The sequence below is a fragment of the Eubalaena glacialis genome, chromosome 12 (genome assembly GCF_028564815.1).
Source record: "Eubalaena glacialis isolate mEubGla1 chromosome 12, mEubGla1.1.hap2.+ XY, whole genome shotgun sequence".
Classification (NCBI taxonomy): Eukaryota; Metazoa; Chordata; class Mammalia; order Artiodactyla; family Balaenidae; genus Eubalaena; species Eubalaena glacialis.
The window spans coordinates 49581797-49652718 of record NC_083727.1 but is presented as its reverse complement, the minus strand read 5'-3'; the positions used below and the strand labels follow the sequence as shown (position 1 = coordinate 49652718).

The 70922-nt window shown below is 39.4% G+C and overlaps 4 protein-coding genes across 8 annotated transcripts; 3 read left to right on the top strand and 1 right to left on the bottom strand.

Annotated features, from left to right (window-relative positions):
• The first annotated feature begins 8157 nt into the window (after window positions 1-8157).
• GTF3C6 (general transcription factor IIIC subunit 6) lies at window positions 8158-16754 on the top strand. Of its 2 annotated transcripts, none has more exons than XM_061207319.1 (6): window positions 8158-8253; window positions 8635-8715; window positions 10126-10189; window positions 10272-10338; window positions 11872-11985; window positions 15164-16754. In XM_061207319.1, the coding sequence occupies exons 1-6, from the start codon at window positions 8165-8167 to the stop codon at window positions 15460-15462; spliced, it is 714 nt and encodes a 237-aa protein (XP_061063302.1). In that variant the 5' UTR covers window positions 8158-8164; the 3' UTR covers window positions 15463-16754. The 2 variants fall into 2 exon arrangements, with proteins under 2 accessions (XP_061063302.1, XP_061063301.1); XM_061207318.1 differs by having other exon boundaries at window positions 8158-8284; window positions 10294-10338.
• Window positions 16755-20729: 3975 nt separating this feature from the next.
• On the top strand, window positions 20730-67789 carry RPF2 (ribosome production factor 2 homolog). 3 transcript variants are annotated; one of them, XR_009702837.1, is made up of 12 exons: window positions 20730-20821; window positions 22795-22927; window positions 23875-23912; window positions 29215-29254; window positions 34412-34493; window positions 35163-35239; window positions 41262-41361; window positions 51128-51230; window positions 57445-57589; window positions 58668-60650; window positions 61442-61555; window positions 67779-67789. XR_009702837.1 is itself a non-coding variant. In XM_061206992.1 (10 exons), the coding sequence occupies exons 1-10, from the start codon at window positions 20799-20801 to the stop codon at window positions 58845-58847; spliced, it is 921 nt and encodes a 306-aa protein (XP_061062975.1). In that variant the 5' UTR covers window positions 20730-20798; the 3' UTR covers window positions 58848-61315. The 3 variants fall into 3 exon arrangements, 2 of the variants coding, with proteins under 2 accessions (XP_061062975.1, XP_061062976.1); XM_061206992.1 differs by lacking the exons at window positions 61442-61555; window positions 67779-67789 and having other exon boundaries at window positions 58668-61315; XM_061206993.1 differs by lacking the exons at window positions 61442-61555; window positions 67779-67789 and having other exon boundaries at window positions 20765-20821; window positions 22799-22927; window positions 58668-61315.
• LOC133102172 (cytochrome c) lies at window positions 32057-33136 on the bottom strand. 2 transcript variants are annotated; one of them, XM_061207183.1, is made up of 2 exons: window positions 33083-33097; window positions 32057-32637 (listed from the first exon to the last, which is right to left on the bottom strand). In XM_061207183.1, exon 2 carries the CDS (start codon window positions 32614-32616, stop codon window positions 32299-32301), a length of 318 nt encoding a protein of 105 aa, XP_061063166.1. In that variant the 5' UTR covers window positions 32617-32637; window positions 33083-33097; the 3' UTR covers window positions 32057-32298. The 2 variants fall into 2 exon arrangements, with proteins under 2 accessions (XP_061063166.1, XP_061063167.1); XM_061207184.1 differs by having other exon boundaries at window positions 32058-32624; window positions 33083-33136.
• Window positions 37596-38093, top strand: LOC133102146 (ubiquitin-conjugating enzyme E2 D3-like). Its single transcript, XM_061207123.1, has one exon. It carries the CDS (start codon window positions 37596-37598, stop codon window positions 38037-38039), a length of 444 nt encoding a protein of 147 aa, XP_061063106.1. The 3' UTR covers window positions 38040-38093.
• Window positions 67790-70922: the final 3133 nt, after the last annotated feature.

Sequence of the window (70922 nt, the reverse complement as noted above, 5' to 3'; positions counted from 1 at the left end):
TCTTCATTTAGGCAGTCACCCAAGTCCTATTGCTTTTTCAACTGGAATGTCTCTGACCTGCCCTTTTATTTTCCTCTGTCACTGCCCTAATCCAGGGTCTCATCTCCCCACACCTGAACATCTACAGAAAAGCGTCCTGTTCCAAGCCATGCCAAACTACCTTTCCCACTGACAGTCCCCAGATGCTTTTTCCATTGGCTCCCTTTGCCCATCTCATGAAACTAATCACTGTAACACCTCTAAACTTCTCCCTTTTAAGTCAATAATATTTACATGCTTATTTTTCCACACTGATGTTTCCTTTCTATCATGACCTCCTACTCTTTCTCTTGAGAAACCCACCTATCTGAGAGCTCTTAGGACCAGATCTACTTAGGAAAAAACTTTAACTTCTTTTTTATAAAGATGACTCTAGAATTTAACCTCTAAACCTTCTCAAGTTCCATCACTACATTTCAAATACTAGCTGCTAGCTCCACCTAACTACTCTGAGAAGCTCAAACTCGGTGTCCAAAGCCAACCTCAACGTTTATCTACTCATACAAGTTCCTCCTCGGGTTTTTCTTATTCCTTTAAAAACAAAACAAAATAAACAACACACACACACACACACACACACACACACACACTCCCATTGTACCAGTCATCCAGGCTCTTAATCACAGTAATTTCGATTTTTCTATCTGCTCCTCTTCTTTCTACTCCCCTCACCCTACTCCATCTAATTAGAAGCCAAGTTCTATAGATTCTACCACGTATCACAGGTGCTGCTGAAACCTGGCACTTTCCAACTATGAATGTCATCATGATGTTCTAAGCCATCAACCACTTTTGATCTACACCAGTATTCCTCCAATGTTTCTACAAAAGTACCTCTAACAGCAGAGAAAATATAAACGGTGGGGAGGAGGGTACCCTTATGGAATGTAACCCTTAGCAGCTTTTAAATATCTCTATACCCACTTCGGAGAAATTTCTTTGTAGACTCCTGTTATCTTTAAAAAGTTTGGCAGATTTCGCATCCTCCCCCATCTATTTTTTTTTTTTAAGAATACAAAAGGCTTATTTACATATCCAAGGTACTCAGATCCTACAGATGTGGACATGTTAACCTTCTTTTAGAATAAACTGATGATGGGCAATAATCAATATCAGAAACTTCGTATTACTCTTTTTTGTTTTTAATTTACTTATTTATTTTTGTCTGCACTGGGTCTTCATTGCTGCACGCGGGCTTTCTCTAGTTGCAGCGAGCGGGGGCTACTCTTTGTTGCGGTGCGCGGGCTTCTCACTGCGGTGGCTTCTCTTGTTGCGGCTCCTCCATCTATTTTCGCTTTAACATTATAGGAAGCGTCTAGTTAGCTGTTGGTGAGACAAACTGATGCTTTGAGAACATTTTCTACGTCGTTTATCAGGAGCTTCACATGGGGTACCTACGTTCTGATTTGAGAAGAATCCCTGTAGACCCCACCTGGTCTCTCTGCCCTCAGTCTATGTGTATGTGCCATTTTACTTCATCACACACTCCAGTAGTGCCACACTGCTACCAAATTAAGTATAAGCTAGTTTCTTTTGATTCAAAGCCCTCCAAAAATGATCATTCCAATTTTATTTCTGATACTAAGTTACTTTTTTGCAAGCTGAAATGCTTTGATTAGTATGTTCTCAGTATTTTAATTGAGTCTGGTTGTTGGCATGTGAGATAACCTGAGAACTTGTTAGAAATGTGTATTTTAAGTCCTGTCCTATACCAGACCTGCTGAATCAGAAACTCTGGCTGAGCAATCTGCGCTCTAACAAGCCCTCCACGGTGATTCTGATGCAGCTGAAGTTTGAGGGCCGCTGGTCTAGCATTTAGTTTTTGAATTTCAAATGGAGTAAGAGATGGATTTAAAAAAAAAAAAAAAGAAGAAGAACCTAATGGAATATAAACTATTATTTAAGTGTACAATGTTTTTTTTTAAGACAAAATGTTAACACTCACTAAAGGCTCTTTTACTAGAATTCTGCTACTAAATATAATTTTCATATAGGTTCTTCTTAATTTAGAAAATGTGTTCTAAAGGAAGAAGACCAGATTAAACAATTTTTAGTTCATTTGTCTCCTCCTAGTGGCAGGCTTTTAAATATTGACCACGACAACCTCATTTATGTTTCTCAGAAATCATAGTTCTGAATTTTTTTCATGATTCCTCTTATTAGCTACAATTAAAGTCAATTGGCCCTCCTACCAAATTACATAGATTCTTCTATATTAGCTCCAACTATGGCTGCAGAAAGCCATGTAATTTATCTCTTCCATGGCTCTTTTTAATCTGACTTGTAAATCTTCCCTCATTTTGTTACCAACTTCTTAGCAGTAGAAATTCATTACTTAGAACATTTGAAATGAGTTTTCTTCCTTTACAGAATGTCAACAACATCCAGGTGTTTACCTTTATTCCTCTCACTACCGCTCCCTTTCTGGCAATGCCACGGGAACCACACAAAATCTCCAGGGTACTGGGAGAGCCACTGCCTCCGAATCTCTTTTCAATGAGCACTTTGAGCCCTCAAGCTCCTAGGCTGTATTGACTTAGGGTGTGAACAGATTCCTTTGACTCTTTTTTTTTTTTTTTAAACTTCTTTATTGGAGTATAATTGCTTTACAATGGTGTGTTAGTTTCTACTTTATAACAAAGTGAATCAGTTATACATATACATATGTTCCCATATCTCCTCCCTCTTGCATCTCCCTCCCACCCTCCCTATCCCACCCCTCTAGGTGGTCACAAAGCACCGAGCTGATCTCCCTGTGCTATGTGGCTGCTTCCCACTAGCTATCTATTTTACATTTGGTAGTGTATATATGTCCATGACACTCTCTCACCCTGTCACAGCTCACCCCTCCCCCTCCCCATATCCTCAAGTCCATGCTCTAGTAGGTCTGTGTCTTTATTCCCATCTTGCCACTAGGTTCTTCATGACCTTTTTTTTTTTTTCCCTTAGATTCCATATATATGTGTTAGCATACTGTATTTCTTTTTCTCTTTCTGACTTACTTCACTCTGTATGACAGACTCTAACTCCATCCACCTCATTACAAACACCTCCATTTCATTTCTTTTTATGGCTGAGTAATATTCCATTGTATATATGTGCCACATCTTCTTTATCCATTCATCCGATGATGGACACCTAGGTTGCTTCCATGTCCTGGCTATTGTAAACAGAGCTGCAATGAATATTTTGGTACATGACTCTTTCTGAATTATGGTTTTCTCAGGGTATATGCCCAGTAGTGGGATTGCTGGGTCGTATGGTAGTTCTATTTTTAGTTTTTTAAGGAACCTCCATACTGTTCTCCATAGTGGCTGTATCAATTTACATTCCCACCAACAGTGCAAGAGTGTTCCCTTTTCTCCACACCCTCTCCAGCATTTATTGTTTCTAGATTTTTTGATGATGGCCATTCTGACCGGTGTGAGATGATACCTCATTGTAGTTTTGATTTGCATTTCTCTAATGATTAATGATGTTGAGCATTCTTTCATGTGTCTGTTGGCAATCTGTATATCTTCTTTGGAGAAATGTCTATTTAGGTCTTCTGCCCATTTTTGGATTGGGTTGTTTGTTTTTTTGTTATTGAGCTGCATGAGCTGCTTGTAAATCTTGGAGATTAATCCTTTGTCAGTTGCTTCATTTGCAAATATTTTCTCCCATTCTGAGGGCCTTTGACTCTTAAAATCAACAAGACAGGTTTGATTTCTTCCAAAAGATTTTATTAATATGGCAGGATAATTTATGGAGATACTAGTACACTACATTTTCCCCTTGATCCCTTCCAAGCGGGCAGCCAGGCCATTTGTATTCCTTTGTCTTGGATGTCTAAAGGATGGAAAGCTGAAGCTACTTGAAGACCGTGGCTTTTCCCATCTATTGTTAGAGTCTGAGCTCACTGAAGAAATTATGCTACATGTCTGAGAGGTAAAAGAGAAGAGGTGCCTTTATTTACACTGGAGGAAATAAATGAGATTTCCTTAGGCTGGGAAGGAGTGTAAACTGGTGCGTCCTCATTCCCCTAGCAGCACCCTGGAGAAGTGTCAAGACCTATGGTCTGCTTAGAAAGGCTAGACCACTAAGCGTCAAGGTTCCCAAACATAACAGGGATTCCCATGCTCTGTGGAAACAGAGTCCCTGCATTTCAAGGATCTGTGTGACTTCAAACACGGGCATCTCAGCAGTAACCAATGTGGGCTGAAGACTGGAGCAGTCTCTCTCTCCAAATACTATGTATGATCTGGGAATGGCAGGGAGGCAGTGTAAAAGGGAGGAAACTGATGGAGATTAAATTTTCCTGCCATCCTAATGTGACAGGGGCTCAGTTAAGTTCAATTTGATTTAAAGAAAATAAACTTTTTTAAAAAATACATCCAAGTTTGTGACTGCAATTCACATACTAGGAAATACAACAAAAAACAAAGCAAAAAGAGATGGAGAACACAGTAATGGACAAGTTCACGGAACAAGGGGCACTGATGCTAATGTCACTCAAGTCTTGCTATACAGATGACGTGGCATACATTAGGTGTGACCTCCCTAGTTCTTTGTCTCCCCTTTCAACTCTGTTAAGGTTGGATGCTCCATGTCATTCCTCCAACCTTAGCTAGCCTGATGCAGGGGTTGACATCTCTAACAGGTCTGTTAAACTTCCCACTTTCCCAGAAAAGGTAACAGAGTATAGAGGAATATGTCAGACAAGTAAAGTTTCCTAATTTTCTAAGTCTCAGTTTCCTAATGTGTAACATGGAAGTTAGACTAATGAGGGCTGATATTTAGCTTGCATGCCTGCTAATAACTTAAACCATACCCGTTGTTAAATTATTGAAACTCTTCCATATCAGTCAGTAACAAGCAAGTGCCCCAAGCAATTTTCGCTTCCCTGTTCAGTTTTAAAACTAGCTGCTTCTATTATTGTTGTTGTCTTTTTTTAAAGCAACAGCTTTATTAAAATATACACATATCATCAAATTTGTTCTTTTAAAGCATACAATGCAGTAGTTTTTAGTATATGCAGAGTTGTGCAACCATTACCACTAATTCCTGAAAATTTTCATCACCCCCAAAAGAAACCCCACATCCAAGAGCAGGTATTCCCAATTCCTCTTCCCCTCAGGCTGTGGCAACCACCGATCTACTTTCTATCTCTATAGGTTTGCCTATTCTGAACATCTCATATAAATGGAATCATTCAATATGTGGCCTTTTGTGTCTGGATTCTTGGCGTAGTTTTCAAGTTTATCCATGTTGTAGCATGTATCTGTACTTCATTATTTTTGCTGAATAAGATTACATTATATACGTGGAACACATTTTGTTTGCTTTTTTTTATTGCTTCTATTTTTTTTTTTTTTAATAAATTTATTTATTTATTTATTTTTTGGGTGTGTTGGGTCTTCGTTTCTGTGCGAGGGCTTTCTCTAGTTGTGGCAAGCGGGGGCCACTCTTCATCGCGGTGCGCGGGGCTCTCACTGTCGCGGCCTCTCTTGTTGTGGAGCACAGGCTCCAGACGCGCAGGCTCAGTAATTGTGGCTCACGGGCCTAGTTGCTCCGCGGCATGTGGGATCCTCCCAGACCAGGGCTCGAACCCGTGTTCCCTGCATTGGCAGGCAGATTCTCAACCGCTGCGCCACCAGGGAAGCCCTGCTTCTACTTTTAAGCAAAGATAATTTAGTTTTTTAAAGCTGGCCTCTGGGTCTTATGATCTTTTTTAGGATTGAGAGTAGAAGGTATTAAGAGTGGACTCCAATTACAGGTCATGAAAATTCCTCCCAATCACCAAAAGGCTTCTTTCAAAGCTGATGCTGATGGGTTATTCTGCCCAATAAGTTTCCTGTTTTCTGTCTGAGAGATGTTTCAACCTTTAAGCTAATTTTCAAAGGGCATGAGCTCTAGGCCATGGAGCCAATACTATAAGGTCTTCTTTCCTCCCAAGGGAATGGTTTACTAGTTTATGTGCTATGTTATAATATTAAAATTTACAGATTTTGTATACACATATATTTTTGTAAATACATAGAGTATCTCTGAAAGGGTACATAAGAAACTGTTAAAAACAATTGCCTATAGAAAGGGGAGCTGTGGGACAGGGATGGAAGGCTTACTTTTCAGTCTCTATCCTTTCGTAAATCATTCAAAATAAATAAAAATAATAATTATGTCTTAAATAGTAAACAATAATAACCTCGACTAGAAGTATGAGGCTTGTTTATTTGAAAGGGACATTTTGAGTCATTACACTGACCTCGTAAAACATATTTTCATTCCTCAAGCCTTCACTGTCTGATGCTCCCTCAGCTTGGACTGTCCTTCTCCTCTTTATCCTCCCTGAACCCTCAATAAAATCTGACAATTTATATAATTTTTCAATTTACAAAGCACTTTTTTTTTTTTTTTTTAAATTTTTTGGCTGCATCACAAGGCATGCAGGATATTAGTTCCCCAACCAGGGATGGAACTCTGTGCCCCCTGCATTGGGAGCAGGCAGTCCTAACCACTGGACCACCAGGGAAGTCCCCTACAAAGCACTTTTAGATACATGATCTAATCTTCAAACAAAAAAATATATACAGTGAAGATGAATAATTTTATCCTCATTTAATAAATAAGAACACAGGGGATGAGAAAGTGCAGGAGCTTGTGCCAGGTCACAATTATTATATTTCAGAGCTATAATTCAAATCTACAACTGCTAACAAGTCCAGTGATTTTTCCACTTTTTTTAAGCTACGAAATCCTATTCATTTAATGGAGGAACTGGGTAAAAATGCACAAAAATGGTTACTAAAGTGTTGTGCAATATCAATATTGCACAATAAATACCATCACATAGATCTGTATTTATCATGGAAAATATGGACAAACATCCATAATACTACATATAGTGAGAAAAGCAAGTTTAAAACAGATGTACACATAAACGATGTGTTTATGTAGAAAGAAGCTGGAAAGATATATTGTGTAGGAAAATGGGTTTTTTTGATTTTTTTAATAAACTTTGTTTTTTTTTGTTTTTTGTTTTACTTTTTATTATTATTATTTTTTGGCCGCGCCATAGGGCACGCGGGATCTTAGTTCCCCGACCAGGGATCAAACCCGCACCCCCTGCATTGGGAGCTCGGAGACTTAACCACTGGGCCACCAGGGAAGTCCCCTGGTTGTTTTTTTGTTTTGTTTTGTTTGGCCGCACCGCGTGACTTGCAGGATCTTAGTTCCGGGACCAGGGATTGAACCCAGGGCCAAGGCAGAGAAAGCACCAAGTCTTGCCCACTGGACCGCCAGGGAATTCCCGGAAAATGTTTTTTAAAAGTTGTAATACTCTAAATTTTTATATATTATTACTAATACTAGATTAAATGCACATTAGTGCTTAATATGTTCTGAATAGTGGGATTATCTCATTTAATCCTCACAATAACCAACTTGCCTAAAGGCTTACTGTTAAATAACGCGGCAAAACCGGACGAGTACCAGACCCCAAACCTCATGCTCTTTGGAGGTAGATCATCCTGTCTCACGTACAAAGATCATTTATTTTATAATCAGAAAAATCCATGAGGTTACTTTAAGAAAATCCTGTTCAAAACTTCACTTCGCCGAGTCTCCTGTACTCCCCAAACAATCTGGGTCTCTTACAGCACCTAGGGCAATCTGATTAGCATTGGTTGATCCCTTATTCTACCTCTCCTGGTTGCCTGAAACCCCAACTCACTTCCTCGCGCAGTGGGCGCCCGATACGTGGAACACTGAGGAGTGCCCTTTACTTGGCTCGTGGAGAACTTGAATTGATGATCAGTGCTCACACGACATTAGGAATTTCTTTCCAAGCATTGTAGGCTGGGGCCACACGAGGCCTCTCCATTTCCCTCGCGCACCGTAGCCTCCTTGCCTGCACCTACTTCATCCCCTCGGCTTCCACAGTGCTCTCGTCCCACCTGGGCGGGGAGCCCGAGGGTTCCCTAGGTCGCGGGACCTGCCCGGCCGGCCCGCCAGGGCCCCGGCTCCGGCTCTCGGGACAGGGACAAGGGGCTCCAGGTGGGCCCGGGAGCCGCCATCTCGCGTGCTGGCAGGAGCAGCGGGCGCGGTCGGAGCCGCGGCGGGGCGGGAGCTGCTGCCCGTACTCAAGATGGCGGCCCCGGCGGGCGGGGCCCACGGCTCGGAGGCCGCGCGGAGGAGCGGCGGCATGGCGGCGGCGGCCGAGGAGCCGAGTCGGGGGTACTGGGACGAGGAGGAGGAGGAGGAGGCAGTGAGTGCGACGGCGGAAGCCCGCGCGGCGGTGGCGAGGGTGGCCGCTCGGCTGTGTGCGGGGAAGGGACTCGCGACGCGGCGGGCGTGCGGGGGCTCCTGGCGGGACTGTGCCCCAGGGCGCGCGGAGCAGCGGGCAGTTGGCCCCAGCCCTACGGGCCACACGGAAGTTCAAGGGGGAAGGAGGGAAGTTACCTTAAGTAACGGCGCGCGCTTCCTCTTGTTGAAAGCAGGACCTAGTTTTCACAAAGGTGGGATCGTTGCACTGGGGAGGTTTGGCTTCTCTCGTTAATGCCTGCTTCTTCTTGCACACTCGCAAGCTAGCGCCTTAACGCCTCTCTCTTCCACCAGGAGCAGTTGGTTCTGGTGGAATTATCAGGAATTATTGATTCAGACTTTCTCTCAAAATGTGAAAATAAATGCAAGATTTTGGTGAGTCTTGTAGAATTGGGGGGGGGGTTGTTGTAGATTTTCTTAAATTTAAAAGTGGTGAAATATACCCGTCCCTAAGATTGATATATTAATTTCACGTGAACAAAGCAGTGAACGCTGGAGACAATCACAGAAGTACAGGGGGACTGTGGGAGCAGCTGGGAGAAAGTTAATGCCTAACTCTGCCTGAGTGTCTGCCTGTGTGGCTGGAGAGAGTTAAAGATTTGGCGGGTTAAAGCATTTTGATATGGAACATTAGGTTTTGAAAAAATACACCGTTTTATATAGTGAGGAGGGTGAGAAAAACACAAATGGCAGAGAGGATAATTAGATATGCACACAGAGGTTAAACAGATGCAAACTGGTATATATAGAATGGGTAAACAACAAGGTACTGTATAGCACAGGGAACTATATTTCAATATCCTGTGATAAACGATAATGGAGAATATGAAAAAATGTATACATGTATAATTGAGTCACTGCTGTGCAGCAGTGATTACACATTGTACTTCAACTATACTTCAGTAAAAAATAAAATAAAATATGGAAAACAAACAAAAATAGTGTGGAGAAGGGAGAGAGAATACCTATTAAGAAAGGACTTCAGAGACCTCACACTGTGCTGACTTGAGCTATGGTATAGTGAGTTAACCATCTGTTTTATCTTTAAAATCTTTTGAGCATTTTTGACAAAACTTCCTTTGTTCTTACTTTATCTTGAAGAGGATGTTGATTGAAATAGACCTTGCTACTTGGGTATGAATTAAGTAGTCTTCAGTTTGTAGCTGCTGTGATGAGAGCAGTTTTAGCTTATCTTTTACTTGCTAGGACAAGAAGCTCCAGAGGTTCCCCAGCTTTGGAAATCAGTCTCCTTGGTAGCAAGGTTTCATGTAAAAGTCTTGTTCTTTTTTTGCCATGTCACATGGCATGCGGGATTCGGGATCTTAGTTCCCTGACCAGGGATTGAACCCGTGCCCCCTGCAGTGGAAGCGCAGAGTCTTAACTGCTGTACCACCAGGGAAGTCCCTTGTGCTTTCTTTTTTAAATTGAGAAATAATTGACATATAACATTATACTAGTTTCAGCTGTACAACATTTTCAATATTTGCATATATTGTGAAATGATCACCACAATGTCTAGTTAACACCCATCACTACACATCGTTACAATTTTTTTTTCTTCTGGTAAAAACTTTGAAGGTTTACTCTCTTAGCAATTTTCAAATATAAAGTACAGTATAATTAACTACAGTCACCATGATGTTCTTAAACATCCCAGGACTTATTTATTTTATAACTGGAAGTTGGTATCCTTTGAGCCCCCCCTTCACCCATTTCACCCATTCCCCCCACCCCCAAGGCTTTTTCTAATGATGATTTTTTTAATGATCCTATATTCTGTTGTAGGGAATTGATACTGAGAAGCCCATTCTGCAAGTGGACAGCTATGTCTTTGCTGGAGAGTATGAAGGTAGGAGGAAGTCAGAGAGATGAAACTCCCTTTTTTTTTTATATGCCTTTCAGAGAAAGTAGCTCTGTTACTTCTCAACAAGTTGCCTTCATGTTTTTCTGCAGACACTCTTGGGACCTGTGTTATATTTGAAGAAAATGTTGAACATGGTAAGTGATTGCTATGTTGACTCAACTCTTTTTACTATGAAATATTTCAAACATACTTATGTATGGTAGATATTAAAATTATAAGATCTCATGTACCCCTTGTCTAGCTGTATCAAATCCTCCCATTTGGTTAGGTAGTTAAAAAACATTCCACATACCTTTGAAGCCCCTTGTATACCCCTCTCCAAACCTACTCCCTTCCTCTGTCTTCAGAGGTAATCACTCTCCTGAATTTGGTGTTTTTCTTTCCTATACCTGATTTTATATTACATATGTATGTATCCGCACACAATAAATAGCACTTTCTGTGTATTTTCACACTTGATATAAGTTATAGCATATTATACATATTATTCTATATCTTTTTTCAATTAGAGATGTTTCGAGATTTATACGTGTTGATATATATCTGTTTTTCCTGTTGCTTAAGATTCTATCTGTGACTATACCACAGTTTATTCTCCAATTAATGGACATGTAGGTTGCTTCCATTTTTACCAGTAATTATTAATAACAACTAAAATGTATTGAGTGCTTTCTGTATGTCAGGCACTGTTCTAGGTGCTATAAGTATTAACTCATTGAATCCTCACCACAAGTCTATGAGGTAGATGCCATTGTTATCTTCATTTTATATTTGAAGAAACTGAAGCACAGAGAGGTAAATAACATTCCCGAGGTCATACACAAAATAAGAGGCAGAGCCAGGATCTGAGCCCAGGTGGTCTGCTCCAGAGCCCATTTTCTTAATTATGCTTATTAACTCACTACAGAAATGCTGCCATGAATATTTTTATGTTTCCTTGTGCATATCTGTAAAAATGTCTCTCAGGTATACGCTTAGAAAAGGAACTGCTAGATTGATGAGTGTGTGTACTAGATTCAACCATATGAAATTACCAATTTGGGCCGAAGAGCGACAGTTTCATGTGGTTGAACTTAATAGATGTCACTGTGTTGCTTTCTAAAGTGTAGTATCAGCCACACAGTGGCAGGGTGTGGAAGTTTTCCATGTGCTTCACATCCTTAGCACAGAGCCTCATCCTCCCTCCTGCCTACGCCCACGGTTTTTATAAAGCTATGACCCCCAGCAGCAGGTTGGCAGCAGTTTTTTTCTCATCTTCTTTCATGATCGGTAATGTTCTCCACTCCAGTCCGGCTTCAAGCAGTAGGTCTGCCTTTGGTCCTTCACTTTGAGTGGCAGAATTTTTGACCTCATTACCCTGTAAGGCCAAATTCCTAGCCCCCCTTTCCTGCTTCCAGGCTGGAGCCTAATAGGCCCATAGCTTTAATCTCACTTTGTGTTTCTATCCCCTGGAGATGTTTGTTGTCTTTGAGTTCACTGTGCCTTCTGTTCCTATGTATTTTATCTGATATTTCTCTGTGCTTGGAGCTGGAGGAATGAGTTAAATCTTGAACTTACTACACTATCTTGACAGGAAGTAGTTTAACTCTCTAAACTGGAATCATTGAGGCTTAACATGATTATTTGATGGCATCAAGCAGTATAATAGTGTTCATTTTATATTCTAGTGGATGCAGAAGGCAATAATAAAACAGTGCTAAAATATAAATGCCACACAATGAAGAAGCTCAGCATGACAAGAACTCTTCTGACAGAAAAGAAGGAAGGAGAAGAAAACATAGGTTAGTTCACTTAGTTCTCTGAAAATCGGTGATTTAGTATTGGCTTTATGAAACACTGCTGCCAGGATGTTCTTTGTACTTTGTAGTAATAACTATATGTGATAGGTAAAGTATATTAAAATTGAGGGTACTCCATGAAAAGTACCAAGCATAGATTTAAAATTTAGTTGAATTCTCACATAGCAGGGGGCACTGGAGACATATAAGAAATTTCTATCTTCTTTGCATTGGAAACGATTGTGAGGAGTTTGTCAAGAAACTTGACATGATTTCAACCCCAGGGAATTCAGCAACTACTTCTCTCTCTCTCTCTCTCTCTCTCTCTCTCTCTCACTCATTAAAACTTCTTTGTAAGTGCAGAAGATATGATGATAGCAGTTCTCGATTCCCAGGGAGTAACCCCATAGGATCTCCTGAACTTTTGGCAGATGCAGTAACCTTCCGCAAGATGCTCACAACTGGAAGAAGCTGGCTTTATATGTGGGAGGGACTCTAGGACCACAGTTGTTAGTCCTGTGTCTCGTTCTTAATAAGCATCCATTTAGCCTTCTCCAGTTGCTCGTCATCCCACACTAGAGACCTTCGGCCAGTGCTTCTTGCACCCATAGCAGGCGCATGTTTGTGGAGATGAACAAATAAACACTTGGTGGTTTAAAAGCCCATTGCTCACCACACCAACCTCTTTCTCTTGCCCTAGGGAATTTGGGACACAGTCAGAATAAAGGTGTTTGTCCACCAAAAAAAAAAAAAGCTTATTGCTCAAAGACATATTTGAAACTCTAGTAAATGAGACCCTATTGATGAATATTCATGGTTTGATTTATTGTATTTTAAGGAATAAACATTTGAAGGTACATTAATCATTTAGAAATTAATTATACCAGCTACACGTAACTATATAACAAATCTTTGTTCTTACATATTCCACAATTATCCCTTTTTTTAGGCACTCCAAAAATAATAGGAAGAAGTAGGCACTTGAAGTTCTAGAATGAATTCGAAAGGCAGATACAGATCAGATAGCTTAGCTGTCATTTAGATATTCTTTTTAAAGGAAGTTATATAATTTCCTCTCCTATAGTACTTAATAATCTAATAGATCTTTGGGAAGATTTGGGTGTATCTTTAAATCAAATAAATTAGTAACCAACTATTCAAGGCTGTATTGGTTATCTGTTGCTGCATAAAAAGTTACCCCTAAACTTAAAGGCTTAAAACAACAACAGAACACCATCTTACACGTTTCTGTGAATCAGGAATTGGGGAGCAGCTTAGCTAGGTTGTTCTGGCTGGGGTCTCTCATGAGGTTGCAGTCATTGTGTTGGCTGGGCTGTAGTCATCTGAAGGCTTGAGTAGGGCCATTAAATCTAATTGTAAGATGGCTCACTCACATAGCTGGTGAGTTTGTGCTGCCTGTTAGCAGGAGGCCTCACTTCCTCACCTCCTCACACTACTGTCTGAGTGCCCTCCTGACACGGCAGCTGGCTTTCCCAGACCAAGTGATCCTTAAGAACAAGGTAGAAGCCACAATGTCTTTTATGAACTATCCTTAGAAGTCACATTCTGTCATTTCTGTGATATCCTATTCCATGTGGGAGGGGACGACACAGGGGCGTGCATGTCAGGAAGGTGAGGATCATTGGGGACCATCTTGGAGGCTGGCTGCCAAACATGGCAAGATGCTGGAGGCAGAACAAAATAGACAGGAGATGTGGTCCTTACTTTCTAGGAACTTGTACTCTAAAGCAAATCACATTGAAACAGACATGGATGACTATGACTCGACACCCCTTTCACTCAACTTATTTTAAGTATCTGTTATGTGCCAAGTATTATGCTAGATAACAGAGTAGGCTTTAGGATGGCTTTGAGGTTTTGAACTTGGTGACCAGGAGAATGACGTTATAGCAAGAAAAAAATATGAAGTCAATAGTTGAAGCTGAACTGGAGGGAAAGAACAAATCGATTTTTGAAAGAGGGAGACTTTATAGTAGTAATACATGAGAAAAGATATGGGATCAACAGTAAGGATGTGTCAACAAACAGCTGCAGAGGAGTTAGTTTATGATGGGGGATAGGAACAGATGGATGCGTGAACAGGGTGACAGGATAGGTTGGTATGTCCTACAGATACCTAATGGAACTTTGAAGATGAGAGTAAACAGCTTGGGCTATAGGAATTGAGGATCCATTGAAAATACTTGACTGAAAGGGTCATAAGGATGAAAGAAAAAAATGGCTAGCATTATTGGAGCAATTTTTTTTTTAAGATTTATTTATTATTTATTTATTTTGTTTATTTTTGGCTGTGTCAGGTCTTAGTTGCAGCATGCGGCATCTTCGTTAAGGCATTTGGGATCTTTCGTTGCGGCGCATGAGCTCTTCGTTGTGGTGCACAGGCTTCTCTCTAGTTGTGGCGTGCAGGCTCCAGGGCGCGTGGGTTCTGTAGTTTGCGACACGCAGGCTCTAGTTGAGGCGCGCAACCTCAGTAGTTGTGGCATGCGGGCTTAGTTGCCACGCGGCATGTGGGATCTTAGTTCCCTGACCAGGGATCAAACCCGTTTTTCCCTGCATTGTAAGGAGGATTCTTTACCACTGGACCACCAGGGAAGTCCCTGGAGCAGTTCTTGATTATGGGAGTTCATTGACAGGTAAGGGCTTTGACTGTGAGTATGGAAAGGAACAAAAAATTTTTTCAAGGGTTTTTTTTGGAGAGGTGTCTTATTTCACAGTTGGATTTTTCAACTCAAAATGACAAATGTTGACTCAGAAGATGATAGAGTGGTATCATCCATTGTATTATGAAAACTGAATGGGTAAGGAGAAAATTGTAGGGAAGTGACAAAATTTTCTTCAAGACAAAAGATGGCAGTGGGAGCTCAGTTATCTCTCAGAATGAGTTGGGAATTGGACTCTGGGAAAAGGGCTTGGAATAGTAACTGAAGTTGATTACTTTTAGTGATTTTGATGATGCATACCCTATAGGCATTCCAAGGTCTCCATGTAAGATGGAAATTACATGATCATTTATCAGTAGGTACAGGCACCATGTTCCTTTCTTTACACTGGGGTCTTATTTTGATAAATATTCATATGAACATTTAAATTAAAAATATATGTAAGTAACTGAAATTCCTTTTTCATGTTTCTTGGTTTGTCCCCCTGCCTCCTCCATTAGGTGGTGTGGAATGGCTGCAAATCAAGGAAAATGATTTCTCCTGTAGACCCAACATGATTTGTAGTTTTCTGCATGAAAATGAAGAGGATGAAGTTGTAGCTCCAGACCCAGATAAATCTTTGGAGTTGGAAGAGCAAGAGATTCAAATGAAAGATAATTCAAACCTGAGTTATGAACAGGAGAAACCACCGAACTTGGATATAGAGGATTCTGGTCCTCTTATTGATATCCCTTCTGAGACAGAAGGCTCTGTTTTTATGGAAACTCAAGAAACTGCCTTAGAAATCACTCCTAGATGAAATGTTTCTCATAAAAACTAGTCATGAACTTTTTAGAGTTTTTATATAAAATAACTGGCTTTGTAGTTTTCAGTTCACAATTTTATTATTTTTGTTGGCTATATACACATTTCCAATTATAATATAGTTTAATATACTAGAATCATTAAGGACCAGATACGAGTTTTTAAAAATATGGTTTCAATGACTATAGGGACCCTTCTGTGATGAGTCCTTTAAAATGGGGGTTTTACTAAGGTAAGTGTGAGTTTCTATTGCAGCCATCACAAATTACCACAGACTTAGTGGCTAAAGTGTATTAAGCTACATAAGTGTATTGTCTTATAGTTTTGTAGGTCAGCCATCTGATATGGGTCTCACCTGGGCTAAAATCAAGGTATTTGCAGAGCTTCATTCTCTTCTGGATGTGGCGTGGGGGACTACATTTCCTTGTTCATTCAGTTGTTGGCAGAATTCAGTTCTTTGCAGCTGAAGGATCACGGTCCCATTTCCTTGCTGTTGGCTGAGAGCCATGCCCAGCTTCTAGAGCCATGCCCAGCCTGCATTCCTTCACTCATGGTCCCCTTCTCTTCAAAGCCAGCAATGGTCAAGTCCCTCTCAGTCTTTGAATCTCTCCTGCTTCTTCCATAATCTTATTGATGATGGACCCTTCTGCCTTCTTTTAAAGGTCCATTTGATTACACTGGGCACATCTGGGTAACTTCCCTATTTTAAGGTCTATAACCTTAATTCCATCTGCAAAGTCCCTTTTGCCATGTAATTTAAACAGGCATAAAACTGAGAATTATGGCATGAAAATATTTAGGGGGCCATTTTCCCGTCTACCAAAGTCAGTATTACTCCTGAGAACAGAAAAAGAATTCAGAAGTGCTTAAGGGTGAAGGTACAGTTCTGATATACCAGCTGTAATTTCACTTCTTTCCCATTGAAGAAAGATGATTGAAATTCAGCTGTAACATTCTACAATATTATGGTGATAACCTAGATCTACCCTAACTTGTATTTTTTAAGTAAATTAGTCACAAACTTTGATACAGGTTGAACTATATGAAATTACCAATATTTGTTTCTACAAAACTCTGCGATTTTATATGGTTTAACCTGGTACTAATAAGTTAAAACACTCCTCACGTTAATTATATCTCACAACTGTTGGAGGTGTAACTTTGTTGTGACAGATTAGAGAACTAATGTTCTAGGATGAGGAATTTTTTCCTTCAGTAGGTTTTGTAAATTTTTACTGTTTATTTGGAAAACAACTTACCCTGATTAAAAGCATTTCCAAATCATAAGTGTGTATCCTCCCAATTTTTATATGACTTTAGTGTCAGCTTTTGTTTAATCAAAAGCTTATTTTTTTCTACCAAATGGTATGAAGTCTCTATGTGGAGAGACTGGTAATTACTTGAGCCAGCATCTGGTCTTCCTTTATTTCTTTGTAACAGAATCCCAGAATTTATTCAGGTTAGCAGTGTGCCCAGCTTTCCTCATGTATATGAAAGTGGCCGTATTATCTAGATGTTAGTTCTTCCCAGCTTGATCTATAGTTTCAATGCAATCCGAAATAAAATCACAGCAAGGTTTTTATGGATATTGTCAAACCAACTCTAAAGTTTATATGGAGAGGGAAAGACCCAGAATAGCCAATACAATATTGAAGAACATAGTAGGAGGACTTCACGACTTACTATAAAACTACAGTAATAGAGACAGTGGGAACTGCTGAAAGAATAGGCAAATAGGTCAATGGAAGAGAATAGAGAGCCCAGAAATAGACATACATATAGTAAACTGATCTTACATCAAGGAGCAAAGGCAATACAATGGAGCAAAGATAGTCTTTTCAATAAATGGTCCTGGGACAACTGAATATCCATATGCAAAAGAATGAAGTGGGACCCCCCCATCTCTACTGTATATATATATAGATTTATTCAAAATGGACCAAAGGTCTAACTAAATGTAAGAGCTTAAAATGATAAAACTCTTTGAAGAAAATATAGGTATAAATCTTTAGAGACTTCACTGGTGGCCCAGTGGTTTAGAATCCGCCTGCCAATGCAGGAGACATGGGTTCAGTCCCTGGTCCTGGAAGATCCCACATGTTGCAAAGCAACTAAGCCCGTGTGCCACAGCAACTGAGCCTGCGCTCTAGAGCCTGTGAGCCACAACTACTGAGCCCATGCACCACAATTACTGAAGCCTGCATGCTCTAAGGTCTGCGTGCTGCAACTATGGAAGCCCACGCACCTAGAGCCCGTGCTCCCCAGCAAGAGAAGCCACCGCAATGAGAAGCCCATGCACCACAACGAAGAGTAGCCTCTGCTCGCCTCAACTAGAGGAAGCCTGCGTGCAGCAACGAAGACCCAATACAGACAAAAAAAAAAAAAATCTTTTATTATGTTGGATTAGGAGATGGCCTCTTAGATATAACACAAAAATTGCAAGCAACGAAAAAAAAATGGATATATTGCACTTGATCAAAACTGAAAAGTTTTTCGCTTCAAAGGACACTATCTAGAAAATGAAAAAGCCTATTCAATTGGAGAAAATATTTGCAAATTATATATCAGATAAGGGACTTGTATGTAGAATATATTGGAAACTATTACAACTCAACAATAAAAAGACAACCCAATTTAAAAATGAGCAAAGATTCAAATAGACATTTTCCTGAAGAAGGTATACAAATGGCCAATCAGCCCATGGAAAAAATGCTCAAAATCGTTTGTCATCAGGGAAATGCAAGTGAAAACCACAATGAGATACTACTTTACACCTGCTAGGATGGCTTAATGAAAAAAGATGGACAATAGCAAATTTTGGAGAGGAATGGAGAAGTTGGAACCTGTGATTAATAGAATAATGCTCTCCCCAAAAGATGCCCATGCCTAAACTCAGGGATCTGTGAATATGTTACCTTATTTGGCCAAAGGGAATTTGCTATATGATTTAAGTTAAGGATCTTGCGATGGGGGTTATTATTGTGGATTATCCAGTTGGGCCACATGTAATCACACGGGTTTTATAAGAGGGATTCACAAGTGTCAGAGTCAGACAAAAAGAAGTGGCAGTAGAAACAGAAGATCAAGTGATGCCTTTTGAAGATGGAGGAATACCAAGGAATGCAAACAGCTTCTATAGACTGGAAAGGCAAAGAAACAGAGTCTCCCTGGAGCTTCTGGGGGAATGTAGCCCTACTGACAACTTAACTTTAGACGTGTAAAACTAATTTTAGGCTTCAGGCTTCTAGAACACTCACATAATAAATTTGTGTTATGACAGTAAATTTGTGGTAATTTGTTACTGCACCAATAGAAAAACCAATTCCAAACCCTCTTACATTGCTAATGGAAATGTAAAATGGTGCAGACAGAGAATAGTTTGGCAGTTCCTCAAAATGTCAGACATAGAATTACCACATGCAGTTCTACTCCTAGAGAACTGAAAACAAAAGTCTACACAAAGACTTGTACATAAATGTTCAAAGCAGCATAATGCATAATAGTACAAAAGTGGAAACACAAATGTTCATAAATTTTTGAATGGATAAACAAACATGGTATATCCATAGAATGGACTATTATTCAGTCCTAAGTAAAGAAATTAATGTACTAAGAATGAAGTACTGATACATGTTACAACACATATGAACCTTAAACATGAACACTTATGAACATAGTAAGTGAAATAAGCCAGATACAAAAGGCCACATATTGTATGAAACCATTTATATGGTATGTTCTCAATAGGCAAATCTATGGAGACATAGATTAGTGGTTGCCAGGGGTTGACAAGGGTGGAAAGTGGAGAGTGCTACTGCGTTATGAGAGGGGTGATAAAAATGTTCTGGAATTAGTGATGGATGTACATCTTTGTGAATACACTAAAAACCAAGAAATTGTACACTTTACGGGGTAACTTATGGTATGTGATGTATACGACAACTTAAACATTGGGGGGAAAATAACGATCAGAAGTGTTATTTTCTGCATACATTTTATGTGCCAGGCACTGTGGCAGTTATAAACTCTGCTTATAAACTCTGCCTCATTGATCTCACAGTTTTGTCAACAGTGCATATTTCACATTGATAATTTTAGTGACTATGTGAGTACCTACCATGCCACCAACCTTTCTAGCATCCTGGAGGATTCCCAGATGAATAACACCTGGTCCCTGAATATCTGAGTCCAGGTATACACATGAGACAGGCTGGGACCTGGGACCATTTCCTGCAGTGCTGCAATGCTTGCACCTGAACAAACGTCTCCTAGAGTAACAAAATACAAAGAAACTATAAGAGACTAAAAATATGTGCATGCACAGTTGGGGCAAATTATGGGCAAGAAATAAAAAGATCACAAAAACCCCACTGCCACTTCTGGAGAGCTGGGAACAAAGGGAGCAAAAGCAGGGTACTGCCCATGCCCCCTGCTACCAACACCACCAAATGCATGAGCAAACTACCTAAGCTACCCCTCCAGCCCACCCCTGGACACACCCTACCCTCACCCCATATAAGGAACCAGCTCACCTGCGCCCCACCCTCTACCTTCGGGAACTAGCAAGGGAACCTGTTACTTGGTTTTGCTCCTTCCTGCAGCCACAGAAGCCCCCAAAAAGCCTTGTCTGAATTTCTTTTTTTTTTTTTTTTTTTTTTTTTTAATTTTTTTTTTAAATTTTTTATTTTTTTAATGCTATTCTTGTCTGCTTACATTCTTTTTATGTATGTATGTATGTATGTATGGCTGTGTTGGGTCTTCGTTTCTGTGCGAGGGCCTTCTCCAGTTGTGGCAAGCGGGGGCCACTCTTCATCGCGGTGCGCGGGCCTCTCACTATCGCGGCCTCTCGTTGCCGAGCACAGGCTCCAGACGCGCAGGCTCAGTAATTGTGGCTCACGGGCCGAGTTGCTCCGTGGCATGCGGGATCTTCCCAGACCAGGGCTCGAACCCGCGTCCCCCGCATTGGCAGGCAGACTCTCAACCACTGCGCCACCAGGGAAGCCCTGTCTGAATTTCTTGACTGGCCTCTTAACCCATTTCTATTGATTGGGGAAGGCCAAGAACCCTGGTCTATCACACACAGGTGTGTACATCAAGCTCCAAGAGGAGCCTGTTGATTTCCGGAAGAGAGCCAAGACAAACACCTGTAACCAAGGAAACAGAGCGCTATTTCATCCGAAACGGCCGCCAGCGCCTCCAAGCATCCACGTCTTTAGCGGTGCCAGGAAGTGACGTCACGCCCAAGTTCCGGTTCCGCCTCGGTCGACGCGCTACTGTATCTCTTGTAACCCTGCGGTACACGTGCGTGCGCCAGGTCGTCGCTGCGGTAGCATGGACGCTTTGGATCGAGTTGTGTAAGTGCAGTGGGTTCTTTCCCCGGGTAACGTTGGGGAGAAGGGCCTCTGTAGCGGGACGGAGGAGTAGCGCCTCTGCCTCCCACTCCTCCTGGCCGCCCACGCTCCTTCCTCACACCCGTTGCCACTCCGTGCGGATGTATCCACTAGTTTGGGTCTCCGTGTGTTGGGGCGGCCTGCGGGGAGACGGAGAGCAGGGAAGGCCGTGTGTGGGAGCCGCGGCGTGGAGGTGGCACCGAGGCGTTGGCCGCTTTTATCCTAGACAATTAGAAGTGTCTCGGCTTCCGCAGAAGTGAGAGGAAGGTGGGAGAGGTGTTCTGGCCACAGAACACCTGAGTGAGGTGCTCTGAGCACAGGCCTGGGAATGTGACAGATTTAGGTGACAGTCCGGGCCCGTCCACTTAAAGCTATGCGACTGGGCCATTTAGTCTCCCTAAGTCTCAGTTTACTCTGTAAAATAGCTTTCATAATAGTCGTACTTCGTAGAACTGTGAGGAATATTTGCGAGAATGTATGTAAAGGCTTTGTGGCAGCACGTAGAGATGCTCATTAGCTTTTTTTCTTTTTCCCAAACTTGTACACTTCTCTGAGTTATCCTTAGGTAATGTCTGCTTTATATTAGTCCAGGAAATGTTTATCGATCTCATAAATAGTTCTGCTATTATTTGCTATGGTTTTCTTGCGTTTTACCTGGGTTAACATGTAATCAAAAGGACAAATTATTCTTTTGGTCATTAAATTAGGGATTTTTGCACATGTGCTGAATATTCCTCTGCAGGTGTGGGGACCGCAAAGATGAGTAAGACTAGTTTACTGTGTCATTGTGGGACAAACAGCTAATAAAACGTACAAGGTGTTATTTGCATTAGTTGCTGGTTAGTCAGAAGTAATAAAGCACATGGAATATAGAACATACAGCACTTTTATTGGGTTATAGACACACTAAATCTCTCTTGGTTTGACTTAAAAAGTACTGTGTATCTTTATCAACCAGTAAATGATTAGAAGCTTTAAATGTGCTTGACATTTTATCTGGTGAATTTTTAAAGTCTGCATGGTAAAGTAAGTTTGTGTATATTTTGTTTTTCTTTTACTTCATGAAGTGTCCATGGGACCGGAAGGAGGGAGGGTCATAGTTATTTAAGAGAAGAGGAATTATTTCAGTAGATGGCAGAGAACTGTTGGAAAATCAAGATTCTCACTGTGGTGTAAGCAGAGGTGAACAGAGTGTATAAAAGCGTTCTACTCCTGCTGCCACATCATAAAATCAGAATAATGGATTTGTTTTCCCTTCATATCTTGCAGAGTGATTGGCCTAGGTTAGTTTTTTTTTTTTTTTAATGCCTTTTTAATTTTTTGGCTGCGTTGGGTCTTCGTTGCTGCGTGCGGGCTTTCTCTAGTTGTGGCGAGCGGGGGCTACTCTTCATTGCAGTGCGCGGGCTTCTCATTGCAGTGGCTTCTCTTAGTTGCAGAGCACGGGCTCTAGGTGTGCAGGCTTCAGTAGTTGTGGCACGTGGGCTCAGTAGTTGTGGCTCGTGGGCTCTAGAACGCATGCTCAGGAGTTGTGGTTCACGGGCTTAGTTGCTCCGCGACATGTGGGATCTTCCTGGACCAGGGCTCGAACCCGTGTCCCCTGCATTGGCAGGCGGATTCTTAACCACTGTGCCACCAGGGAAGTTCTATCTCTTTTTTTAAATAAAAGGTTTAGAAAACAGTAATAAAAGAATGCTGGGAATATAAAAATGGGAGTCTTTTTAAAGACCATATCTAATAAAATTAACATTTAACAGTAATAACTGAATATCTTTTACTAATATTTCGCTAAAAAGTGAGATTTTGTTTAGTGGTGGAATCCTAACTGATAAATGTCATGTAATGTCTCTGTTGATTTTTAAGAATTTGCACATAAGTCATGGTTTTGTAATATGAGGAAAATGTTTTAAGATGTTATGAATTGTGATTTTTCCGAATAGAAAGCCCAAAACAAAAAGAGCCAAGAGATTCCTTGAGAAAAGAGAACCGAAACTCAGTGAAAATATTAAAAATGCTATGCTGATTAAAGGGGGCAATGCAAGTTCAACAGTGACACAAGTACTTAGAGATGTGGTACGTATATATATACTTTTTAAATGGTGTTGAAATCGTTTTAGGAAATTTTTAGCATACTAGTTGGACTGCCTGAGAAATACATAGATAAATTTGGCTTGCCTTAAGAAATGCTAGCCTTAGAGAAAAGCTAACGTCTCACCAAGGCACTGACTACTGGTTTTCCTTACAGCAGCTAGTTCCCTTAGTAAATTTCACCTGATTTCAATTACTAGCATTTGATTTACTCACATTTCAGGAACATATCTAATTTGTAAAATGAGGTAACTGAATATTACTATCTATTTATTCTTCCAACAATACCAACTACTGTGCTAGGTGCTAGGGATTAATAGTTACATAAGACTCAGTCTTTCCCTTCAGTGAGCTTAGTGGGGAAGACAGATAAGTAAAAGTTAACAGCATTGTGAATGAAGTGCTGTGCTGGAGGTACACACAGGGTAGGATGGGAGGCTGAGTTAAAATCCCACGGGGGTTGCCACACACGGATGGGCTTCCTAGAGATGACACTTAAGTTTCATTTTGAAGGCGGAGTTGGAACAAGAAGGAGAAAAGGAAGAGGAAGAGAAGGGCTTCCAAGGCTGAGGAAAAAGCTTGTGCAAAAGGGTGTGTGAATGAGCATGATGCATTTGGGGAACTGCAGATAATTGGGGATGGCTAAAGGAGAGTGGGCTAGATGAAGCTAGAATTTAAGGAAATGAAGGGAATCATTTAAATTGGATAGAATATTGAAAGGGCATAGAAATTTTTAATTAGGAAAGTCCCAGCTAAGATTTTTAAGCTCATGTTGCAAGTTATAAGTGATCAAAAGGGAGCCATGCAGAAGATAGCAGAATAGGATTCAGGGACCAGGATAATCTTGTATAATGACTGTTATAAATGCTTGATTTTTACCTCTGCTTTTCAGAATGTGTTTTGTTTTGAAAGCTATAAATTATGTTTTACAGTATGCACTGAAGAAACCATATGGAGTTCTGTATAAAAAGTAAGTCATGATTTCTTTTATTTCACTTATTAAATTATATTGTTTCATTATAAAAGTAACAACCAACCACTTTATGGGAGATTTGGAAAAAAATTTTTTTTTTAATAAATTTATTTATTTTATTTTTGGCTGCGTTGGGTCTTCGTTACTGCTCGCGGGCTTTCTCTAGTTGCGGCGAGCAGGGGCTACTCTTCATTGCGGTGCACGGGCTTATTGCAGTGGCTTCCCTTGTTGAGGAGCACAGGCTCTAGGCGCGCGGGCTTCAGTAGTTGTGGCACATGGGCTCAGTAGTTGTGGCTCGCGGGCTCCAGAGCGCAGGCTCAGTAGTTGTGGCGCACAGGCTTAGTTGCTCTGTGGCATGTGGGATCTTCCCGGACCAGGGCTCGAACCCGTGTCCCCTGCATTGGCAGGAGGATTCTTAACCACTGCACCACCAGGGAAGCCCCAGAAAAATGTTTTGGTTAAAAAATACTACAGTTCCTTACATACATAGCTATGAGTATTTTATTTTTATTTAATTAATTAATTTATTTAAAAATATTTATTTATTTGGCTGCGCTGGGTCTTTGGTTGCAGCGTGCGGGATCTAGTTCCCTGACTAGGGATCGAACCCCGACCCTGTGCGTTGGGAGCACGGAGTCTTAACCGCTGGACCACCAGGGAAGTCCTGCTATGAGTATTTTAAAATTTGTTTCTTTCCCGTCTGTGTTTTCATTTGTACTGAATATTCTTACAGAGTTTAGTCATAGCATGTATGTATTATTTTTAAATAGTAATAGACTTACAGAAAAGTTACAAAGATAGTAGAGTTCCCATATACCCTCTCCCAGCATCTCTTAATGTTATAACTTCCATAACCATAATACAATTATCAAAAGTAAGAAATGAACATTGGTACAATAATGTTAATTAAATCACAGGCTTGATTTGGTTTGCACCAGTTTTTTCTTTTTCTTTTTTTATAAATTTATTTATTTTATTTATTTATTTTTGGCTGTGTTGGGTCTTCATTGCTGCGCACGGGCTTTGTCTAGTTGCAGCGAGCAGGGGCTACCCTTCGTTGCAGTGCGCGGGCTTCTCATTGCGGTGGCTTCTCTCGTTGTGGAGCACGGGCTCTAGGCGCACGGGTTTCAGTAGTTGCGGCATGCGGGCTCAGTAGTTGGGGCTCACGGGCTCTAGAGCACAGGCTCAGTAGTTGTGGTGCACGGGCTTAGTTGCTCCGCGGCATGTGGGATCTTCCCGGACCAGGGCTCAAACCCATGTACCCTGCATTGGCAGGCAGATTCTTAACCACTGCGCCACCAGGGAAGCCCCAGTTTTTTCATTAATATACTTTTTGTCTTCCAGGATCCCACACTGTGTTCAGTTGTCATGTCTCCTTAGTCTCCTCCAGTTTGTTACAGTTCCTCAATCTTTCCTTGTCTTTGATGACCTTGACACTTTTGATGAGTATTTGTCAGTTATTTTGTAAAATATCCTTCAGTTTGCACTTGTCTTAAGTTTCTCATGAGTGGACTGAGATTATGCATTATGGGCAAGAATACCACAAAAGTGATGTGCCTTTTTCAGTAAATCATACCAGGGAGTACATGATGTCTTATTACTGGTGTTGTTAACCTTGGTTAAAGTGGTGTCTGCTGGGTTTCTCCACTATAAAGTTTCTATTTTCCCCTTTGTAATTAACAAACGTTTAGAGGAGATAGAGACTATGCAAATAATCCTATTTCTCCTCAAACTTTTGTTTATTCATTTTAGCATTCATCAGTGGATCTTGTCTACAACAGTGATTACTGTGGTGTTCTAGTAGTGGTTTTCGATTTCTCTCATTCCCTCTACGTTTATTAATTGGGATTCTGTAAGGAAAATCTGTCCCTTTTCGTCCATTTGTTTAATTACTTATTTATGTCAGTGTGGACTTACAGATATTTATTATGTTCTTTGGGGTTATAATCCAGTGCTGTCATGATTTATTTATTTATTTATTTAATTTTTGGCTGCGTTGGGTCTTCGTTGCTGCACACGGGCTTTCACTAGTTGCGGCGAGCAGGGGCTACTCTTTGTTGCAGTGCGCGGGCTTCTCATTGCGGTGGCTTGTCTTTGTTGCGGAGCAGGGGCTCTAGGCTCGCAGGCTTCAGTAGTTGTGGCACGCAAGCTCAGTAGTTGTGGCACATGGGCTTAGTTGCTCCACGGCATGTGGGATCTTCCCGGACCAGGGCTCGAACCCTTGTCCCCTGCATTGGCAGGCAGATTCTTAACCGCTGCACTACCCGGGAAGTCCTGTCATGATTTATTTTGTTGCATAAATTGTTCTCCATTTGGCCATTGGGATCTCTGTCAGGTTGGCTTTTCAAAGTGCCCCCTGTGTTTGAGCACTTCTTTTCTGGCACCACAAGATGCTCTGGGTTCATCTTGTAGTTTTCATTGCCACAGCCCTGGAATCAGCCCTGGTTCCATATATTGGAGACTGATAAATTTAGAAACAGGTCTGGGCACTAAGTATGCTCAATTGCTACTGGAGTGTCATTGTCTCTAGGTCCTCTCAGCAGACAGAGCTTGAAAATAAATATTATGTACATTAACCTATGCATGTACGCACGTCTATATTTGCTTATATTTATTTATATATTAAAAAACCCTGAGTTGATACTGGTACTTCCTAAAAAATCATGAGTGCATACTAGTGCTTCCGATTCCAGTCGAATACCAGAGACTTCATTCCAGCCTTTCTCCTTTTCTTCTTTGTATCTTCTATCTTCTGACAGTAAGAAATCTTGCTTCTGTTATAATATATTTACTTATTTGTGTAATTCTAGTAGTTTCAGAATTTCTAACCTTATAAGAAACAATTGTACTAACTAGAGTATGGAATTTGTGTGCAGTTCTTTTTGTCTTTAACCTCACAATATGCAGTAAAAATATTGTTTTCCAGTGTAAGTCAGGTTAAGTTATTTTTGCCGCTTCAATGTGGTTGTGTTATTCATATATACTGTAGTTAAGGTCATTTATTACAGTTGTATTCTATTTTGGGTTTTCTATCACTTCCTGGTTGTTGTTTTTTTAATTTATGTATGTAAAATTTACTGTTTGTGGTGTATACTTTCATGGGTTTTGACAAATACATTGAGTTGTGTCTGCCACTGCAGTCATGGTACAGAAACAATTTCATTATTCTGACAATTCTTTTGTGCCTTTTTCATTTGTCTTGTAAACATTTTTCTATTGATAGGTGTCCTTTAGATATTATTTTTAATGCTAGTATAATACCTATAAATGGTTATACTAAAATTTACTTAACTGTTCCTTAATGAGGAAATTTTGATTTTCTTTTTTTTTGTTGTTGTTATAAATAATGCTAAAATGGCCATTTTTACACAAATGAGTTCTTCTTTTGTATTAGTTCCTACATGAGATTTCTAGATGTGAGATTACTGGGTATAGCTTCATGCCCAATCTAGCATATTAACAGTAGTGCTTTTTGAGAAGTTTGGCAGAGTAAAATGTACGAGTTTCATGGGTCTCTACCTACTTTTGGTTTGTTTTTTAAAATTAAGAAGTGAAAATTTTGTTTAAACTTGTATTTTCCCTATGCTTCCGACAGGTCATATTTGCTTATTTGTGAATTGCTGTTAGTAATTTTTTATTAATTTTTTTATTAATTGTTAGTAATTGCTGCAGTAATTTTTCCTGATTTGTTTGTCTTGCATCATTTTTTTAAATACTTTTTTTTTTTTTTACTGATTATAAAAGTAATATATATTTATCTTAGATAATTGGGATAAGAGTAAATAATCACCCATAGATAAGTGCTATGTATGTTTTCTCATGCAGTTTTATATCTATATATCTTTTTCTTTGAACAGAATTGAGATCATGTGTGTATGATTTTATTTCTCTTTAAATTCATAAAAATTATGAACTGTTTTATACTTTACTTACATGACTAAAAATCCAAAAACATACAGTGAAAATATAAACACACACTCTTCCCAGAACAGCCACTATCATTAGTTTCTTATATATCTTAACAGAATTTCTTTATGCATATTTAAGCAAATAAAAATACATAATCTTATTTTTCTCCCTTTTGCATGAAAGATAGCATTCTGCGTTTCTCTACCCACTGTTTCTCCATGTCCACTACTACTATTCCTGGTCCAACCCACCATTTTTTTCTTTCTCTCCTGGATTACTATGATAGCTCCTTACTAACCCCTTCACTCTTGCTGTGCTACATTCCATCCCTACAGAGCAGACAGAGCAGTCCTTTAAAAAGAACATTTGGGGCTTCCCTGGTGGCGCAGTGGTTAAGAATCCGCCTGCCAATGCAGGGGACATGGGTTCGAGCCCTGGTCCGGGAGGATCCCACATGCCATGGAGCAGGTGGGCCCGTGCACCACAACTACTGAGCCTGCACTCTGGAGCCCGCGAGCCACAACTACTGAGCCCATGTGCCACAACTACTGAAGCCTGTGTGCCTAGAGCCCGTGCTCTGCCACAAGAGAAGCCACCGCAATGAGAAGCCCGTGCACCGCAACGAAGAGTAGTCCCCGCTCACTGCAACTAGAGAAAGCCCGGGGAAAGCAACGAAGACCCAGCGCAGCCAAAAATAAATAAATAAAATAAGTAAATTTAAAAAAAAAAAAAAAAGAAAGAACATTTGAATCCAATCATATCACTGTCTTGCCTAAAACCCCCCAGTGCTTCCCGTTACTCTTTTAATAACTTACGTTCCTTACCTTGACCAACAAGGCCCTACATATTCTGGGCCAAGTCTACATCTTTGACCTCATACCCCACTGTTAACCCTTTGTTCACTAAGCTCCAGTGACATTTGTCGTCTTTCTGTTTCTTGAATAGTCTAAGCTTGTTTCCATCTCAGAATCTTTTTCTTATTCTGTTTCCTTTTCCTGGAATACTCTTAACCTCAAAACTTTTCCATGGCTAACTCCTCATTTATCAGGTCTCAGCTCAAATAATCATTTTCCATTCTTCACACTAACACAGTGCCCTATTTTATTTTTGTCACAACAGATATTACTTTTTGAAATTGTTCATTTTTCCTCTAGAATGTAAGCTCCGTGAAAGCAAGGATCTTGTTTGACATGGTATTATGGTATCCCTAGCTCCTAGAACAGTGCCTGGCACATAATAGGCACTAAGTAAATATTTGAATGAATAAATATTCTTCCAGCTTCTTGTTTTTGATCATCTGAATATAAAATTATCTTTACTTAATATTTATTGTTGTGGGTGAATTACTTATTAAGATTATTAAAATAGGGTCACTTTTTTTTAATATTAGGAAAAATATTACAAGACCATTTGAGGATCAGACATCATTGGTAAGTATAAGAATCTTTCTGATTTAAGAAGGCATATAAGTGATTATTCAAACTAATTCATTTAATTTAATAGTACTCCTAATTTATGATTTTGAATTAGAAATCATCTTATGTGAGGGAATTTTGATGCAGAATGCAGGGGAAATAAGACTTTTATGCTTTCAAAACGATGACTATAGAGCTTATATTTCACTGTGAATGTTATGTATTCACTGCTTGCAAGTATATTGATAGAATTTTTAAAAATTGAATTACATTTTAAGTGCATAATTAATGGATTGTCAAAAGGAAGCTTGTTATGGATCTATTTTTATAGAGCAAGTTTGATTTAAGAAAATTTTACTTCTCTTTTTTTGAGTATTTTTAGAACAAGAAACACTACCCAAATGATTACTAACCATTGTCATTTGCTTTACTAGAGTTAATCAAATTCCCGTTTGAGTGTATTGGCAATCAAAACTAAATGAAAAAGTCTAGTGAATGAAATCAGAAGATAAAAGGTGGTATATAATAAATGGTGAATGATGAGTGGACTTTGAGTATGTGATGATATTAGTTTCTTACTAAAGAAAATCTTAAGGGAATACGTGGATTAAACTATTTAAGTTGACTTTAAAAAAATCAGAACATGATTATGTTCTCTTGACAGGAACGCCATTGCTTGTTCTTTTAGAGAGTTTAAAAGAAAAAATTTTTGAAAAGAATCTCAATAACTAATTAGAAAACTGAAATTGAGCATCTTATCCTAATTTGGCAACTAACTGCCGTGAAAATTAAGAAAATATTGTCAAAATAAATAGTTTTTTTAATAAAATTGCTTTTATCATAGTCTTGGGTTTTTCACTGTCATTTGTTGAAGAGATCATGAAACTAAAAATGGAGGGTCTAACCCAGAAATCTCTCTCTTCCACACGTGACTTATCCAGGGCTGATTTCGTTTTGTGACACCATGGTGCTTTCAGTTGAGTGACCACTTTGTAGAAGTGTTATGTTGTAGAATCTGTAGCATTCTGTACTTTTTTTTCAATCCAGTGTCAATATGACAGCTTTTCTTATACTTAAAATTGTGGCATTTCCTCTCTTTGATCTCCCACTTCCAGAGACAGGAGATATTTCATTGGCTGTAATAAATCTCAGACCACTAGAGCTCAAAATGGCTGTGGAAACAGTGATCATGTTGGAAATTTGGTTGAATTCCTCCTCCTGACTGCCCATCCCTCAATAGCACATTTCTTACGCTGTAATCTTGGAACTGTGCTTTAGCACAAGAGTTAGCAAATATACCTCCTGTGGGCTAAATCCCTGTTCCTGTGAGGACCACAAGCTAAGAATGGTTTTTACATTTTTAAAGTTTTTTTTTTTTACACCATATAAAAAGTCTAAAATATATACTATCTAGTCTTTTGAAGATAATTTGTCTACTCTTGCTGTAGAATTTTAACAAAAAGTGGACTTTATGGAGAAGGATGACAGATGAGTACTATATATATGTGAAAGGTAGTTTATGGAAAGCTTTGGGGTGTTAACATGAGAATGTAAAAAAAAATTTTTTAAGAAAGGATTTTCATTGATTTGGACATTTAAAAAACATTTTTGAACATCTGCTTTGTGCCAGACACAGTGTAAGTTGCTTTCACATATGACGTGTCACGTGGCCCTTGCAGATTTTTTTCAGGAAGCGTTATTGTCTTTGATTTACACATGATAAAACTAATTCTCAGAAAGGCTGACCAGATCCCATAGCAAATGGCAAAGCCAGAATTCTTGGACTTTCTGACTCTGTATCCTCTACACAGGGAGTGGGTAGGCAAGTAGGTAGTTGTTTGTTCCTATTTGCTTCTGCTTAAACACTGGAATGAATGATAACCAAATGAGGGGCCCATACCTCAGGGATCTTGCACTCAATAAAGAAAAGTTGAGGATTATGGTTGCTTCGAATGTTCTTTAACATTTTTGTCATTAATTTAGGAAGCTTTTCCAACTATGCTAGAACTAGACTAGAACACATTCAATCTAATTTTTGTGTTAAGATTGGGAATCTCAATAAACTGAATCAAAGTATGTGGGATATAAAGTATAGGCACTAGTGTAGAAGGAGCTGTCCAGGATTGAAACCCCATATTTGTGTTTCCATCCCTCTCAAATCTGTAATAGAAGTCAATATTTTTGAGAGCCAGAGGGAGGAGATATCTCTTACTGGTAGGAACATCATAGATCTGTCAGTCAGTCCTGGCTTGGTACATAAAATGGAACTAGTCACAGCTGGGATGGTGTGGAGATTCTAGGGCAAGATTCCTGTGTGGATGAAGTTTGCAGTGAAAAGTAGTTATATGCATTGTAAACTCATGAGTACAGTTATAAACATCCAAAGGAACCATATTGATTAATTCATGTAAGTCCCCAGTATATTCGTGTGTGTCCTTTGAGTGAAGGCTTTTGTTCACCAAATGGAATACTTGGTGTGCTATTCCAAAATAACTGCATAGCTGAAAATAAAAGCCCTTTTTAAATTTATTAACCTAATAGTTTTCATATATTTTTAGTCTTAAACTGACATCTTTTCCCTAGGTACCCCAAATCAGAAAATTTGAAGTAAAAAGCTACAAATAAAGTCCTTTTTCTTTGTTTATTCCTATCTAGTTCATTAAGTCTTCTTTAATTTCCACTGAAAAAAACTGATGTACATTTTGTTTTTAGTTCAGAGGTACAATTCTTTTTCTTTTTTTTAAATTAAAGTATAGTTGATTTACAGTGTGTTAGTTTCTTTTTTTTTTTTTTTTTTTTTTTAACATTCCTTATTCAAGTTTAATCATCTCTTTAGAAGGGGAAAACAGTGATAGTACTTGCTGAACCAGAATTACTATCAAAATTCAAAAAGCTGACCATATTCATTTAGCCACAAGCCAATCTTATTTAAATCAGGACAGAAATATTACATCAGCTATTCATGATCTGAATTCTAGTGTATGAGATCAATTTAAATATGGTACACATAACAAGTCATGAGACATTTGTTTCATAATAAATAAGGCAGTGGCCAACTATTACTCATTAGTAGCTTTTTTGAGATAAGCTATCAAGTCTGCCCTTTCTCCCTTCTTCTTAATGCCAGCGAAGATCATTTTTGTTCCAGGGATGTACTTCTTGGGATTCTCCAAATACTCCATCAGCGTCTCCTCTCCCCAGGTGATGCCTTTGTTCTTGTTGGCATCTGTGTAAGAGAATCCGACAGCCTGACCTGTCTTTCGCCCAAACAGACCATGGAGATTTGGCCCAGTCTTGTGCTTGCCTCCTTTTTCCACAGTATGGCACTGGGCACACTTCTGAACAAAAATCTTCTTGCCCTTCTCAACATCACACATTTTAAAATCTCTCCGAGGTGCCTGAGCGGGTTAAGGGGGGAAGCGACAGGTGGCCAGGAAAAGTAATGACTTATTGGAAGAGCAGCAGCTTTTGCTCTCTTGGAAAGAGGACGTGAAGCACTGCGCACCGTCCCCGACTCCCGCCCTCACTCCGGAGGAAATCTTGTCTATCATTGCCATAGCCCCGCAGTCCCGACAACGGAGGGCCCGCGTCTCGGAAAGAACCGCGAACAAGCTGCCTCCGAGCTTTCAGGACCTTGACCGAGACCACGCCACGACCAAGTTAGGGTCCCGCCCCACCTCACGCCGTAGCCCGCCGGGCTGGGCTCAGTCCGGGGTCCCCCACTCCCTGTCCCCCACCCGGCCCCCGCCCACGGGCCTCAGTCCACCCGCGCGCCCCCCACGCAGGCGCGCGCCCTCATGGCTCGGTTTCTCGCCCGCCGTGGCCTCCGCGCCCCGCGCCCACCGTTCTTTCTCCGTGTACGACTAAGCCGTTCCCGCTCGCAAGCCAAACGTCCCGCTCTCTAATCCCAGTGTGTTAGTTTCTGGTGTACAGCAAAGGGATTCAGTTTTATATATATATTCATTTTCATATTCTTTTCCATTGTGATTTATTACAGGATATTGAATATAGTTCTGTGTGCTATACAATAGGACCTTGTTGTTTATTTTTCCAGTAACATGTTAAGAAAAACCTGAACGAACTTCTTGGCCAACCCAATATATATAGTAGATTGTATCTGCTAATCCAGACTCCTAATTTATCCCTTCCCCACCCTCTTTCTCCTTTGGTAATCATAAATTTGTTTTCTGTGCCTGTGAGTCTGTTTCTGTTTTGTAAATAAGTTCATTTGTTCCACATCTAACACATATATAACACATATAATACATATATATCATATGATAGGTGATATATTTTGTCTTTTTCTGTCTGACTTCACTTAGTATGATAATCTGTAGGTCCATCCATGTTGCTGCAAATGGCATGATTTCATTCTTTTTTATGGCTGAGTAGTATTCCATAGTATAGGTATGTATCACATCTTTTTTATTCATTCATCTGTTGATGGACCTTTAAGTTGCTTCCATGTCTTGGCTATTGTAAACAGGGCTGCAGTGAACATTGGGGTGCATTTGAATTAGAGTTTTGTCTGGGTATATGCCCAGGAGTGGGATTGCTGGTTCATATGGCAACCCTATTTTTATTTTTTAAGGAAGCTCCGTACTGTTTTCCATAGTGGTTGCACTAACTTACATTTCCACCAGCAGTGTAGGTAGGAGGGTTCCCTTTTCTCCACACCCTCTCCAGCATTTGTTACTTGCAGACTTTTTAGTGATGGCCATTCTGACTGGTGTGAGGTGGTATCTCATTGTAGTTTTAATTTGCGTTTCTCTAATAGTTAGTGATGTTGAGCATCCTTTCACGTGCCTCTTGGCCATCTGTACGTCTTCTTTGGAGAAATCTCTATTTAGGTCTTCTGCCCATTGTTTGATCAGGTTGGTTTTTTTGTTATTGAATTGTATGTTTTGGAAATTAAGCCCTTGTCAGTCTCATTGTTTGCAAATATTTTCTTGCAGTCCATAGGTTGTCTTTTTGTTTTATTTATGTTGATCAGTTCTAGTAGTTTTTGTGTGGCGTCTTTAGGGTTTTCTATATATAGTATCGTGTCATCTGCGTATAATGACAATTTTACCTCTTCCTTTCCAGTTTGGATACCTTTTATTTCAAAGAGGTACAATTCTTAAGATTCTTACATTTATGCATTGATTGAAGGAGATTTCTTTGGTTTTACAGGAATTTTTTTCAAAGAAGTCAGATTGTTCTTTATTCATGTTTGGCTCCCATAATAAGAAGCGGCCAAATAATCTAGTAATAGGTAAATATCATTTACTTTTTAATACTTTTATTTTATAGAGTCAGTTCTGTGACTCAGATTAATTGATGGTATTGAGGATTCAGGAGTAGCCAGTAAGCACTAAGCTAGTTTTTTATTTTCCTTGTGAGTGTGAATAAAATTTGTTTTTACCTACCAGTCTTCAGGTAAAGAAGGGGCATGTAAATATCACCCTACCTCAAGTTGTAGAAGTTTTTCAAATATAAAACATATATCCTAAATCAGTATTAGAGTTAGAAAAAAAGTAGCAGCATACGTACACACACAAATTAACCCTTCCCTAATAAATACCTGTATAATGAATACATTTGAAAATAAACCCTTGCCCTGTATTGTGTACTGAGGCTTGGGCTGGCATGCTCACTGGCTTAGGTAAAGCCCTTTACCCTCAGTGGGCCTTTATTTACTCTTCTGTAAAGTAAGGGAGTTTGGCTAAGTGATCTTTTAAGATCCTTTCCAGGTCCAAAGTTGCAACAATACATTCTAGGTAGAGTTGAAAATTTAAGAAAGAAGGGACATGTTTGGAAGGTTTAAGGAGAAAGAAAAGAGGCAGATATTAGGACATTTTGAACACGCAGATAAGTAGATGAATATAAGGCAGCTGTTTGGGAAAAAAATAAATGGTTAAAAGAAAATGTATTTTCCTTCTAGGTCGTTTGTATGACTACCATGTGCTGGATATGATCGAACTAGGTATCGAGAAGTTTGTCTCCCTTAAAGATATTAAGGTAAGATACTGATCATAAAAATAAGCATTTTTTTAAAATTTGTTTATTTATTTATGGCTGTGTTGGGTCTTCGTTTCCATGCAAGGGCTTTCTCTAGTTGCGGCGAGCGGGGGCCACTCTTCATCGCGGTGCGCGGGCCTCTCACTGTCACGGTCTGTCTTGTTGCGGAGCACAAGCTCCAGACACGCAGGCTCAGTAGTTGTGGCTCACGGCTGTGGTTGCTCTGCGGCATGTGGGATCTTCCCAGACCAGGGCTCGAACCTGTGTCCCCTGCATTGGCAGGCAGATTCTCAACCGCTGCGCCACCAGGGAAGCCCAAAAATAAGCATTTTATAACGTTGCTCTTGGGCAATAGTGACATCTTGTGGTGAAGAGTAAAGATACAGTTTTGTAACTTAAATAAGAAAGAACTTTGGTTTTATTCTAGTGTGCTCTAAACTAAAAAGCACAATTTCATTTTAACTTTAAAAAGAGGGAGATGTTCACAGCGTATAACACATATGTAGGCAGTTAGACTTCAGAGTCGTTACTAACTCTTGTCTAGGCCCATAGTTGAGATGCTTTCATCTCCCTCTGAATTATCACAGCACCCATTTTATGGAACCTCAGAAATACCACAGTTTTCTTTCTTTCTCTCTTTCTTTTTTTTCCAAATTTATTTATTTATTTATTTATTTTTGGCCATGTTGGGCCTTCGTTGCTGCGCACAGGCTTTCTCTAATTGCAGCGAGCAGGGGTTCTGCTCTTCATTGCGATGTGCGGCTTCTCTTGTTGCAGAGCACGAGCTCTAGGTGCGCGGGCTTCAGTAGTTGTGGCGCGTGGGCTCAGTAGTTGTGGCTCGCAGGCTCTAGAGCGCAGGCTCAGTAGTTGTGGTGCATGGGCTTAGTTGCTCCGTGGCATGTGGGATCTTCCCGGACCAGGGCTCGAACCCGTGTCGCCTGCATTGGCAGGCGTATTCTTAACCACTGCGCCACCAGGGAAGTCCCCACAATTTTCAAAGTGAGCCCTGTTTTAAACCTAGGAAGCTTTGGCTGATCCTACAGTATTTTGGCTGCTGGGAACCAAATTGCTAGCTCACTTTTCCCCTTGAGGACTTGCATCTTTGTGTCTCCTTTGTTTGAATGGGATTATGAAACAGAAAGGCAAGAAAACTGTCCTAATGCAGTTCCTGGATCCAAATTGGGCTTCTGCTCCCTCAGACCTCTGCTCCTGGCTTAATCTAGTCCATCAAATACATTATTTCACTTAAGACCTCTTAGCTACCCTCTAAGGCTGAAATTATTTTCCCTGTTATATAGATTTGGTGACTGAGGCCCAGAGGAATTCCACTGGTGACCTAGAGTCATACATACAGTAAATGGTATAACCAAGATTAGGACTGAAGGGCTTTGAAAGAAAGGATATTGAAGTTTGTAATGGAAAGTTACATAATTGTTCTCAGTTTATGGGTCTTTGAGGGTCTTGGTATAGTTGAAAGAATTATAGCAAATACATAATCACTCCTTTTCCCAGCCTCCCCTAAGAAGAGGACATGCCTTCTGGGTTTCCTGTGGGTTTGAAAAAAGGCTCTTACCAGATCTCTACTTGATCAGCTATACCACCTTCCTCAGGTACAGGGCAGAGCAGTGAGATTGGATTTGGAGGCAGAACACTTGGGTTTGAGGCCTTTCTTGGTCATTTAGATAGCATTTGTGACCTGACAGTTACTTCCCTGACCCACAATTGCAATCAAGTATTAAACAGGTATAACAACATCAAACGAGATAATATATGTGAAAATGCTTATCAATGAATTTAATATATTGAAAGGTATTTTGAAAACTGTATAAACTGTGATGCTTTATTATGGATGCCATCATTTTATTACAGTTTATTACAGGTTGTCTTTGGGGCTGTGTGTGAATCCCTGGACATGAGCAGTACCACTGCTGTTGGTGTGGTTACCAGTTAGTGGGTGTGAGCACTGGCTGATGCCTGCATGCCAACCCCTCTGCTCTTTCCACTTCCCTGCCAAAGCAAGGAAATACCCCGTCACTGTGCAGCTTCTAAACTGAACCACAAAATCAGTATCATTTGGCAGGCGTATTCTTAACAAGAACCATTTAAATTGAGTACTAGATCTTGTGGCTGTGTCGTGCACGTGAGCCCCGTAGGGCCGGGGAGGCACCAGCTGCCGCGCGGGGAGGAGGCCGAGGCCGCAGCTTGAGGGAGGCCCCGGCCCCTCTGCACCTGTGTATGGCAGAGCTGGTGTGAGACCAAGAGACAGTCCTTCCCAGCCGCCGGGATAATCAAGAGTTTTGGCCGGAACTTTGAGCACACACCAAAATAGTGAGGAGACAGTTGCAAAGCACAAACTATGGTGCTGAAACGGATTAATAAGGAACTTAGTGATTTGGCCCGTGACCCTCCAGCACAGTGTTCTGCAGGTCCAGTTGGGGATGATATGTTTCATTGGCAAGCCACAATTATGGGACCTAATGACAGCCCATATCAAGGCGGTGTATTCCTTCTGACAATTCATTTTCCTACAGACTACCCCTTCAAACCACCTAAGGTTGCATTTACAACAAGAATTTATCATCCAAATATTAACAGTAATGGCAGCATTTGTCTCGATATTCTAAGATCACAGTGGTCTCCTGCTTTAACTATTTCTAAAGTTCTTTTATCCATTTGTTCACTGCTATGTGATCCAAACACACATGACCCTCTAGTGCCAGAGATTGCACGGATCTATAAAACAGAGAGAGATAAGTACAACAGACTATCTTGGGAACGGACTCAGAAGTATGCCATGTGATGCTACGTTAAAGTCAGAATAACCTGCATTATAGCTGGAATAAACTTTAAATTACTGTTCCTTTTTTGATTTTCTTATCCGGCTGCTCCCTTATCAGACCTCATCTTTTTTAATTTTATTTTTTGTTTACCTCCCTCCATTCATTCACATGCTCATGTGAGAAGACTTAAGTCCTTCCAGCTTTGGACAATAACTGCTTTTAGAAACTGTAAAGTAGTTACAAAAGAACAGTTGCCCAAGATTCAGAATTTTTTAAAAAATGGAGCATGTGTATTATGTGGCCAGTGTCTTCACTCTAACTTGGTTATGAGACTAAAACCATTCCTCACTGCTCTAACATGCTGAAGAATCATCTGAGGGGGAGGGAGATGGATGCTGAGTTATCACATCAAAGGAAGCAGCATTATTCTAGCAGCATCTATTCATGTGTAAGCCTTCCACTGTTAGAGATTTGAGGTTACATGATATACTTTATACTCGTAAGTGACGTGGCTGGAAAATTGGTATTGAATTTATAGCATCAGCAGGACAGAAAATGTGATGTATTTTATGCATGTCAATAAAGGAATGACCTGTTCTTGTTCCACAGAGAATGGAAATTGGAAGTCAAACACCCTTTGTATTCCAAAATAGAGTCTCAAACATTTTGTAATTTTCATTTAAATTGTTAGGAGGCTTGGAGCTATTAGTTAATCTATCTTCCAGTACACTGTTTAATATAGCACTGAATAAATGATGCAAGTTGTCAATGGATGAGTGATCAACTAATAGCTCTGCTAGTAATTGATTTATTTTTCTTCAATAAAGTTGCATAAACCAATGAATTAGCTGCCTGGATTAATCAGTATGGGAACAATCTTTTGTAAATGCATAACTGTTTTTTGTATATACTGTTGGGATTTGCTTCATTGTTTGACATCAAATGATGATGTAAAGTTCTAGAGAGTGAATATTTTGCCATGTTCAGTTAAAAGTGTGCAGTCTGTTACAGGTTGACACATTGATTGACCTGATTTATGCAGAATTAATAAGCTGTTCAGATAGTGTAGCTTTAGTATGCTGCACATGATACTGGCAACCCGGGGGTTCATAGATGGACTTGGGACCCAGCAGTTTTGAAACGTGTATATGGAGTTTAAGAAATTTATTTTCCAGGTGCAACCCCCATCTAACTAAATTTTTTCTTCACCTTGTACACTTGACAGCTGAAAAAACCATAACATGGGAGTAATAATGGGTCAAAATTTACAAAATAAAGTACTGTTTTGGTGTGGGGGAAAAAAATAAAAGTAAAAATAAATTGAGTACTAAATTTTCACTCATGGAGCATATCCATAACTATAAAATTCATTAATTGACGAGAATGTGCTTACGTTGGCAATCCCTACATAGACTATTAGCCAGTCCCCTTCACTTTGACCCCGTTATTTGGTTACAACCTCGTGTTTTTAGTTTCTTTTGGAGTTGCATGTTTTGTTGCACTTTCCTTCCATATTTATTTCTTCTTTATTTCTACCTCCTCATTTTTAAGACATCTTTACCAGGCATTTCTTTTCTTACTTGCCCACTTTTATTGCCAAGCCTCATCCCTCTGTTAACTCTTAAGCAACAGGTGGTTAGACGCTACCAGGAAATAGAGTGATTATTCTAGAAGCCTGTTTTCTAAGATGGCCAAAATTCTAGGGATGGTTATTCTGCATAAAATAAGCCTAAGAAATGAGATGATTTAAAATTAAAGGTTAGTTGGGCACAGATGGAACACAGAAGAGTCACTGGGTCTGGAAGGTCTATTCAGGCCCTCAATCAGACAGATTTTAGGCCCATCTCCTAAGTATAGACAGTTCAGGTTTGCGTTGGAAGCAGAGAATGTCAACAAGAGTGGTCATGGTGAACAGGGAAGCAACACGTGACTTCTGGTCCAAGGACAGAGGATGTTTGTTTGTTTGTTGTCCTGTCTCCCCCCACCCCCTCCACTTGGATAATCCTTGATTAGTGTCAGAGCAGAGATATTAGAATCAGTGGGAAGCTCAGACCGATTCTTCTTCCTCCATAAATTAGCCCTTCAGTTAAGGAATTTTTTTCTATTTGATTTTTTCTTTCACTTTGGTAAAACAAAAATTCACATTCTTTTTGGTATAGAAAATCCAGAACTAGGGAGTTCCCTGGCAGTCCAGTGTCAGGACTCCACACTTTCACTGTCGAGGGCCCGGGTTCATTCCCTGGTGTGGAAGCTAAGATCCCACAAGCTGTGTGGTGCAGCCAAAAAAAAAGAAAGAAAAGAAAATCCAGAACTAGACAAAATATTTTTTAGAGTAGAGGTTCGATCCTGCTGAGTGAGGATTGCCCATATTTTCTGTAGCTTGTATAACATTATATTGCTTCCCATGTGAATGTTTAGTTTGGTAGTTCAGTTTAGCTTTCATTTAAAAATACTGCTTATGTGACACAGTAGGAAAGGCACATTGTTACAAATAATTCAAAGAAATTAAATTTATTTTGACTCTGAGATGTTGGCTGTTAGAGGGCTGTGTTTGTTTTGCAGCAAGTTTAGCTTTTTATTTTATTCTTTGCATAGGAAGTGATAAAAAGTAGCTTACATCATTCTTTAATCACTTATTAATTTGGCACTAAGAGGGAGTGGAATGAAAAATTATTTTTTAGTATAAAAATCTGTAAATTAAAAAATCCCCACTCTGGTTTTAAGTCTAAAATCAGTGTTCATAGGGACATCCTTGGTGGTCCAGTGGTTAAGGCTCTACGCTTCCACTGCAGGGGGCATGGGTTAGATTCCTGGTTGGGGAACTAAGATTCTGCATGCCACACCGTGTGGCCGAAATAAATACATAAATAAAATCAGCATTCATAGACATAGTTTTAGTACAGTTAAGAAAATGTGAAAAAGAGTCACTCACTGTATATCAGCGGTCCCCAACCTTTTTGGCATCTGGGACCAGTTTCATGGAAGACAAGTTTTCCACAGATGGATGGGGGGATGGGGAATGGTTCAGGCAGTAATGCGAGTGATGGGGAACAGCAGATGAAGCTTCACTCGCTCGCCTGCCGCTCACCTCTTGCTGTGCGGCCTGGTTCCTAACAGGCCGTGGACCGATACCAGTCCAGGGGTTGGGGACCCCTGCTATATATAAATATTGACTGCTTGAAAATCAGCATATAAACAATTTAGACTTGATAATTATATAATTACTTTTTTTTATTTCCTAGAATAGTAAATGTCCGGAGGGAACAAAACCCATGTTAATATTCGCAGGTGATGATTTTGATGTAACAGAAGACTACAGAAGGCTAAAAAGCCTTTTTATTGGTAAGTATTTTAATACTTATCTGCAGGATAGCTCAGGTAGGCATTCTAAGAGTTGCCATTGGTCGTGGCAGTTTGCAACTTCACTCTAGATATACAGCTTTTTCTCTTTGATCTCTTTTTTTCCTTTTCATTATTTTGTTTATTCCCCACTAGAAGCAGGAGAGAGTTAAAAGGATGTTATACTCGATAGATCATTATTACTTTTTGATGGTATAGTAACTTTGGTACCAACCTATTTATATAGCATTTTATACTTTACTAAATGCTTGCACCCATCTCCTGTCATTATTGGCATTATTGGCATTATTGAATTAAATTTAGAAAATTGAAAAGTTAAATTTTCAAGATTATTATACATCATCCACTTCCAATTCAAAAACCTCTATTAGTTTTTCTTAGTCTGATATACAAGGCTTTTCACACTATAACCCCATATAACTTGTTTTCTTAATCTCCACCAAATTCATTCCTCCCTTTTCCATTTTAAAAAAAGCAAAAAAAACCTTGTAAGGTTGTTTTATAGGTGATCAGTTCTTAGTGAACTCTGCTCATTCCTAATGTTTTATCTAATGACTACATTACTTTTTATGTGTTCACAAGCCACCTTCTTAAAATCCAATACACAATATATAGTTATTGTCTGAGATTGATGTTAAATTTACCAATTTTAAACCACTTTTTCTCTCCTTTTTTTGAAAAGCTGGCATTATTGTTATCCATGATTTCTTAACGGTTACTAATACTTAATATTGTGTGATCACATCTGCCAGCTCTGTTCTAACTCTGGAAGGTAATTTAGTTCGTCCCTAGAGATATGAACTCTTCTTATACTCAGTGGCATTTTCTGAAGTTTAAGTAATTTATTCTCTTTGAGCTTTTCTTGCACCATTCTTACAAGCTATGGCTTAACTTTTTTGGTTGCCCTTCTTTTGGATTTTTATATACTTTGCCCTAGATGACTTTTGAAAAGTTGGTGGGGTGTATATTATAAATAAATTATATGCATGCTCTTTACAAATCTGAGCCAACCAAAGAAGGTTTGTGGGCAGACACATTGCTTTCGTTTTTCCTTATTGGGATTATTTATGCTCTTATTGTTAGGAATACAGTTTTTGGGACTTCTCATTTCTCTTGTTCATAATGGCTATTTTTGAAAAACTAAGTATCACTGTTACCTGTTTAATCCTTACTAAAGCTCTTGAGTTTGGTAACATTTCATTTTACAGATGGGAAGTTGGAGGCTCAGAGAGGTTAAGAGCTATTAAGTAGGTGAAGCAGAATCAAAACCCAAAGCCTGTGCTTTTCTGCTTCTGCTCTTCATCCTGCCCGTGGTGAAAATTCCTTTGCAGAGTCTTTGCTATAGGTTCTTACCTCTGTTTTCCATGAATTAAAAAAAAAAAAGAAAAGGGACTTGCCTGGTGATGCAGTGGTTAAGAATCCGCCTGCCAATGCAGGGGACACGGGTTCGATCCCTGGTCTGGGAAGGTCCCACATGCCGCGGAGCAACTAAGCCTGTGCGCCACAACTACTGAGCCTGCGCTCTAGAGCCCGTGAGCCACAACTACTGAGCCTGCGTGCCACAACTACTGAAGTCCACGCACCTAGAGCCTGTGCTCCACAAGAGAAGCCACCTCAATGAGAAGCCCGTGCACTGCAACGAAGAGTAGCCCCCACTCACCTCAACTAGAGAAAGCCCGCGCACAGCAACGAACACCCAACGTAGCCAAAAAAATAAATTAATTAAAAAAAAAATCATACATGGAAGACAGCGACCAACATTTCTTTGAATATTACATAGCCCAAAACATCAAAGGAGTTTTTTTAGCCAAGATTCCTAGTACTTGTACTGCGTTGGCTCAGATTTCCTGCTTTTTTCCCCTTGTTCTTCTGTATAATTATTATTAGTGAGGGAAGTACTTATAATTTGTTATAACAGAGCTTTGTTGCTTGTTTAAATGGTTTTATCTTACTATTTTGTGCTTCCACTAGATGGCAGGAATAACCACATAATGCAGTGATGAGAGGGAGGGAGTGAAAACCAAAAAGGAATAAAGAAAGAAGAAAGACAAGTAGCAGGATGGAGTGACATTGTCTGGCACTAAGCAAAGTTGAGTTTTTAATATAAATAAGAAGTAGGAAAGTTGCAGACTTCTTGGTTTGTGTTGTGTGTTCAAATGAAATAATGTAGAGCAGTAGGTAAAGAGAATTTTATCAAGGGCTTTTTTCCTGTTTGGAAGTTGTGTTTTTGTTTTCTTTTTGTAATTGGCCAGAAAGAAAAGTTAACTTCAGTATTTTCATGCCAGATACCCATTTTGTTCATTCGAATTTTGCTTCTCTTTTGCTTTAAATATTATATAGATTTGGAGTTAATCTTAGCAGGTCCTGCTTTTCTTTACAGAAAACCAGTGCCTATTTTTTGATTCAGTCCATCCTAATTTTTTTTTTTTTTTTTAATTCTGGTTGTGCCGTGTGGCTTGCGGGATCTCAGTTCCCCAAAAAGGACCAGGGATTGAACCCGGGCCACAGTAATGAAAGCGCCAAATCCTAACCACGAGACCGCCATGGAACTCCCAGTCTATCCTACTTTTTATGGTTACTTTTTAGTATGACTACTCCTTGTATATAAAGATGATAATGAATCAAGTAATAGGTTAGTTTTATTAAATGTCCCTTTAAAGCCTACCTTTAACTTAACTACCTAACTGGGGTTTTTTTTTTTCTTCATTGCCTTTGTCTATATTAGTGGTCATATCGACATCTGTGGTCATTGTTTTAATTTTTTTAACCTTTCTCATTTCCTAATTCTTATTCCACTTTAATACATATAATAATGAAAATAACTGCCATAGATTAGGTCAGGTAATTTATTAAATTTAATCCTTTCTACAGCTCTACAGAGATCATTATATTAGTCTGCTCAGGATGCCATACAAAAGACCATAGACTGGGTGGCTTATAAGCAACAGAAATTTATTTTCTCACAGTTCTAGAAGTCCAGGTTTCTGGTAAGGACTCTCTTGCCGGCTTCTTGCTTTGCGCTTACAAGGCTTTTCCTTGGGGAGGAAGGGAAGGAGGGAGATAGACAGAGGAAAGAGGGGTTTAAGTTTTCTGGTGTCTCTTCTTATATGGACTCTAATCCTATGGGAGCAGACCCTACCCTTATGACATACCTCATTTAACCTTAAGTACTTCCTTAGAGGCCTCATTTCCAAATATAGTCACACTAGAGGTTAAACAAACATTCAGTTCATTATGGTAATATTATTCCCATGTTGTGGATGAAGAAATTGAGACCAGTTCACTTATGTCCAGAGTGAAGAGTTAGTAAGTGTCAGAATCAGGATCTTATCCATTCTCTGACTCCACATCCCTCGGTCTTTCCCGTCAACACCCTGGTCATCCTCCTGGGCCCTTTCCCAGTGTTTTTACTCATGGACACAGTCACACTAAAGGTGTTATTTTTGCTTGGAATTGATCCATTGAAAAAATGTCCAAATTGGGGCTTTCCTTCTAATTATAACCAATTTATCTTCTACCCCCTTATTTCTATTTAACCAGGTTTTTCTCCTTATCCCTATTCTCATAATATATCTCCCTTTTTACCTCAACCATCATTCCTGCCCAGTTTAGGGTCAGCCTTTTTGACAGTGCTCCGAGTTTCAATACATTTTAATCCATCACCCCCTTGATGTTTTAGACTCCTCTTGTACTTTAATTGCTCCAGTCCTGGAATCAGCTATTTCTATAAGGATCCTGGGGTTTTTTTTAGAAATCACATTTTGTGTGCTAGGGAGTATTTCTGGGTTGGTCATTGTTTCTAGGCTTTTTCAGTGGACAGAACTATGAGATTTGTTTGTTAAGATAAAATATATCCTGAGTTCATACTGAAACTTCTAACTCAAATTTAGGACAGAAGGATATGTACACATACGTACCTTCTTTCATCCATGACAAAAATCCAGGTTCTCAATGACTCCAACATAATGATGCATTTACTTTATACTGTACTACACATACAACAGTCTCAGAATAAAATACCATTATTACTACTGGTAATATGAATATTGAGTGCAACTGAAGGGTGTTTGGTTTTGTTTTCTTTGTTTTTTTTTGTGGCTTTTTTTTTTGCAGTTCTATATGTCTATATATGCTATTAGGAATATGGTCAAATTACTGTGTTTTGAAGTCACTTGAAACAGTCCTTTTCTGTATGATTATGCCTTCAGCCCAATACACAGGTTCATTTCATTTTGTTTTCAATTTTTAGGGATTACTTTATTAAGTTTTTTCATTTTAAATTATTTTTTAAACAATTTTTGGGGTATAATTTACATACAGTCAAGTGCACATATTTTTAAATTCTTTTTTTCTTTTTTTTTTAATTTTTATTTATTTTTTGGCTGCGTTGGGTTTTTGTTGCTGCGCGCGGGCTTTCTCTAGTTGCAGCGAGTGGGGCCTACTCTTCGATGTGGTGCGCAGGCAGTGCCTTTTCTTGTTGCGGATCACGGGCTCTAGGCGCGCGGGCTTCAGTAGTTGTGGCACGCGGGCTCTAGAGCACAAGCTCAGTAGTTGTGGCACACAGGCTTAGTTGCTCCGCGGCATGTGGGATCTTCCTGCACCAGGGATTGAACCCTGCATTGGCAGATGGATTCTTAACCACTGTGCCACCAGGGAAGTCCAAATGCACATATTTAAAGTTTTAAAATTTAATGGATTTTGACATATTTATGTACCTCTAAAAACACCACTGCAATCAAGATACAGAACCTTTCCATCACCCCCCAGAATTTCCCTGTGCCCTTTGGCAATCCATTATTTTTCTCTATTCTAAGCAAACATTGATCTGCTTTCTGTCATTTTTACATTTTGCAGAATTTTAGATAAATGGAATCATACAGTATGTACTTTTCTTGGCCTGGCTTTCACTCAGTTTGTTTTGAGATTCATTCATGTTGTTGTATGTATCAATCCTCCATTTCTTTTTATAACTGAGCAGTATTCCATTTATAGCTATTCTGCAGTTTGTTTATACCTTCATCTGTTGATGGACATTTAGATTGATTCCAGCTTTTAACTATTACCAGTAGAACTGCTATGAACATTTATATACAAATTTTTGTGAGGACCTATGTTTTCATTTCCTTTGGGTAAATACCTAGGAATAGAATGGTTGGATCATTTGAATAGTGTATGTTAAACATTTTTAAGAAACTGCCAAACTGTTCTCCAACATGGTTGCACCATTTTGCATTCCCACTAACTGTAGGTGCTCCATCTCCTTGTCAATACTTGGTAGGCCGTTCTTTTTAATTTTAGTTACTCTAATAGGTGTTGAATACTGACAGTAATATGTTTCCAAAGTCAAATCTACAAAATAAAGGAGTGGTAGCGTTGCAGGTTTTTTTTTTTTTTTTTAAATCAGTACTTCTCTTTTTTTTTTTTTTTTTTAATTTATTTTTGGCTGTGTTGGGTCTTCGTTTCTGTGCGAGGGCTTTCTCTAGTTGTGGCGAGCGGGGTCCACTCTTCATTGCAGTGCGCAGGCCTCTCACTGTCGCGGCCTCTCTTGTTGCGGAGCACAGGCTCCAGACGCGCAGGCTCAGTAGTTGTGGCTCACGGGCCTAGTTGCTCCGCGGCATGTGGGATCTTCCCAGACCAGGGCTCGAACCCGTATCCCCTGCATTGGCAGGCAGATTCTCAACCACTGCGCCACCAGGGAAGCCCCTAGCGTTGCGGTTTTAATTTGCATTTTCTGGTGACTAATAATGTTGAACATCTTTTCATGTGCTTATTGGCCATTTGTATATCTTTGGTAAAGTGTCTGTTCAGATCTTTGCCTGATTTTTTTATTTGGTTATTTGTCTTCTTATTGAGTACTAATGTGGAAGAGTGTGTGTGTGTGTGTGTGTGTGTGTGTGTGTGTGAGATAAGTCTTTTGTCTGTCTGACATATAATCTTTGAATATTTTCTCCCGGTCTGTGGCTTGCCTTTTTGTTTTATTGATTTATGTATTTATTTATTGGCCACACTATGCAGCATGTGGGATCTTAGTTCCCCAACCAGGGATCGAACTCACTCCCCCTGCAGTGGAAGCACGGAGTCTTTAACCACTGCACCGCCAGGGAAGTCCCTTGCCTTTTTGTTTTTAATGATGTCTTTTTTAAAAAAAATTTTTTTATTGAGGTATAGCTGATTTATAATATTATGTAAGTTTCAGGTGTACAACATAGTGATTCACAATTTTTAAAGATTATACTACACTTATAGTTATTATACATTGTTGGCTATATTCTCTGTGCTGTACAGTATATCCTTGTAGTTTATTTATTTTATACATAGTAGTTTGTACCTTTAACCTCCTGTCCCTCTCTTGCCCCTCCCCTTTCCCTCTCCCCACTGGTAACCACTGGTTTGTTCTCTATATCTGTGAGTGAGCTTCCTTTTTGTTATGTGCACTAGTTTGCTGTATTTTTTAGATTCCACGTACAAGTGATATCATACATTGTCTTCCTCTGACTAATTTCACTTAGCATAATGCTCTCCAAGTCCATCCATGTTGCTGCAAATGGCAAAATTTCATTCTTTTTATGGCTGAGTAGTATTTCATTGTATGTATGTGTGTGTGCGTGGATATATATATACACACACACATATATATGTGTATATATATATATGTATGTGTGTGTATACACACACACCACATTTTTTTTATCCATTCATCTGTTGATGGACACTTAGGTTGCTTCCATATCTTGGCTATTGTAAATAATGCTGCTGTGAACATTGAGGTAGTACATGTATCCTTTCAAATTAGTGTGTTGTTTTCTTTGGATATGTACCCAGGAGTGGAATTGCTGGATATGATAGTTTTATTTTTAGTTTTTTAGGAACCTCCATATTGTTTTCCTCAGTTCCTGTAGAACTTACATTCCTACAAGGGCTACATTTTCTCTACATCCTCACCAGCATTTGTTATTAGTGGTCTTTTTGATGATAGCCATTCTGATTGGTGTGAGGTGATATTTCATTGTGCTTTTGATTAACATTTTTCTGATGATTAGCAGTGTTGATCATCTTTTCATGTGCCTGTTGGCCATCAGTATGTGTTCTTTGGAAAAACGTCTAGTCAGGTCTTCTGCTTTTAGGTTTAAGTAGGTCCCATTTGTTTATTTTTGCTTGTGTTTCCTTTGCCTTAGGAGACAGGTTCAAAAAAAAATATTGCTATGATTTATGTCAAAGAGTGTTCTGCCTATGTTTTCTTCTAGGAGTTTTATGGTTTCTGGTCTTACATTTAGATCTTTAATGCATTTTGAGTTTATTTTTATATATGGTGTGAGAAAATGTTCTGATTTCATTCTTTTACATGTAGCTGTCCAGTTTTCCCAGCATCATTTACCGAAGAGATTTTTCAACATTGTATATGCTTGCTTCCTTTGTCATAGATTAATTGACCTTAAGTATGTGAGTTTATTTCTGGGCTCTCTGTTCTGTTCCATTGATCCATGTGGCTGTTTTTGTGCCAGTATCATACTGTTTTGAGTACTGTGGCTTTGTAGTGTAGTCTGGAGTTAGGGAGCATGATTCCTTCAGCTCTGTTCTTTCTCAAGATTGTTTTGACTATTTGGGTCTTTTGTGTTTCCATACACATTTTAAAATTATTTGTTCTAGTTCTATGCCATTGGTATTTTGATAGGGATTGCATTGAATCTATAGAGTATTATGGTCATTTTAAGAATATTAATTCTTCCAATCCATGAACACAGTATATCTTTCCATGTGTTTGTGTTGTCTTCAGTTTCTTTCATCCATGTCTTACAGGTTTCCAAGTATTGGTCTTTTAACTCCCTAGGTAGGTTTATTCCTAGGTATTTCTCTGACAGTGCGCTGTTAGTGTATAGAAATGCAACAAATTTCTGTGTATTAATTTTGTATCCTGCAACTTTACTGTATTCATTGATGAACTCTAGTAGTTTTTTGGTGGCATATTTAGGATCTTCTATGTATAGTATCATGTCATCTGCAAACAGTGATGTCTTTTAAAGAGCAGAAGTTTTAAATTTTTGTGACGTCTACTTTATCCAATTTTTTTCTTTAATGGTTGTTCATACAGTGTTTTGTTTAAGAAACCTTTGCTTATCCCAAGATTGCAAAGATTTTTTTCTCTTATAAATATTTTTTTGAAGTCTTATAACTTTAGATCTTACATTTAGGTTTATGATCTATTTTGAGTTAATTTTTGTGTATGGTGTGAGGTAAGGGTCAATGTTCTTAAAACTTTCTACCTCATTTCATTCTTTTTTTTTTTTTTTCTTTCTTAAAAGCTTATGGAAAAAGCACATGCCTATAAGGTTTGCATTACAAAAACTGTTTCAGGGGAGACTGGAATGTACATATCTTGTTCCCCAGAATGACTCTGACTTCAATAATGCTGCCACAACCGTGAGTGGGGCTTTATTAACTTGGCCACTGAAGGAGAGTCAGGTTTTGGCAAAACTATGGGAAAGTTCTTCATTAATTAAAATCAATTTTTAGATCAAAATACCTTGAAAAAGTACATATTTGGTTTATAAAAGTACCCCCAAGAGATTTTTATTTGTGGTAGTAAGGAAGGGTGGTGTGTACAAGGGTATGCACATTTAACGTCTGCTTTATGTATGTTAGTGATGTGATTTTCTTTTAGTTATCTATAAGAAGGAAAAAGCAAACTATAAAAGATGTATATGTCCATGCACATGGAGATAATTCCCATCTTATGAGCTAATGGGAGGAGGGAAGCAAGTGCTGAGTGGCTACAGATTGGGACAGAATGAGATATTTCCTGTTTATGACATCACCTGTCTTAGGGCACCTCTTCCTAAGTAATTAATTTGGATGACCCTTTTATGCATAACTTTTTCTTAGCTAGATGTTATTCGTGTGTTTCCATTTAGCCTCCCCCCAAGTTCAATCTTTTTATCTGTAAAATGAGGTGACCAAACTTGTTTGCTGTTTTCCAAACTCTTTTCATTCATGTGCCACCTTCATAACATTAGCCATGTCCACGTAGTATCCATAGCATTGTTCACTGGAGATTTTTCTTTAAATTGACTCCTCTTTTTAAAAGGAAACTTTATGTCCCTACTCTCAATGGAAAATGGTGTATGATAACATAAATAATGCATTGTAGATTATATCTGCCTGTGTATCATTTAAAATTATCTCATATGTGCCACTTGGGTATTATTACCACTCTGTGGGAAAACAGTCTATTCATTGATCTTGATGATTCTTTTCTGGATATGACACTAGATAGCTTTTCTTTGCTCATATAATTGAGATTCCTTGTTAGAATTTTCTTGCTTGTTGGCGTCCGCCATATAACAAACACTAGTTCAATTTAATAATCAAAGTTTGAACAGCCATTTTTATAGACTTTTGCCATCTTCACCTATCTGTCTTAGTTGATTAAAATTTTATACCTTGTTTTACATTTTCTAAAAAGTTACTGTTCACAATAAACCTGTTATACTCTGGTGCTGAGCATGGGCTTAGATGGAGAACTGCAAAACTGAAAAATTACATGGCTCAGTGAACTAAACAGAAATACAGTCATGAGATTAAATGGTAGAGGGGCGGGACCATCAGATTTTTCAGGGATCAGTTTCTGTGCTGCGTTTTAGATAAGATACAGAGAGTTGCGTTTAGAATGCAGCTGATTTGTAACTGAATTTTAAAGGTATGTTAATCTTTTTTTTTTTTTTTTTTTAAACAACCTGATGTGTGCTTTTAGATTTCTTCAGAGGCCCCACAGTATCAAACGTCCGCCTGGCTGGTTTAGAGTATGTTCTGCACTTCACTGCACTGAATGGGAAGATTTACTTTCGAAGCTATAAGTAAGTGCATTTCTTAGCATGTTTTTGTTAATCCTCAGGGTTAGCATTTTAGTGTGACTGTTTTATAGAGCTCAGACTTAGAATTGGTGTCTGGCCAAAAGTTTATTTGGAGAGTTTGCAGAATAGCAGTGACAAAGTAGCTCTGTGCTGATCCTCAGGTCTGTCACTCCCCTGCTAACTTCTGCCTCCCAGAAACCCTGCTTTTCCAGGGCCCTGGGGCATCAAACGCTACACTCCCTCTGAGCTTAGAACGCTTATTCAGTCCTGACTCGCCATACTTTTATGCAGTGTCTCCCTGTTTTTCTTGACTAAATTTAGAGCGCCAAGCCACAAGTCTTAGTCCAGCCAAAGCAAATCTCAAAGCCCTGAGCCTAAAAAATGGAGTCTGAAAGTAATAAGAAGATTCAGTGGCTAGATTCATTTTAGCTTCTTTCTCCAGCCCAGACCTCTACCCGTACCCCCAACACAATATAAATATAAATCCTAACAAGCACATTCTGTTTTCATAAAAACCTTAATGACGTGCTGCAACTGCCTTTTGAGGTAAGCATGACTTGTTTTTTTCCTTATTTAAAATAAAGTGTTAGCGCTGATTGATGGAGCACACACTCTCCTAGAGAATACATTGACTCCCACTAACTGCCTCCCTTGGTACATTAAATTCAGCCTGACGTCTGCTTCGCGCTGTGGCTTGGCAGTGCGGCCTGAGCGCCAACAGCCCAGTGTTGACAGTGTCTTCGTGCAGTGGTGTCATTTGTGCAACCATTTGTGGACTTCAGCATTTCATCCATGGTTTTAATTTTGTTTTTTTATCATAATGGAATACATGGTTGACCAGCTTGTGTCCAGTGAACATCCAAATGAACTAAGTAATCACCTCTTTTTTGTTAGTAATTTCCATCTTTGTCTCAACTGTATGGAGTCAGAGATGCTCGGTTCTTTTCACCACATGAGTGGTACCACCATTTCTGTTTTTCTATTTTTTTCTCATTTAAATAATAACGGGCAAAGGATTTTATAATAATTTTTAACTAGTTGAGATTGAAAGTCCCTGTAGTCTGTTGTTTGCATTTCCAAACTTGATTTTGGGGTGGTTAAGAATATTATGAAGTAGGTGACTCCTATTTAGAGAGCAAGAGATAAAAGATGAAAAATCACTAACATAAAAAAAATCTTTTGAAAACTTATGTTAAACAAGGAGACCCTGGGATACAAAGGAGCTAAAAATATAAAGATAAAAGTCTTTGAGAATGAGAAATGAATAATAACAATAATCTAAAACTCATGGTGAACAATTTCAAAGGAAGTATTCTCTTGTATCAGAACTTGTATTTAGTGAAAAGAAAGATAAATTTGTAAAGAAAGAAAGAAAATACAGAGAAAATAAAGCAAAATGGACAGAAAATTAGCAAATCAGGCTTAAGAACAAGGATAAATTGGCAGTGTAACTACACATATTCGTCCGTCCACTTACTTTAAGAAGTATGTAATTGCTGGAATCACTGTTAGGTTAGCATGGCATCTACCATAATGAAAAAAAAAGATTTGAATTTTTTACGAAATTATTTTATTTATTTATTTATTTATTTATTTATTTATTTATTTATCTATTTATTTTTGGCTGCATCGGGACTTAGTTGCGGCACTCGGGGTCTTCTTTGCGCCATGCAGGATCTTTCAGTTGCAGCACACAGGCTTCTCTAGTTGTGGTGCGTGGGCTCCAGAGTGCGTGGGCTCTGTAGTTTGCGGCACGTGGGCTCTCTAGTTGAGGCCCGTGGGCTTAGTAGTTGTGACAGGGCTTAGTTGCCCTGTGGCATGTGAGATCTTAGTTCCCTGACCAGGGATCGAACCTACATCCCCTGCATTGGAAGGCAGGTTCTTAACCACCGGACCACTAGGGAAGTCCCAAGATCTGAATTTTTAAGATCAGAAACCCTAGTGTAAAATTTTAATCCCAGGTTTTCATATCTATATCCTGTAATACCTGCTAGCTACTGATTTGAAATAGAAAATGGACAGTGTGATTGAGAGTGAGCTGCTACTGGGGAAAATCCCTAGATGTGGATTAGCTTAGCCTCCAAGGGCTGTGCTCTGCTTGGGAGGGGAAGGAAGAGGTGGTTCCGGGAATGAGCATCACCTCTGAGCCTAGTGACCTGGCTCTGTGCCAGGCTTCGCCACATGACTTGAGCAAGTCACTTCTCAGGGCCCCTGTTTTTCCTTTGTAAAGTGTAGTGATATCATATAGGTAATTCTGAGGTCCCTCTGAGACGGATAATTCTCCTTTATGAGAGGGAGAGGGGTGCAGATAGAGGTGGGAATGTGCCAGGGAAGTGTGTCTGACCTAGTGTGGCTCCTCAGGCATTCTCACAGGCTGCTCTTGGGTGTCCTGCCCTCTTCCAACCAGCCCTTAGGCAGTTGGTTAAAGGTAGTAGTTAATATTGACACTTACTAATTTGTGAAGATCAGTAAGGCTTATAAAATGGTTTTGAGCTTCTTGGATGAAAGGAACTCTGAGCATGGAATTACATTAATAGAACCTTTGACCTTTCCTCTTTTGGGGAAATAAATCATAGAGTTACTGGCACCTTCCTGTATATCCTATAATAATTAATTCCTTGGAGAATTTTATTCACTATAGGGCCAGAGCTATTAATATGAAACTGAAGATCTTTAGTAACTACCACGGATGCCTTTGCCATGGCATTGGGTAGGTTTTATGGGGAGAAACATGCAAAACAGGAAGTATTAGCATACCTTAAAAAGCAAACACTACATTCTAGGCAAGGAGTTAAGTAATGAAAACAGAATGTCAACAGAAGAGAGGGATATGGAAGGGAGAAAAATAAGGAAATTGCAATTTAAACAAGAGTGGTAATGCCAGTCTTTCTCAAGAAATAGGCAAATCATATTTAAATATATTATAGAAATTACCAATTAACATATCTAGTAGCCTAAACCCACTCTGAGAGGGAAGGTACTGAGTTCTGTTTGTCTTTGTGTCCCTGCATCTTATACCATGTAGTCTTGCAGAACTGAATGTCACTTTTGATTTAGAGCTTATAGGGAAACAAAACAAACAAAGCTTGAGGTTAAGATCTGAAATGGAGATTTACATGGGGTGTAAAGGTTCTGGGCAATAGATATTTGGCTGGAGTTACGAAAGCCTGGAATCGAAATGTCTGTTTTTAAAAAGAAGTGCAGTGTCTATGATGGCATTGAGGGTAAAGGAAATGGTTTTCATTTTGTTTTTTTAGAGTCGATGTTTAATAGACTCATTTTCCTTAGCATAATCACAAAAATCCTTTATAAATTCTCTATTAATACATTTCCTCTGAGAAAGAGTAAACAGGTTGATTTTTAAAGGATTAACAATTGATTTTTTTTTAAGCTTTCAGTTCTTTCTTTCTTTCTTTCTTTCTTTCTTTCCTTCCTTCTTTCCTTCCTTCTTTCCCCCTTTCTGTCTTTCTTTCTTCCTTCCTTCCTTCCTTTCCTCTCCTCCTTCCCTCCCTCCCTCCCTCCCTCCTTCCCACCAGGTCTTAGTTGCAGTGTGCGGGATCTTCATTGAGGCATGTGGGATCTTTAAGTTATGGCATGCGGGATCTTTTAGTTGTGGCATGCGGGATCTAGTCCCCCTTCCAGGGATCGAACCCAGGCCCCCTGCACTGGGAGTACAAAGTCTTAACTGCTGGACCACCAGGAAAGTCCCAATGATTTTAGATTCTAGATTTCACTGTTAAAAGCTATTAATAAAAAGAAAAGATGATAGCCCTATCACGAGAAACCATATGGAGAGAACTGACAACTGGAGAAAGTTTCCTTTTATTTCTATCAAATAAAAATAGAATAGTCAACATACTCAGTGAAGTGATTAAGATCATCTACACAGGCAGTATGGCACTGTAACTTAATTCTTCACTAAATAGCAACATATGTAGTTACTTGGAAAAAATTTTCTATACTGCTCAAAAGATTTACTTCGTTAGCAGGGCACTTGCATAAATAAAAAGGTACATGAACTGTTCTGGATTGACAAGTTTTCCATTTAGCTGAAAATTAGCATCTTAAGTGGTAGAAAATTTTTTCATTGAAATTTTATATATGTGATTTCCTTGATTTTTTTTTTAAAGTAATCTACTGAACACAAGATATTAATCAAGATTTAGTCTTTTTTTTTTTCCTTTTTTCTTTTTCTTTTTTTTTTTGGCCATGCCATACAGCATGCGGGATCTTAGTTCCCTGACCAGGGAGTGAACCCGTGCCCCCTGCAGTGGAATCGTGGAGTCCTAACCACTAGACCGCCAGGGAATTCCCAAGATTTAGTCTTGAAATGAGTTCAGCATGGTAAATATCATTTATTTGGAGGCACTGAACATGTGGATGCAACTGCAGAAGTACCTGTGATATAAAAGATCAAATGGTCACTGCCCCCATATGCGTGAATTAGGTATTAGGGAAGATGCCATGATGTTAGCCAACTTAAGCTCCTAAAAATGTTTTCCCTTACGGTAGGCCTGAGATAGGCCTTCTCTTAGGTCTCTTCTCCTGGAACCACTGTGAGGAGAGTGACCTAAAGACCCTTGTTTAGGTTCTTTTTCCCTGTGCTTGCTCCTTTCAAGCCCCATACTAATATTTATTGTATCTTTTAATGTTAGTATCTTTTTATTTCTTTGTTTAACATTTCTGCTCTTTACATATCTTAGGTTGTAGGTTGTGTTTTTGGGGGTTTTTTTGCCTTGTTTAATTCGGTATAAATTACTGTGTCTGACACAATGTATCTATCATTATGACTCTTCCATAGCCAGTAAATGCACCTCCCCATGAATGGACTGTATTGACTGGTTGTCTTCATGTGATGCAGGGCTGTTAACAAGCTTTTGCGCACTCACTCCTGCTTCCTGGTGTTTGCTGCTCTCCTGGGTATTCTTTACTCTGCTTTCCTCTTCTGTTCTTTCTCTTCTCTCATGTCGCTTGTTGCCTCTTTTCACATTCCGGCTTTTATGTGAAAAGGCTGATCTTTTTAAAACATTATTATTTAGTCCTTTTTTTCCCCATATGGAGATCTGGCCACAGTAACAAATTGAGTCTTTTAACTCAAATAACCTTCAGGTCTTTGAGCAGTTCTTGTGGTATCTCTCACAGAAAAAGAATTTGTGAGTCTCCCTTCCTCCCCATTGTATCCTTCATATGCTTTCAAATCCAGAGCTGTTTGGACATATGGTATCCAAAAAGTTGTGGTTTTGTTATATTAAGTTCATTCCAATCTATAGAGATCAGTAAATGTCTGTGCTATGGAGAAAAGTTGATTCTGAATAGGTCTTAGAGAAATAAGAATTTGTTAATCATGTAATACAATATTTCAAAAACCCAATTAAGATTTTTTTATAATCATGTAAATCTTGCGTAAGATGAAGAAGTCAAATCAAAGGATTCCACTTCTTAGAACTGTATCACCTGCTGTTTCTCAACAGTATTGCATACTCTTATGTTTTATTTTTGAAAATAAGTAGACTAAAGAAAATACTTGGTCTTGGGGCTTCCCTGGTGGCTCAGTGGTTAAGAATCCACCTGCCAATGCAGGGGACACGGGTTCGAGCCCTGGTGTGGGAAGATCCCACATGCCGCAGAGCAACGAAGCCCATGCACCACAGCTACTGAGCCTGTGCTCTAGAGCCTGTGAGCCACAACTACTGAGCCCACATGCCACAACTACTGAAGCCCATGCAGCTAGAGCCCGTGCTCCGCAACAAGAGAAGCCACCGCAACGAGAAGCCGCGCACCGCAACGAAGAGTAACCCCTGCTCACTGCAGCTAGAGAAAGCCCCCACAAGCAGCAATGAAGGCCCAACGCAGCCAAAAATAAATAAATAAATAAAATAAATTTATTTAAAAAAAAAGAAAAAGAAAATACTTGGTCTAAATATATAAAGTATTAAGCTTAGCCTTTCCTTTTTTTTTTTTTTTTTTAAATCTTTTTGGCCATGCCATGTGGCATCTGGGATATTAGTTCCCTGACTAGGGATCAAACCAATTCCCCCTGCATTGGAAGCGCAGAGTCTTAACCACTGGACTGCCAGGGAGGTCTCTAAGCTTAGCCTTTCTAAACATTTTATGATATTTTATGGAACTGTAATCTTCTAGAACAAAAATATTTGCGGGGGGGGGTGGGACTTTTATCAAAGTCAAAGCAACATTTCTGTTTTGCTATTTCATAAAGGTTGCTGTTGAAGAAATCTGGCTGCAGAACACCTCGGATTGAATTGGAAGAGATGGGACCCTCATTGGATCTGGTTCTGAGGAGGACACACCTAGCATCAGATGACCTTTATAAGTTATCTATGAAAATGCCCAAAGCCCTCAAGGTACATGACTTGTAGATTGGTGCCATGTTTATTTGTATATTCCATTCTTCTTTCCAAAAAAGGGTTTGTGGCATATTATATTGAAGAGCATACATAAAGAAGTCAATGAAATAGATAAAATTAGACTCTCGGAGCCAAAGAAAGGAGGAAGAAGCAAATAAGCCAACCATAATTGATAATAAAATTGTAGAAACCAGGCATCAGGTGTTGCTGAGAGCTTCCTGCTAGTCAAGACTGCCAGTTTTCAGCAAAAATGGGGCTCATTTTAGGCATTGTGAAAATGTAATTTCAAGCATAGGATGTGTAACCCATACTTGCATAAAATGTGTTTTGACTTTTGAATGGTTTTAAAAAGCAAGTAGAAATGGCATCTCTGGAATGCCAATAAAGATTGAAATGATAATTATAATCCTTAAGCTAAACACAGGAAATTCTCTCAGTGCATGACAGTGATTAGTCTTGTTGTGTTGCTTCTCAAAGTATGGTCTGACAATTTACCTGAGAATTGTTAGAAATGCTGAATTCTCAGATCCCACCATAGTCCTGCTGAATTAGAATTGGCATTTTAATAAGCTCTGAGTGATCTGTTTATACCTAAGTTTGAGGAGAAAGGGCTGTAGGGCTATAGACTCTGTGTCATTAAAGGTGTGCTCACGGGCTTCCCTGGTGGCGCAGTGGTTGAGAATCTGCCTGCCAATGCAGGGGACACGGGTTCGAACCCTGGTCTGGGAAGATCCCACATGCCGCGGAGCGACTAGGCCTGTGAGCCACAATTGCTGAGCCTGCGCGTCTGGAGCCTGTGCTCCGCAACAAGAGAGGCCGCGATAGTGAGAGGCCCGCGCACCGCGATGAAGAGTGGCCCCTGCTTGCCGCAACTAGAGAGAGCCCTCGCACAGAAACGAAGACCCAACACAGCCAAAAATAAATAAATAAATAAATAAAATTAAAAAAAAAAAAAAAAAAAAAGGTGTGCTCACTAATGGAGATTGTTAATACGATAGTTGTTGTACACTAGATTTTTACCAGTTCATGGTAGTAGACCCAACTAAATATATATTTATATATTCTTGTTTCTTAGCCAAAGAAGAAGAAAAATGTCTCTCATGATACTTTTGGTACAACTTATGGAAGAATTCATATGCAGAAGCAAGACCTAAGCAAACTACAAACCAGGAAAATGAAGGGGTTGAAGAAGCGACCTGCAGAAAGGAAAGCAGAAGACCAGGAGAAAAAATCAAAGAGAATTAAAAAGGATTGATGGAATATAGCCAATAACTGCATTTTTATTGTAGTCTTTACTTAGAATTATCAAGCATCAATTATTTCAGAGTTTCTTGTAAGGTTTTATTGTATATTTTTATAACTTGATAATTTACCTAAATTATATATTATATACATTGTGAACAGTAACATACTAGTATTAGGTTGAAAGTTAGGCTCTTACTGGAGACATTACACCCTGGTATGCCGTTTTCTCTCTGTGATGTGACATTTCCCTCTGCCTACCCCCTACAAAGTCTCCTATCTCATTGGGTGGGTGAGTGAGGAGGGATCTCCAGAACAATCATTGGTATTTTAGAGAATTTTGGGTTAAGCTTTAGATAAAGGGAGGAAGTTATGGAAAGTAGAAATGGTCCAAAGTAACTGTGTACGTGCTCAGCATGAGCTACCTGGAAAGTTGACCCCATCTCCCAGCATATACATACAACCTGACTTTTATTTTTTTACTTTCCTGTTGTTTTACCTGAAATTCTACCAGTTAGAGATTAATTTTGAGATTTTAAGCTCTGTGTCTTAAAACAGATCTCTGAGATGTCCACTACCTGATCATTGACATGCTACCTTACTATTGATTATTTTAAGAGATTCTGCTACTAAATGGAGCCCTATTCCTCTTCTTTGGGAGAAAGGAAGTTTTGATAAGGGTTGAAGTGAGAAAGGAGAGATTAGATAAGTTAAGACACACGACATTTTAGGGTATTGGGTAGCTGTAGGTAGCTAAAGGTCACATGAAGGCCCTGGGTGTTTGCATACAGAGTAGGAGTAAGCCAAAGCCAAACAGCTTATTTTGAAATTTTCTTGAAGACTGGCCCTGTGCCTAGGAAAATGGGGGAAAGCTTTCTGCTTCCTACTCCTAGTACTGCAAACTTGTTTTCCCTAAATGTACAATTTAGTTTCCTTGACAGTCCCTGGCAAAGAGGCTCCTTTATACAAGCACAAGCCAATTATGCTGTAAAAGTACAAACATACATAAACCATGATGTGTTATGTAAAGTAGAAATGCTTTTGTTTTCAATTCCATGTCAAGGAACTCCTCCATGTCTATGTGTGCATGCATTTATGTGAGTTTACTAAAAGCTAGAACCTCAATTTTACTTTTTTTATCCTTTCCCTTCTCTTGTAAACCCATTCCTTAGCCTTCCTTCTCCCCAGCCCTTTCCTGGCTAATAGTCTCTTAAAAAGGAGGGAGCTGGTATCACTCATTTACACTTGTTACTTGATTATACATTTAACCAAAGACTACACGGTTTTAGATCGGAAGTAGGCATTTGCATTATATGTCTAAATGGGGAGAGAGGGCTAAATTAAAATGATTCATATCCTGCTATCTGCAAGTAGATGGACAATGGACAATAGTTGGGGAGAAGGGGCGTCATGAAAGGGGCATCAGAAATGATGGATGCAGGACTTCTCTGGTGGCGCAATGGTTAAGAATCCACCTGCCAATGCAGGGGACACGGGTTCGAGCCCTGGTCTGGGAAGATCCCACATGCCGCGGAGCAACTAAGCCCATGCGCCACAACTACTGAGCCTGCTCTCTAGAGCGCGTGAGCCACAAGTACTGAAGCCCACGCACCTTGAGCCTGTGCTCCGCAACAGGAGAAGCCACTGCAACGAGAAGCCCACACAGTGCAACGAAGAGTAGTCCCCACTCGCCACAGGTAGAGAAAGCCCATGCGCAGCAACAAAGATCCAACGCAGACAAAAAAAAAAGAAATGATGGATGTACAGCCCTTACCCAATGTGTGACCCCTGGCTGGTCCAGCTAACAATAATGAAGGTAGGCAGATTCAGGAGGCAGAGCCATGGGTCCTTTTCACCAGCCACTTACAGGAAGGACCCTGCCACACTGTATGGCTGTTAGCATAACTGATGCCATCTTGGGCCTGTTCAGTTCCTCCCGTCCTTCAACTGACCCTACCTAGGGCTGTACTGTGTAGTAAATCTCTGTTGTCAGGGGCTTTGTAGTTAATAGATGTTGTTTAATGACCATTAGGTCCAGGTGGCCCCTGTGCTGTTAGTCTCCAAACAATAATGAAGAGCTTCGCTGACGTATTCCCGGCGCCCATGAGACTAGTTACCCGTTCATAAATCTGGACTTTGGAATTCACTTCCTGTTTCCAAGCACGTACCCGCCTACCCTAGGTTAACTATAAAATTCTCCCAGTGGCAGTTATGAATGCTTCTGGATGTCATCCACCCTATCCCACCCTGTGAGTAAACTACCTTATAATAAGCTGATCCACTGATTATATGGAGTGGCCTGCCTCATTTTTCGGTTTCAAGATACTGTCTCAGTTTGGTGGGCATCTTTCGTTCCCTTTGTATTTTTCCTATTTTTTAAGATGCTAATACTAATACCAAGCTGTATATGATTTCATGAAATCTGATTCCTTTTAATAACAAATGCTGCTATTTGTTTTCTTGGTATTGAACATAATCCAAAGTAGAGATGTTATTACCCAAATCAATAAAGAAAGAGGGCAAAAAAGAACTTACCCCAAGTCAGTTTTCAATTATCTGATTATCTAGCTGCTTCTGATCTCTCCTTCCTTTCATTTATATTTTTAGCCACTTCTCCTCCCCCCACCCAAGGGTGAGGCCAGGAAAGGATTCACAGAAGCTTTAAAAATGGAAGAAGTTAAAATCACTAAAACCACTGCTAAATTTGACCAAGAAGAGAAGGTTTGTTTTTTAATGGAATTTCAGGTATCGGTACTTTGTCCATTATAAAATTAAGAGCCTACAAAAATACAGGGTCTTTATCATGTCCTTAATGCACTTTTAATAGATTCATAGAAATGGTCAAAACATCCCATAATTGCATGAAAGGCAAATATATCCTAGTATATATATACATTATGAAATTGTATAGAATATTATTCACATCCCTTTAAATAAACTACTGTAAACAAGAAGATAAATTAGGCTTGCTGGCTTGAGGTTTATGCCAGCTGTGAGAAGAAAGTCAATTTGCTTTTAAATGTATGTTGTTTTCCTCTCATACCAACAATGTGAATGGTTCAAGTTTAAAATCAGCAAAGATAACACTGTGAGTTTCCTGTAAGTGGACCATGTTAGGCCATGTTAGAAAGTGACTGCCTTGGTTGAACTGGAGCCATTTTGCACTTTTTCCAATTCAAAACCCTTAGGGAAAAAGTTTTAGAACATGGCCAACCATGTTCTAGATAACCAACATGCATTTTAATTTTGTTCTTGTTCTGCTGCTTCCTTTAAACAACTTCCCTCCTCCCTTCCCAACGCATTCTCACCCCCCACCCCGACCCTTCACACTCTGAGCATCAGAAAATACGTTCTAAACAGGGAGAAAGGTCTGACGCTGGGCAGGCACCTGCTACTTAGTGGGGTTGAGGCCTATATGAAAGAAGCTTAAAAAAAGGGAAATGGCAAAGCCTCTAGAACTCAGCAGTTAAGGCTTTTGCCAAACAAAGATCAAAGCCCTTGAGCTTTTAAGTCTTTTACTGGATTGGGATTGATTCCTCAAGCTCAGAACGGGCTCAGCTAGAAGCGGAGTGGCAGGTGTTGGATCTGTGAGGCATGCCCTCTGGCTAAGCTGGAACCCAGAGCTGCAGAGGTGCTGGCTCTGGATGCCAGATCAGGCGAAAGGACCTGTAACCAGAGTTAGAGTTGAGCTTAAGCAGAGACTGTGTTCAGGGATCTCCTCTGTCCCTCTCAAACACTGCAAGCTAGCTCAGAAAGAGGTTCCTGGAGGGCAAAGCACAACCTATTTAACGGGTGCATCTGAAATGGACTTGGAAGATTCACACCCATCAACTTGAGAAGTTTATTTTCTCAATCCCTTAGCTAGTTCCCCAGAGTCAGCTGACAAAGCAGATGGCAAGGTGACCTGAGTAGAGATATCACTTTAGATGACAACCTGCCACAGGGCCTCTGGCTTGTAACTCAGAGGCAGCCCTAGGGTTTATGGCACTGCGGGAAAGAGCACGAGAATTCATTGCTGTCCCCTTAAGCCCCATTTCCATCCATTTGACTCACCACTTAAAGCTAGTCTGTGTCACAAATGTGTCTGAGTTTTATGCCCAGCACCTTCCTTTGCATAGGGAGACCTTGGGGAAGGATTAAACTGAATCTTGAAAAATCAATAAACAATGCTCAAGTGGCTAGGAGCGCCTCAAAAGTGGAATACGTGGGAGAGAAGGACAGCAGGTAGTGCAGTGTTGGGGCCGAAAGTTGTGGCCTTAAAAGAAACTGACAGGGCTTCCCTGGTGGCGCAGTGGTTAAAGAATCTGCCTGCCAATGCAGAGAACACGGGTTCGAGCCCTGGTCCGGGAAGATCCCACATGCTGCGGAGCAACTAAGCCTGTGCACCACAACTACTGAGCTTGCGCTCTAGAGCCCGTGAGCCAGAACTACTGAGCCCGTGTGCCACAACTACTGAATCCCGTGCACCTAGAGCCCATGCTCTGCAACAAGAGAAACCACTGCAATGAGAAGCCCGCACACTGCAATGAAGAATATCCCCCACTCGCCACAACAGAGAAAGCCCACACGCAGCAACGAAGACCCAACGCTGCCAAAAATAAATAAATGTTAAAAAAAAAAGAAAGAAACTGACATCCTCTCCTGATGCTCTCTGAGCCCTCAGCTAAGACTTAAAAGGACAAGGACCCAATTAAAGACAGGCAAAACCATTGGCAATGCCAATTAGTGGTATGGTTCTCTAAGTAATGTTGGAAGTGTTAGTTCCCAGCGTTTTTCGAGAAATGCAAAGAAAATAAATGAGGCTTTATTTTGTTTTGTGGTAGTAGTAGTAGTACGACAAATAATTTTTTTAAAGGGGGCCTGATAAGGCAAGTGGTACAATGCTAGCTGACAGAATTCTTATCTGATTTCCATGCTTAGAAACTGAGAAGAGCAGAGCCATCATGGTTGAGAAGTGGTGCTCCATAGTCCTATACTAACCTCGAGGTGGGTGAGATGTGGTATGGAAAGCACCAGGCTGATTGAAATGACTTGGAGTCTTAATCCCAGAAAAGGACAATCAGCTCATCTTGAAGGAATTGTGAGGAAGCAGAGTGAGGCAGAGATTTGGTCCTGGCAACATTTTGGGAAAAATCATTATATAGGTGGCTTGTGAGCTCTTACTTAGACATGAACGTAGCCATTGCTAAGAGCCACCATGGGTTCCCTGGGAGCTAAGAGTGTCAACTGATCACATTCCTTTTTTGAAAGGAGTCCTTTCCTGGTAGATAGGGGAGTAGTCATTCACTTCACATTTATCAAGCATTATGTTTCAGGCATTGTATATGTTTACAATTTAGAAAGCATTTTCTTTAAAATACAATTTTGGGAAATCCCTGGTGGTCCAGTGTTTAGGATGCTGCGCTTCCACAGCAGGGGGCCCGGGTCTGATCCCTGGTCAGGGAACTAGGCTCCCACAAGCTGGGCAGCCTGGCCATAAATGAATGAATGAATGAATAAATAAATAAATAAAATACAATTTTGATTTTTTTTCCTGATTATAAAAAACAAATCAATTTTCTGATTTTTTTTTTTTTTTTTTTTTTGGGCTGCGTGTCATGTGGGATCTTAGTTCCCTGACCAGGGATCGAACCCACACCCCCTGCATTGGAAGTGCAGAGTCTTAACCACTGGACCACCAGGGAAGTCCCTCATTTTTCTGATTATTGAAGAGAAACTTGCAGAGAAGAAAATAAAATTATGTGTAATCTTACCATCCGGAATACCACTATTAACATTTTGCTGTATTTTTTACCACTTTAAAAATACAGGTTCTTAAAATAAGAACATGATCTTACTATATTATTTGGAGTTCTGCTTTAAAAAAACAAAAAGTAAACTTTTTAAAGTTAAAAATTTTAAACTAATACCACAAATGGGGAAGTGTTCAGATGAGTAAATGCAATGAATTTTTACAAAGTGAATGTACTGTTATAACCATTATCCAGATAAAGAAATAGAAATATTGTCAAGACCTACAGAAGCCCTTTGTACCGCCTTCAGTCATGAGCCAGTTAACTACTAGGTACCCTGCTCTTAAAATCAATATTAAATTGTAAGCATTTTCCTGTCATTAATTTTTTTTTGAAAACACTATTTTTGATAGCTACACAATACTTGGTTATATGGATGTGTTAAAATTTTGTCATTCTACTATTGGGCATTAATGTCAATTCCTTTTGGCATTGTTACATACAATGTGATGTATATCCTTTCAGATAAATATTTTTAGAAAATATTTTCACATGTTGATTTCGTTTGACATTTAAAATAACCTGTGAGATGTATAGTGCAGGTGGTATTATATATAATTAGGCTCAGAAAGGTTAACTTGTCTGAAGTTACACAGCTAAAGAGGTAAAGCTGGACGTAGAACCTCTGTTTTCTAATTCCTAGTTGAGTAGATTCTCAACAGGACATCTAAGTCTCAAGGTATTCTTGTGAATCAAATGGGGAAAGGTGATGTAACTAAAAAAGCAGTTAGGCTAATGCAAAACAATTCGAAGGACTAGTATACCCAAAGAGTGTTGATGAATGATGCATAAATCTGTGGTATCTACAAAGGAAATCTTTATTGGCAAGCCTCAGGGCTCTGTCCTTGACTTTTGCTCCTTAAACAAGTTTATCTTCCACTTGAATGAAGGCAGGACACATTTGTTAAATTTGTGGATGACAAAGCAGTGAGAATATTAGAGGACATAAATGTAAAATATCTTAGCAGGCTTGGAAGGTGGACTGAAGCCAAAAGGAGAAATTTAGTAAGATAAATGAAAAGTTCAGTACTTAGAGGGGAATATGTGAACATTTTTAGAATACGGGAGATGTAGATCTACAGTTGGGAAATGACCCAGGGGACAAACCCTATGTCAGTGATCAGTGTGAGCAGACTTCCAGAAAGGTCCACAGAAATTTAAGCTGCACTGACAGAAGTAGAACATTCAGGTTGACTGAAATAGAATACATGAGATAGACAAGAAAGTCTGAAAACAGCAACGCCTGATATGAATATACAGTAATAAAAAAGTGGAGGAACAGAGATCCATTGTACTCTAATCTGCTCAAACCACATCTGCAGTATTTGTCCCAGTTCTGGGCACACCCTTGGAGGAACCTGAGCTCCCTGGACTGTGTTCAGAAGATGGTGATGAAGGTAACGAAAAATCTCCAAACCTTGCCAGATCAGGCAGAAATGGTTTACCAGGGGGGGAAAAGGCAGTCACTGAACAAAATTTGTTTTTATCAGCTTAATTGGAATATAATTTATGCACAATAAAGTACATCCACTTAAAGTGTATGATTTGGTGAGTTTTGACATTTGTGTAAACCCATGAAAACACTAGCACGATAGAGATGGGAACATTTTCATTACTCAGAAAGGATTCCTTATGCCTCTTTGTAGTCCATTCTCCCTCTACCCCAAGGCTTAGGCAACCACTGATCTGCTTTCTGTCACTATAGATGAATTAATATTTTCTAGAATTGTCTATAAATGGAACAGAAGAGCAGAACTCTTGTGATTGGCTTCTTGCTCTCAGTCTGAAGATTTTGAGGTTTGCACATCTTGCTTCATCTATCCATAGTTCATTACTGGATGGTATGTCATCATATGGATGTACCACATTTTGTTTATCTATTTATCTGATTATGGACATTTGAGTTGTTTCCAGTTTGGGGCCATTATGGAAAAAGCTGCTATGTACATTCATGTTACAAGTTTTTGTGTGAACAAATGTTTTCATTTCTTTTGGGTAGATGCCTAGGAATGGAATGGCTGGGTCCTGTTGAACACTCAGTTCCACTAGGAACTTTATGAACAAGAGAAACAGGTTCCCAGACTCACTTTCTAGGAGGGAAAGAGGCAGTAAAGCATGTAAACAAATGGATAAGTTCAGAAAGTGATAAATGATATAAGGATGATAAAAGAGTTGCTGAAAGTGACTAAGAAGGGTTTGTCTTAACTAGAGTGATGAAGGAAGATCTCTCTGTAGAGCTGACATTTAAGTTGAGCCGAGTCCCGAATGTTGAGGAGGCAATGTCTGAAGGTTTGAGGGAGCACATTCCAGGAACTGGGAACTTTAAGAGCAAAGTCCTTGAGAAAGGATGGAGTTTGACTTAAGAAGGATGTAATAGTTGTCTCCAGATGTTCAAAAAACAATCAGGAGGAAAAGGGATTACATTTTTTCTATGAAATTTTAGAGGCCTAAGTATGACCAGTGAGCGGACATTAGATAGAGAAGAGCTTGGGTTCAGTCGAAACTTTTCATAGTGGGATGTTTGGGGGTAGGAAAAGGACCAAGTTTTAAGTCCTTTTTTGTTGTTGAGGTTTTGTTTTCGTTCTTTATTTCTTTTTGTTGTTGTTGTAAGACCTTTCCTACTAATATGAATAACAACTACAACTAGATGGGCATGGAACTAACTAGTGACTTTGGTCTCTCAAAGTGAATTATTGAGCAGATATAAATCCAGCTTAAAAACTAATTACACTGGCTTGTGGCAGCCAAGTGTTAAGAAAAAAAAGAAAAAAGAAACTGCAGTAATTTGCACTAATTTGTAAGGCAACTGATAGAAAAAAATATTTCATTTTTCTACTAATTTTGGGCTTAACAATAGGCACTCAGAAAACGTTCAAGTGTTCCTTGAGAGGCCAGAAAAAGAAGGATACATTATCTTCTTTCAGTTAAATGACACCTTCTATGGTTAGTGTACAAGGAAGTGTGAGGACATGTTAATAAAAATAGGGATAATCCTTCAGCATTTACCTACATCTGTCCATTTAAAAATAATAATAGTGATTTGAAATTAAATGATATCTACCAAGGTATTAACGCAGGTAAAAGATGCAGTCTTTTTGAAAATGTATTAGACTAAATTATATAATTACTTTTAATTATTGTGCAAACTTAAGAACAATAAAGGAACAGAAGAAGGAGGAGAAGGAGGAAGCAAAGGAAGAGGAGGGAGGCAGAGAGGAGTAGAAAACCAGCTATTTCACTGACTTAAGAAACTGCCGCTTTCATCCTTCCATGATGTCCTCAGTCCTTGTCTAGATGCTTCTGCAATCATCAGGTAAGAGTGCAGTCATGTTTTTAGTACTATACGGCTTTGTGTCATATCAATTCAATAAAGCATATCATCAATTATTGATTCCTTACATGAATGAACAGTATATTTAGGGTCATCAGCAGGAGGATTTCTTGGCAGCTTCTTTGCTGTGGGAAGGGTGCATAAGGGATAGGAGTAAGATAAAACTCTCTAAGGCAGGGCTCCTCAAGCTGTGGTCCCATCACCTCTAGGGAATGTGGTATGACCTACTTTTCCAGCCCTTGTCATCCTCAGGGTCTTCAATTTGTGCAAGAAGACAGTTCATTTACCAGTAGCAGAGGACAGCTGTTCTCCATGAACTTGTCAGAGACTATAATCTTTATAGGGACATATTCATGTGTCATAAAATTCACCGTTTTAAAGTGTACGTATCAGTGGTTTCAGTATATTCAGAGAGTTGTACAACCTTCAGAACATTTTTATCACCTCGAGAAGAAGTCCCATATCCATTAGCAGTCACTCCTCATTCTTCCCTCCTCTGACTAATCCACTTTCTACCTCCATGGATTTGCCTATCCTGGATATTTCATTTAAGTGGAATGGTACAATGTGTGGTCTTTTGTGATTGGCTTTCATTTAGCGTAATATTTTCAAGGTTCATCCATGTTGCAGCATGGGTAAGTACTTTACTCCTTTTTATGGCTGAATAATATTCCTTTGTATGGATATCCAGAGTATAATCTTTTTTTTAATATTTATTTTTATTTTTAAATATTTGGCTGCTTCACGTCTCAGTTGCAGCACAGGGGATCTTTCGTTTCCACGCGCAAGCTTCTCTCTAGTTGTGGCGCTCGGGCTCCAGAGTGTGCGGGCTCAGTAGTTGTGGCATGTGGGATCTTAGTTCTCCAACCAGGGATCGAGCCCACGTCTCCTGCATTGGAAGGTGGATTCTTAACCACTGGACCACCAGGGGAGTCCCCAGAGAGTATAATCTTGAACTCACTCTCACTCAGTATTCAACAGTTAGGCCCTTGGAAAAATGGGTGAAGTACTGAAATATATATGAAAAACAATGCTCTGTATGGAATTGTGCTGCAAAGGTCAAACAATGACATGAAGATTGTCTAATCAAGTTATCAAACAAATATGTTAATAAAGTTACACATCTCTAAAATGGAAGTTTGATTCACTCATATTTGTAAAAACAATATAAATTGCATAACTCTTTATAATTTTTTGTTTTATTTTTTAAGAGAGTATCCGAATCTAATCTTTCCCTCCCCACCCCACATACTATTTACTATGAAATGTTGGCTCCTGTTTTAAATGGATTTCTTTTAAACAACTTTTTTCCAATACTGATTATCTCCAACTTCAAAAGCTAACAGTGATCATTTCTAGGTGGTTAAATTATGGGAGATTTTGATTTTCTCTTTTCATTTGTCTCTAGTTTCCTCAACAAACATGCATTATATTTGTAAATAAGAGGGGAAGGAAAGAAAAAAACAAACAAAAAAACAGGCTGAAAGAAACAGTTATGGAAGTTCTGCTGAAAGATGTGTAGTCTGTCCATTTCTCCAGAGTACGTTACTGGATTAAGCCAGAGGGCACTGAATTGCATTTTCTTTCGTGCCCTACCCTGTGTTAAAGAGTATTCTAAAAACATCCTTAAGTTGTTGCATTTCTTGAAGGATATCACTGAGACTATCACTTACCACATCTTACAGGATATACTCTGAACATCTGTCTTAGTCTCTTCAGTCTCAGTACCAGAAATAGTAGTGCTTCTTCCAAGGAAGTAGCTTGCTTTTTTCTAAAAAGTACTTAGTGTTAATTTTTTAAAGAGTTTTATTGAGCTATAACTCATATACCATACAATTCATCCATTTAAAATGTATGATTCAATGACTTTTAGAATATTCATAGAGTTGTGCAACTATCACTACAGTCAATTTTATAACATTTTCATTATCCCAAAAGAAACCTTTCTCCCCTTGGCCATCATCCTCCAGTTTTCCTCTCCTTCCCTAGTCCTAGATGACTACTAACCTATTTGCTCTATGGATTTGCCTAATCTGGACATTTCATATAAATGGAACGATATGAAATAGGATCCTTTTTCGCTTAGCATAATGTTTTCAGGACTCATCCATTTTGTACAATGTATCAGTACTTCATTAATTTTTTAATTGTCAAGTAATATTCCACTGTATGGATATGCCACTTTTTATCCATTCTTCTGTTGATGACCATTTGGATTATTTTCACCATATGGCTATTGTAAGCAATGCTACTATGAATGCTTATGTATTCAAACACGTATTTGTTTGAACACCTGTTTTTAATTCTTTTGGGTGTATAACTAGGGGTAGAATAAATGAATTATGTGGTAATTCTATGTTCCAATTTCTCCACATTCTTACCAAAACTTGTTATTTTTCATTTTCCTAATGGATGTTAAATGGTATCTCATTCTATGTTTTTGTCTTTTGTGTTATTTACTGGCAAAGAAAGATATTTCTTTGCCAGTAAATAACAGGTTGCGGGACTTCCCTGGTGGCACAGTGGTTGAGAATCCACCTGCCAATGCAGGGGACATGGTTTCGACCCCCGGTCCGGGAAGATCGCACATGCCGCGGAGCAACTGAGCCACAACCACTGAGCCTGCACTCTAGAGCCCGTAAGCCACAACTACTGAGCCTGCGTGCCTAGAGCCTGTTATCCGCACAAAAGAAGCCACCGCAATGAGAAGCCCGCTCACTGCAACCAGAGTAGCCCCTGCTCGCCACAACTAGAGAAAACCCACATGCAGCAATGAAGACCCAATGCAGCCAAAAAATTTAAAAATAATAATAATAATAATTTTAAAAAAACAACAGGTTGCCATAAGCTGTTTTCAGACAGATTTGCTTTTCATTGTGGTTTTGATATGCATGATCAGTGATGTTAAACATTTTTTATGTGCTTATTGGCTATTTGTAAATCTTCCTTGCAGAAATATCTATTC

Bases quoted from the DNA above. Each gene is read 5' to 3' on its own strand.
- GTF3C6 (XM_061207318.1), top strand. From the start codon at position 8,165: ATGGCGGCCCCGGCGGGCGGGGCCCACGGCTCGGAGGCCGCGCGGAGG. The intron at 8,285-8,634 runs GTGAGTGCGACG...CTCTTCCACCAG, and splicing joins AGGAGGAGGAGGAGGAGGCA to GAGCAGTTGGTTCTGGTGGA. The intron at 10,190-10,293 runs GTAGGAGGAAGT...GTTTTTCTGCAG, and splicing joins CTTTGCTGGAGAGTATGAAG to ACACTCTTGGGACCTGTGTT.
- LOC133102146 (XM_061207123.1), top strand. From the start codon at position 37,596: ATGGTGCTGAAACGGATTAATAAGGAACTTAGTGATTTGGCCCGTGAC.
- RPF2 (XM_061206992.1), top strand. From the start codon at position 20,799: ATGGACGCTTTGGATCGAGTTGT. The intron at 23,913-29,214 runs GTAAGTCATGAT...TTTTAATATTAG, and splicing joins TATGGAGTTCTGTATAAAAA to GAAAAATATTACAAGACCAT. The intron at 41,362-51,127 runs GTAAGTATTTTA...GTGTGCTTTTAG, and splicing joins GCTAAAAAGCCTTTTTATTG to ATTTCTTCAGAGGCCCCACA.
- LOC133102172 (XM_061207184.1), bottom strand. From the start codon at position 32,616: ATGTGTGATGTTGAGAAGGGCAAGAAGATTTTTGTTCAGAAGTGTGCC.